Genomic DNA, 70,649 nt, shown 5'->3' with positions numbered 1-70,649 from the left:
CTTCTTTGGGGAACTAATCATGTGCTGGGATGCAGGAAACTGCCACTTTATAGCTGCTGGTTGAGAACGTCAGGACCCTTCTGGCCTCCTATCTGCTAGGTTTGGGTCTACAAGTTTCTTCTTCAGTAGTCAATTTTCTTTTTGTTGGAAAGAATTAAGTTCTGCTTTTCCCAAGCAAAAATTTTGAATCATGGATAACCTGAAGGTTCCATGTTCATCAATTCTGATGTTGTGTGTTCCAAGACATTGTTTGTAGAAGGATTGACTAATGGGACATTTAAACGTTGTGCTTCTGGTTTCCAACTGGAACTGTTGCTTATTTGTTTGAACTTGGTCTTTTCCAAATTTCTAATTGTTTTCATGCTTGACTATTTTCCATGTGCCCTTCTCTAATTTTATTGTAATTGTCCTTTATGTAGATGGTATAGATTTACCTTCACATCAGTCATCTCAATCGGCTGACGGTTCTTTGGAGAGTGAGGATGGTCGTGTTTCAGATAGACCGTCATTTAAGGTAGGATCATTTATTCCAGTAGATTGCATTGCTTGATGCCTGTCTGACATAATTTTAGCGCTGTATTATCATGGATGGGAATCTGATCTGTTTTTCATTTCTTTCTTTGATTTTAGAATCTTCATGTACAAGAACTCGGGCACCGTCCAAAAGGATTTTCCTGGTTGGGTTCTTCATGGACTTGTAAGAAACGCCGCAGGCATTATCAATCCTTCTCAAGGAACGGAGTTACTGTTTATGTGAGTGCATTTTGGTGATTCCAAATTTGATTCCCCCACCCCCCTTCCCCATCCCTTTTTTATGCCCTCTTGAACAATCAAAATTATGTCCATCTCTGTTCTTATCTGTGAATTATTTTGTGATTTGTCTGTCTTTTAACTTTTATCGTACTTTGGTTTTCTTTCCCTTTCCCCAACCTTTTTCTTCCAGGTCCATGACTTTGTATATATTATGGCTGAAGAAAATAAGAGGCTTGTTGCATACTTAGAAGATCTGTATGAGGACACCAAAGGCAATAAGATGGTTGTCGTACGATGGTTTCACAAAATTGATGAGGTTGGTAATGTTTCGCCTGCCGATTTTAATGACAGAGAGATTTTCTTCTCTCTTTGTCTTCAAGATCTCAGTGTTGAATGCATCGATGGATTAGCAACAATCCTTAGTGCTCAGCATTTTGAGAAGTTCCAGAATGAGGCAAAACACACTAGGTTGGAACCATTTGTTTGCCACAGGATGGTTGATAAAGATGATGTTAAGCCCTTCGACATCACCCGAGTTCAAGGTTATTGGAAGCAGGAAATACTCAGATATATGTACACTACATCCCAGCATAGGACTAATGTGAAGCATGGTAATGTTGATGGCGGCCTAGAAGTGGAAGGAAATGGTGATGACACTCTCAGCAGAACTAGACCCAAAAAAAGACATCGTGCGTCCATTGATGAAGTGGACCACCATCAGTTCCAATTTAGAAAGGATGTAAAAGATGCAGTTTGTGGAGATATTCATAAGTCCAGTGAGAATTTGGTTATTGGTCATGGCAGTGCGGATATATCTGCTCCAAAGGAAGGCGGATCTGATGCTGATTTATCTATAAAAGAGGCAGACCAGCAAAGGTCCCATCTGCATTTAGCAGTGGGTTCTCGTGTTGAGGTGTTCTCTCAGGATAGTGGTATCAGGGGCTGTTGGTTCCGAGCCTTGGTGCTGAAGAAGCGCAAAGAAAAGTTGAAGGTGCAATATCAGGACATTCGAGATGCAGCAGATGAAGCAAACTATTTAGAGGTAAGAATGCATCTTTATGATAATTTATGGGTTAATGATATGTTTGAATATACTCTAGTTTTGTAAGAATTCATCTTATCATAATTATGCGTTGATATGTTTGAATATGCTCTGGCCCTGTAAATATTTCCTTATTTTGATTTTTTTTCTCATTTTTTGGCTATCTGTTTGATTGTAGGAATGGGTTCTGGCATCAAAGGTTTTGGTACCTGACTATTTGGGTCTCCGTCTAAGGGGAAGGACAGCCGTTCGCCCATGCCCACCATCTAACAAAGGACAAGTCTCCTGGAGCATTGATGCTGGAACTGTTGTGGATGCATGGTGGTGCGATGGGTGGTGGGAAGGTATCGTGGTCCAGAAAGAATCTGAAGATAGAATTCATGTTTTCTTTCCTGGTATGTGAGAAATCCCCCATCACCCCCCTCTCCCCAAGAAAAAATAAATCCTAATAATCTTTAGGGAATTTGTTGAGGTTGAATTTAGTACTAGTATATATTTGTTTTATGTTTTGGGAGTGGGGGCTTGGTACTCACTAAACCGGACTTGGAAATGCAGTGGACCCCAAATTCCTTTGGATCACATGTCAAATTTCTGCCTAAATTGAGTTTGTCAAGTTTCAAAGCAAGGTATGGGGCAATTCAGGACCGCTATGGAACCACCGTGTGGTGCAAGGACATATATATGAGGGTATTCCTACATATTGTGGGAATATATTTTGAATCTCAGTTTGAAATTTGACATGTGGCCAGGGTTTAAAAACCTAATCAGGAACTGGGTTGGTCGTGGCCAATTCCAATTGGGATCAGATTGGAATCGGTCAGGATCGGTGAGGTTTTGGTCAGAATTGGCTCAAAGTTGCCCCAACCCAGGATTATTTAATGGGATTGGTGGATCGGTGGATCTGATCCTTTTTTCTAAAGCCTTGTATTTGTCGAGTCAACATCATTTCCTAAATATCAACCAGTCAGAATTACCACGTCAGGCTTATACGTGGCAGTATACACAGTGCATGCTGCAGTATTTTCCCCTTATTTTTCAAGTGATTACAAAAACCATAATGGTTGAAACTGGTATCCTCAGACATCTGATTAAAGCTAGTTAATGATGCAGGAGAGCGCCAGAAGAAAATTTTCGGTCATGGTGACTTGAGACATTCTCAGGATTGGGTAGTTAACAAGTGGAAATATATAAAGGGAAGCCCAGATATTGCGTCTTCAGTTCTATCTGGTCTAGAAAACAGTCGAAATGTTGGTAACGCAGGGAATAAGGCCAATGTGTGTAATGTTTTACCGAAGAAGGGAAATGATGTGTATGATTTAAGTGGTGTAACGAAGGACCTTGACGTTTTACTTAACAAGGAAGCTCCCTGTTTTGAACCTAGAGATGATGGGAAGAAGGATGCGGATTTGTTACCAAATCTTGTCAAGGATGATTTACTTGCTCAGTTAAGGTGGAAGTCCTCAAGGAAGAGAAGGCGTACTAGAGAGAGCATTCCAAGGAGGGGCAGCTTGGATTCTAAGCATCATATTGATGGTAGCAGCAGTAGCAGCAGCCTAGAGAACATAGAATCTCCTCCTTGTGAAAGATTCTTAAACCCAAAATCGTTGAAGCTGGATCATGAGAACTGCAAGTATGTGGGAGATGCGATTTTAAATGCATCTGTACCTTTTGCAAGCTTGGTCATGTCTAGGTGATTGGCATTGTTTTTGTCTCCTTCAGCAACATAATCTTTACTAGTGGTCATACCCCTTCAAGATCAGATTGTGGAGATGCGGATTTTATTCTTTATTTTCTTTGCTGACCCGTTGTAAGTCTCCCTCCTTGATGGGAAAAGCCAAAATGCACATTCACCTTTTTCCTTCCCTCGGGGAATGGGTTAGTATTGTATAATGTTGTATCAAAATGTAACAGAGTAGCCTTAGCAAGCTGTAGCAGAGCCCCCTTAAATTATGGGCATCATTTTTGAATGCACAGGTAGATTAACTGAATGTAGAAAACCCAACCCAAGTTTTTTTTTTTTGGTTATTCTTTCATGTTTCCAGTGGAGCTATATTTCTGAAACTCCTATATGATTGAAGTTGTATTTGTAGCATCCATGGTGTATTTGTGTTTTTGTGATCAAATAGAGAGTAATCATTGATCTAAGAATTGGTGTTGTATGAGATACCTAGCAGATACTGGATCGGTAGACGAAAAATTGTTTGATCGATTTGGTTTTGGGAGGTGACTGATATTCTAGTCTTCAGTTAATTAACTAATGATAGAAATGAAAATTAAATCATGTGTTGTATGGTAAATAAATTGTAAGAAATAATTTAGAGTATTTGAAGTAAATTAGTCTCTAGAGAAATAAACACAACCAATCTCAAACTCTGCAACACCCAAGTTTAAATATCTATAGCTACAAACCTAAACTGATAAGCAAACCTATATACTATAAGATACTCCTCTAATGGACTCTACAATTATGAGTAGAAAAGACTGGAACTTCGTATGAGCAGAAGAGTTGTGGCAACCAGCAACATTGAGCTTCCCTTATTGATTTTCAACTTTTCACCACTACTCCGTGAAAACAGAACGCCCATGGTAGACTTCGGTGGTGGCGATGCAACCACTGGAGAAGCTGAGGAGGTCAATAAACAAAAGAATTAGAACTAGAGTGAATTCATACATTTCTGAATCAAATCTGGGTATGGCCCTCTAAATGGTTAACTAACTATTATAATTGAAGATAAAAAGATAAGATTTGATCATTATATACCAGCAGTAGACGGATTGGAAGTGGTTCCTTCGGAAACTGGAGACTCAGGAGATCTGGGACTCGGAGGCTCAACAAACCCTTCAACAGAGACAACAAGAAGAAGAATGCTTTTGTTACTATGAAATCTAGAATCAATTAGGCCTACAAAGGAAGGGAGAGGTAAATTAGTAATAGTAATTGGTATTGAAATAGTACCTGGGCAGATGGAGTAGTTGAGTTGAAGGCTGCAAAGAGGTGGCAGCTCCAGTGCAAGCGTCTTGTTAATGGGAAAGGAGCTCATGGCAGTGTCATTAAGCAAGATACAGAGGCAGTTTGGCTGTTGAAGGTAGAGATCATGGAGGTTATCACAGCAAATCTGAAGCGGTGAAGAATCAAATCCCTGCACGAAAGGTGCACAAGGGGCAAGTGGTAGCAGATGAGAATTATCACAATCCACCATGCTTGGGCTTGATGTTAAAGCGTCGAAAAATTCACCATGGATAAATGCCAAAGGAAGTGAAATAAGAAACAGAAGCACCACAGAAGAAGAAGCCATAATGTGTATCAGGTTGGGAGAAAATGAGGGGAGGTTCTTGCTATGGGGTATAGGGGCCAGTGTGGTTAGGTTTATACTTATAATAAGAACGAACTTTAGAAGTAGCAGAAGATGCATAAACTGTTTGGGTGTGAGCTGCTGCATGCATGCCGCATGTGTTTTGCATGCGCTTCCCATTCTCTGTCTCTCCCTAACAAACCAGCTTTGTCCCAAGTCCTATCCCTCCCTGGGGTTTCCTTGCAGATGTAACTGAATTATTCCAATTCCTACATGTTCTTCTCATTTCAGAAAGGATCAAGTTTCCCTCCACAACCTGGTGAATGGGTTCCCACCATCTTGGGTTCACAAATTCCTCCTAGGTTTTAGTATGATTCCCAAAATATCCTCTGATACCCTTTGCACACATCTGAAGCTGCCTTGCTGCCTCGCTAAATGGATTTCCATTCAGCGTGGCTGAAGGAAAACTCGGTCCTTCCAGAAATAAATGGTTTGCTTTTTTTTTCTCTTTTCGGTAAAGATAATTGGTTTGCTTTATGTCTTTACTAGTTTGAAACTTTGAATTTAATTTTGGGAGTGTCTGAATGACATCTCAAAGGGTGTATTTAGAATTTGATGCCTTGTTTACCAATAAAAAAAAATTACTTGACACTTTCATTCAATTGCCCCTTGTCTTATTACTAAAAGTATTTAATGCAGATTTTTCAATCTAACATTTCACATAACTACTGCATTATGTTACATTAAATGACTTTCTACTGTTTGAATTTTTTTTTACTTCTATTGCATTAAATGACTTTTGAAAATAAAACAAGGAATAAAAAATTAAAGGGAGAAAGAGCGCCACTTGGGTGCATGTTGTGCACTACCTTGCACCCAAACACAAGGGCATGTGAAATGGCCACCGCACCCCCATTGAAAGGCAAAAAATCCCAAGAGTACGGTGGTCATTTCATGCGCCGAAGCAGTGTTCTTTTTTATAAAAGTAAAATTACAAATTTCTTGACACCTTAAGGAGTGTCAAACGGAAAAATATCACCTCAATTTGCCTGCCCGTCAATTTCCTCAATTCCCTCAAATAAAGGGAGGTGGACCCCAACCCAGGCAGTGTGTTTGGGTAGGGGGTAGGGTGGTCATTTTCACCCCCTATTAGATAGAATTGAGGAAATTGAGGGGCAGACAAATTGAGAGGATAAAGATCTTGTTTTACATTTGTTCCTTAAATTTTCAATGATCAAAGGGACACACTCTCTCTGTGAGTGTGTGTGGGACTCACTTGATAGTTAAAATGTCACACTACATGTTCCAATTTTGCAAATTCTAGCTATGTCTGCTTGCCCCAAGATCGTATTTGGCTGTTTTTATGAGAATGTTAAGAAGGGGAAAATTTATAGAGAAAAAGTAAGTCTGCTTACTCTATGGAAGGGAGAAGTAATCTCAAGAGCGATTTTGGGTACATACAGTTCCCATAAAAGTTGTCCCGCAAAGAAGATTGGTAAGAGTTGTTGAGGGTTGATGTCTTGTATTCTATAGATTGGGTTTGTGGGCTGCCTCCAGAGGGCCATTAAAAGCCCATAGATTTTTAGGATTTACATGGGGGTAATTCAGGAAATTACATCTCTTTGTTTCCCAATAAATTGTTATGAGGTTATTAGGGTAACAAGAATTTCTCTGTAAGCAACAGAGAGCGTGGGGAAGAGCAAGTGTAACCCTATTGCTAGTGAAACTACTGTTATCTCTTATGAACGTAGGCACCTTGCCGAATAACGTAAATTCTTGTGTATGTAGTTGTGTGTGATTGTTTTTTATTTCTGTTTGTTGTATTTTCTAGATTGTGGATGGATTTCAGTTTCTACAACATAATGAGAGAAACCTAAGGGTGTCAATTTGGGTATGGAACCAGGAACCGTCCTGCTAAAACTTGAAACCGACCCGCCTATTACTAGAGTTTTAAGTCAATCTCCTTAACTCCAAGTCTTCTATAGATTTCTAATCTTAGAGAAGAAGGGGTATTGTGACTAAAAAACACCACTCTTTTGAAAATTTATTTCTTTGCTAGAAATATCTTGAAAAAGATATAGTATGGCCTGGTTTGACAAAAGACAAAATTATCATTAGCAAATTACAAATGAGTAATCTCAAGGACAGACTCGGGCTATATTTATATTCTAAATATTGAGGTTTGTTCACAAATAAATACAATTTTTTTTCTTTTCTTGTTTAATTAAGTGGAACCAAACATCATTTTGAGGAAAACCCTATCCTTCACTTTCTCACACTTGTTCCTTTATCAAAGATGTCAAATGGGCACAAAGAGTACTTCCTGTTTGAAGTGTGCATCCCTTAGTAAGAGCAAGTGGAGCCAAACCACCACACAAAAAAGAAAGGAGAGACATGGATTTTGGAATTGAGCATATGATTTATATGGAGAATCTTTGCTACCATGTTAACAGTCTGGATCAGTTGCAAAGATACCCGATCTGAGGCCAAGGAAAGATTTAAAAAATGACACATACATGGTTCACAAGTTTGGAAATGTGGTTTAGTTTTGTGCAAGGGGGATCATGAAGAGGCGGGTTCCTATTCTCGTACAAAAATGGGTTCCAGCCATCCAGATGATATCCACATGATGGGACCCACACATAGTGGATGCCATCTGAATGGCTAGAACCCATTCTTGTACATTCACATATGAGAATGTGATCCCAACTCAATCATGAAATACCCAATTAAGGAGGTTAATCACCATAAGATTATCACTTTCCACAATAATGTAACCAAGGCTCCTAGAAGCTACAATGACTAGAGCTAGACAAATGGCAAGAGCCTTGGCCCACATATGCAAAAGTAATCCCCACATAGTCTGCAAAGCCAGTGATGAATCTTCCATGATTATCCACAAAAACACCTCCAATACCCACAATGCCTAGAGATTCAATGCAAGAACCATGAACATTGATTTTAATACAATGATAAGGAGGGAGTAACCATGAAATATTAATAATATGCTGGTTAGAACATAAATTTGACGAAACCCATACTTAGCGAGCGTACATCTGATTAGAAGTTACAATAGAAAGAGAGGAGTAGAATTCTGCATGTGGAAAACAAGAATCTAAAAAAATGCAGAAGCGAATGAAAATCGCAAATTACAATCACATAATCGAACTCAAAGATGAGATCTGCATCACCATAAATAGAGAATAGGGTTACAATTGCTCGTCCTCACAACTCTCTTAGATTGATTACAGATAAAGAACCCTCGCTATAATATATAGTGAAACCCCTATACAAGAAGTTTACAGAAATACCCATATAGCCTTAGAAAAAAATTTCTCAAGGCTATCGACCTCAAACCCATGCATGAACCCACTAGATCGTCGAGGCCCCACCAGTAATGTAGATTAATGCATAAGGTAGGCCCTTCTAAAAATGATACTTTTGGACCAGACGGTTGGATCAATATTGGTCCAGGGAATGGTCCATTTTGCACGACAATGCCTAGAAGCATCTGTTTGTTTTGGAGCAGATGACCAGGTTCTTGTTACAGCTGGTCCCTTAAAAGTAGTAAATTTTCCTGCAATAATTTCTGAATTTGAAAAACCAAAGCAAAGCAATCAATAGAATGTGGACTGTGGGGTTGTCCATGCCGTAGGCAAAGCAGCAGCCTCTCTTGTCAACTTCACAGAATGACCTTTCCCCATAAATCTCCATCACTGTTCTCCAACCAAACCGAGAGGTCCAAAACTGCTTATCAAAAAGATGGGATTTCTCAATCAACAGAACCAGATTTGTTCCAAAATCACTTTCTACATTTCCTTCTATCTAAGTAGGTAAGCTAGTGATTGAACCCAGAAACTGAGGCAGGCAAGCTTTAGATACAGAAAGCCTTTCCAAGTGAATGAGCTCAGAACAAAACTATGTCATTCCTTGGTTGGGCTAAGAAGGAGCTTACAAAACTTGGAATTTACAAGTCGAAGAAGCTCCTGCTTTCTCGAAGTAGCTTAGCATCCATTGAATCCTTAAGCGTTCCTCTTGTTAGTATTGTTCTCCTCTCTCTCTCTTTCTCTTTCTCTGTCTCTCTATTCCTTCTCTTTTAGAGAGGTTTTTTACATAAATGCTAACGATCTTGGAAAATTTGGAAATGTTGTTGAAAGCAGATACAAGAAGTTGTTCTCTCAGCAGATTTAGGATGTAAAAATTGCCAAAAGAGGGTAGCTCATGCGATCTCCTTGATGGACTGTAAGTTCTGAAATTCAAGACCCTTTTTTCTTTAGATTTTAAGCTTCTTAACTGCTTATTCAATTGTCCATAAAGATTGGTGTTTTTTTTTTTTTTCTTTTTTTTATGCTTGTGATCACCAATTTTGGGTTCTCATAATTTACTTAGCTCAAAAATCTTGCTAGGATTATAGATTTTTATGGTTACTTCTGTAATTGGGTGTTATTAGTGAAGCTTGATCTTAGTTTAATCAAGGAAGTACTCTTGATTCTTCCCCAATATTGGCAGTGTTGTTATACTAGGGGTAATTTTGTATTTTCATGCGTCAAAACACTATATATAGGGTGTTATCTCGTAAAGAGGTGAGGATTAGGGTTTTTGTAATTTCTTCACCAGAATAGTAGAAGCTCTCAGTTTAATCTAGGAAGTACTGTTGATTCTTCTCCAACATCGACAGTGTTGTTATACTGGGGATAATTTTGTACTTTCACGTGTCAAAACATTATGTATAGGGTGTTATCTCGTAAGGAGGTGAGGATTAAGGTTTTTATAAATTCTTCATCAGAAAAGTACTGATTTATTGTTCGGTTGTAGATATAGTCCATCTTAGATGAACCATGTAAATCTGAGTGTGATTCTATTTCATTTTGCTTTTGTTAATTTCTAACATTAGGTAAACACTAATCATGATTAATTTGATTCTTTAACTTTACTTTTTTATAGTGGAAACATGGAGAGTTGTAATGGAGGTAACACTAATCATGATTAATTGATTTTTTAGAATATAACTTTTTTTTCTTTGTTTTTTTGCAGTGACCACTGACTCCATGGTGGTGGATATATTAGAAAAGAAGGTGACACTCACTTGTATATCTTCTATTAAAGGATCCAAAAAAGCAAGTTGCAAATATCTACAAGAATCCAAACCACAAGATTGTCCAAGATACATGTACTAATACTTCTTTCTGTTATTGATTATAAGATGGAGTACACCTACTGTCCAATGTGTACATTTGTTTCTTTGTAGAAAAATTATCCTTGAAATGCGTTTGTAACTATATATTCTATAAGTGTATAGTTGCAAAAAAAAAATTCCTTTTTAATGTCTTTTTCATAAATGTTGTATTTGGTTGCTTTCCTTGGAAGACTGGGTAGGAAAATCTGTTTCCAAAAATTTTGAAACATATGTTTGGTTGCTTTCCCACCTAAAAAATTGTATGAGTAAAAGTAAAAGTTTATCATATAAGATGAATTTTAACTGACTAATCCTTGCTTTGTCATTTTGAAGCTTCTAAAGTAATGACTTGGCTTCCTTTTTTTTTTTTTTTTTTTTTTTTTCCATAACCATTAGGAAGATGGGAAAAAAGAAAATAAATTATTAGATTACTTATTAATTAAAGTTGATTTTTAATCTATTGGGCAAAGTTTTCTTTCACTTGTGGTTAAAGGAGAATCCCTTGACCGAGAGGTTTAGATGGTATCCATAGGGTGCACAACAGTAATGGAGTATTTTCGATCATTTGTAAATACCAAGTAAAACGTAATTAAGCATGAAAATGACATTTAGGTGTAAGGAAATCGTATGGTCTAACCCGTGTATAGAGTACTAGTACCAAACATGAAAGTTTTGTGTAGAGAAATCTTATGGTCTGAAAATAAAGCATATGGTTAGATGATGAGGTGGATAATATGTCTATTAAATTTAGGCATATCGAACATTGCAATTTGGCTGAACAACTGTTTCAGTAGTCGGAACCTCCTCCCTAGTGTTTTTACATTTGTGTGCTAGTAATTAATGTAATAAACATTAAGGCCAGAATTGGTATGATTTATATTTCAATTTTGGATTGATTTCATGAAATAGTCAATAAATAGATTTTTGATCAAGAAAATTGAAATTATTTTGATTGAATCAATCTGAAATATTTCAAGAATAAGAAACCCATTTGATAGTTCAATTTTTGAGAATAAATTCTCTATATTTCTTTGGGAGAGGGTGGTGGTGGCATGGTAGTTGTGAAACCATAAAGAAAACAAGAAGGGTGGTGTTTTATTGTTAACATAAAATTACTATTTTACCTATCAAATTAACCATGTACTCATTAAATAACAGTAGTGAAACCAATTTCAATGTCAAAAAAAACTCTTCAACTATTTTAGAATTTCTATTCCATTTAATTTAGACGTCACTGAAATAAAAGCAAAAATTAAACCAAACTATTTCCAAAATAAAAATCACCCAATGAAATTTAAATAAAAATCATAGCTTTTTTCGCTAACCTTATAAAAAGGAAAGCTTGGGTTAGGAGCGAACCTCGTACATGAGGGTAGATATAGAGAAAATTATTTTTCTTGAACATGATTGGACAATGAGGCTCATAGACCTAAGATTAGCATTTTAGTTATTAACATATATAAACAAAGCTAAGCATAGCACAAGTACACAACTAATCCCAAGTTTATTTAACTAAACTGGCTTAATTAATCCTAGATTGGGGTTATCTCACAAACAACTAAACAAAACTCTGGCCCAGTTGGGCCAAGCTCATAAATGGATTGGGTTATGGCCCACCAATAGCACCATGCTCCCTTTTCAGTTCAATCAGAAAAAAGAAGGGAATTCCAAATTCCAACCATGTATGGTAGACCAACAAAGGTCAATACACATTTCACTTTGTAGAGTTAAGCCATTCTTGACTTGACCCAGTAGCCATCAACTCTTGACCGAGTCACAAACCGAGTTAGAGATTCCCTTCCTGGTTCCCTATTTGAGAAAACCAGAGATGCTATATGCCTTGCGTTTTGCAAGAAAACAACTGTGGAAACAAGAAGCAGATGCTTTCCCTTTCCCTGTCAATATCAACATTAGAAATAAAACCAAAACAAGGCAAAGAAGCCAACCACAAATAAGTAAAACAATGCCCACTTCTTTCCTCTAGACTCAACCTCAAACAGAATCAGATTCCACCAAATCTACACTAAAGAAAGAGAAATTCTTATTAGTTGTTAAAGATTACCTTATCAAGAGAGAAACATTAACAAACCCATCTGCATTTTACTCTGTAATGCAAAACTCCCTTTCCTCTCAAACTTTTCAATCACTGAATCAACCAATCATTGAACCCAACACCCACCCACCTGCCATCTCCATGTCTGGAAAGGCAAGCTTCAATTCTCTCCTTATCATTTTCATTAAAAAAAAAAGTGTTCTTATTGGTGTTATTTCATTTTCATTCTTGACTTCTTCAGATCTGCATGGTGATGAGGATCAATATTGACTGCAATTGTTGTTACAAAAAATTAAGGAGAATACTTCTCAGCATGAATGGTGAGACCACATTTTGAATTCTAAGAACTCTTTATATATATATATATATAATTCATTTTTCTTTTCTGTTTTATTTTGTTCTTGAAGAATTAGAGACCCATTTGATTGAGAAGAAGCAGAGCATAGTAAGTGTGTGTGGCAAATTCAGTTCACAAGATGTAGCTATAAAGATAAGGAAGAAGATGAATCGCAGAGTCGAAATATTGCATATAATAGAGTTTGGTGGCAGCCATGATCAACATTTTCAGAAGCCCTTGGTAGTCACTACTTCAACCAAATAGCATTGATCTTCTCTGAGGGGTTCTTTCACTGCTTCAGAGCTTCATATTGAAGGTGACTTGTAATTCATATACCAAACAAAACCTGAAGCTTCAAAGCCTTAAACTAAAACTGCAAATGAGAGAGAGAGGGATAGAAATCAACATTCCTAAGAGAGTTAGCTTTCCTCTTCTCATGAATGTAGAAATTGTAAGTATGATATTTTAATATTTAGATAACTTGAAATTTCATGAACACATGCTGCCATGTTTAATGTTAATGAGGATTGGTTTCCTGACTCCATTAATTTCTTCTTCCCTGAACATGGGAAAAAGGGTAGTATTGGATCAACACAACCTGCTAATAGTTACCATGAACAAGAAACACTCCCTGTTGGAAACTCCAAAATTAATCTTCCATGAACAATCCATTGATTCTCTTCTTTTTTTCTCCCATTTATTAGAAAGATATTGCTTCATCTAAGTGGATTTCCTTACCCCCAAAAAAAAAAAAAAAAATCTAAGTGGATTTTATATTTAGAAAAGCATTTTCTTCTTTCTTATATGCAGTCATGAAAGAAGAAAATATGGGTATCTGATCAATATAAATAGATATATATGCAATCAAATATGGGTATCGGATCACTAATCAAGTAGGCTATTATTATTGGTCATGTTTCTAATTATATGCCTCGTTCAAGGTCAGATCAAATCTGGATAATCTCTTGGGTATCAGATACCAAATCACTACTTTAATGTTTTTAACAAAGTGATACTTAAAAGTGAACTATTGTCATTACTGATTAGGTGCGTTGGGTGCTAAACAAGAGGGGATAAAAATCCTCTACGGCGCATGTACTCATCTACCAATGAGGTGCAAACAGCCGCTAGCTCGGCTGGTTGGAGGCATTGCAAGTTGAGTGCATGCCCCCCAGGAGGTCAAAGGATCGATTCTCCTGGATTGCATATTGTGCCAAAAAGGCATCCCTCTCTCCCCTCTCCCCCCCCCTAGTTGTAGATTTTGGGCTTGTCTTAGCCTTCCCCCTTAGCTTGTAGTTGGCCTGTGAGCCCTTGAGTAAGATAGATCAAAAAAAAAAAATCTACCAGTGAGGTGCAGTGAGTGCACCGGAGGGCGACACTTAGAATTTGTAAATCCTACAATCCATTTTCCATTGCCCCATTAAACCTTACCAGATCCATATTAGACCCGGATTCACTACGATCCGCCTGAATAGACGTATAATTCCTTCCCTCTCCTGATTTCAAATCTCTTGCAACTAATCCCTTCCATTTTCGTTCTTGCTCTTCCCCTACGATTTGAGGTTTAGAAGAAGGAATTAAGAACCCTAACGCAGCTTGGACGAGTGCTTTCGTCTACATCTAAGGTGGGTTTGACACCTTATTGTCGTGGATTGAGAGCTATTTCCGTTCTTCCTTTCCCCTACAATTCGACGTTCAGAAGAGGGATAACCCTAACAGAGCTTGGACGGATGCTCTCGTCTATATCTCCGGTGGGTTTGGCACCCTATTGCTGTGGTTTGAGAGCCATTTCCATTCTTCCTTTCCCTTATGATTTGATTTTTTGGGTTGATCTTAAGTAACCTAACTGGTTAACCATTTCTGCGATTTTTTGGGGGTTACTTCTCCGGTGGTTTTGGCTCTCAAACCACGGCAATAGGGTCAAACCCACCAGAGACGTAGACGAAAGAACCCATCCAAGCTACGTTAGGGTTCTTCCTTCTTTTGAACCTCGAATCGCAAGGGAAGAGCAAGAACGAAAATGGAAGGGGTTAATCGCAAGGGATTTGAAATCGGGAGAGGGAAGGGATTAGTTGTCTGTTCGGGCAGATCTTAGTGAATGGTATAATCTGGACCTGGTCAGGTTTAATGGAAAAATGAAAAATGGACTGTAGGATTTACAAATGTCATGTGTCGTCCGCCGGCAACCTCACTGCACCTCATTGACAAATGAGCGCGTCGGAGAGAATTTTTATCCATTAAGAGAGTATATGATTGACCTATTTCCTAAAAATCTCCAATTGTTAGTTTCATCACATTATTCTTTCATGTGAATTAACAATCGTGCCCATAAATCCACCAATTTTGTCCATGGATTGGCAACCGCAAAAGTTTTTACTATCGTTTAAAGTACTTTTTCTTTTGGGTATTTATTTAAACAGGAGACGTTTCCCCACGTTAGAGTTCAATTTTCCACCAATAATATAAGGGGCGTTTAATGTGGAGAGGGAGTGTGTAAGATTCATTGTGGAATGTGAAAAGGGCATGGGATGGAATTGCATACTAGCGTCATGTGGATCTTTTTCCCTTATTTTAAAGATTTGTTATTTATGAATGAATTGAATTAAGTAAAAAAAAATATATATATTACAACTTAGACATGTAATTTTTTATAGACAGTTTTTCAAAACACCCTAAATATCTGCCATATGGAAGCTCCATTGATACTCAAATTTTTTGGAAATGGTGTCCCCACCATCGTTTACTTATGAGTCTAGCAAATTTCATCCAATCATAATTTTATTGTGTGAAGATATAAAGCTTTTGAGAACTAATTGTCCACACCATCCTTTGGAGAATTTTTTTTTCCACCCAGATTTAAGAGAATCCCTTCATCTATGAAGATTTGACTCTTTGATTAGACTTATAGAGTGGTGAATGTCATCATTGACTCCCGCACCTTATTATCGAAGGTCCAAAATAAATTTTTTAAGTCCCATCTTACAAACAAAGCACATGGATTAAGAGATTCTCTTTTTAATGTGGGGGAAGGAAAATCCAGCTTTGATATCATATACCATTTATTTTTAAGATATTTTCTGAAACTGAAACATACTCTCATTACTTCAAACTTCATATTTATAGACTTTTACACAGACTTTGCACAAACTTAAATCCATAGACTTAAACAAATTACAAGCACAAAAAGAGAGATGTTAAACAAATTCAACAAACAAACTCATGTGATACAAACAAATCCTTGTGGCATACTACACTTTTTATTTTCATGATATCTCTGGCCTTTAATCAATGTCCGATGAGTCACTTCTGAGGGCCATCACTTTTTGTGATGATGGAATTACGGGAGCCATAATACCTTTTCGGAAAGGGCATCCAACGCTCTATATATCCAATTAATTTGAAAGAATTCTTTGATCGGTTGGACCGACAGAAGACCAACTGATTCGATCAAAAATATTAATTTTTCAGCTCAACTTTTGAAGGTCATAACTTTTCTCAAGAATGGAGTTATGAGAGTCATAATACCTTTTTAGAAAGGGCATTCAACGCTCTATAGGTTGTCTAATTAGTTCAGACGATAGGATGAATGACTGATTTTTATGTACTAGATCTACTATGAAAATCATGTGGATTATGATAAAATTCATCAATGTCTTGAATCTCATGTAACATGCGTGGAACCTTCAACCCTCTCTCCAGCATCCTCTCTTGGGCCAACTCAATAAGGGTTGCTTTGGATTCCTTGAAACTAATTACATGAACTATAAACAACTGAGGTTTGACTCATCCGACACTGACTAAAGATTAAAAATATTTTGAAAATAAAAAGTATAGTACGTCACGTAGGTTTGTCTGTGTCACATGAGTTTGTTTGTGCAATGTGTTTACAATTTATTCTTTTGTGCTTGTAATTTATTTAAATCCGTGGACTTAGTTTAGGTGAAAATCATATAAAAGAAACTTAAACAAACATCATAGCTCTGATACCATATATTTTTAAGATATTTCTTGAAATTGAAACTTACTTTTTTTTTTTTTTTAAATAAAAAAATATAGCAGTGATTGATTATCAGATCCATGATTCTAACTCAACTCAGCCTTATCCCACTAAATGGGGTCGACTATCCAAGAATTTAACAAACATTAACAAGAAAACATCAATAGTATGCCATGATCTTGTGTATATTTTTTAAGGTGCTACTACAAAACTATTATCATTAATGATAATATGAATTGAGAACTTCATTTGAACAATTTTCAAAATCATAACCTATAAGACTCGGATAATGACCAAAATTTCAAGATTACATCCACGAGTACTGAAAAATGTAGATCAACTCATTTGAAATCATTATCTGGAACACAAAATCCATAGAAGCAATACTCAAAGGACCCAAAGTTTGGTTCTCGAAATGTGACCAAGAGTACATCGAAATGCCACTTAGCTGATCATGTCAATCTGTACAGATAGACGGTAAAAAAATAAGCCAACTTATGCAATGGCCTTAATTATCAGATTTTTCAAAAGGACTCCTCCTGAGAGCCTATTTGGCCTCTAAGTCAGCAAATGTACTTTTAATCTCCAGAAATCTAGGGAGACCCCAGTTCTTTCCTACTATTCTAGAAATGCTGTTAGTCCAATTATCCACCCACTCCTTAGAGAATAACTCTATGCCTCGGAAAGCTATAGCAATAGCCAAAGTACTATATTCCAAACACGAATTCCAGTTGGGCAACAAATCTGTTTTCACCATCACATAACAAACCACCAAAATAAGTAATACACAAGTATACTGCTCAACCCCCACTAACACCTTTGTTATACGCTCAACTTTGTTCATCTCAGGTAGAAGGGTTGCATAGTCGACTTTCAGGTTTTCAGTTAGTACAAATCATCAACAGTTTCTCTTACATAGCGACCATGTATACTAATACTTCGATCATGTATCAGGACTGCTCCCACCTTGTCTAAGAAGTCGAGCAACTGAATGGGCATTTTATCTTTAGGGCAGAGCCTCCAGCACAGATCGTGGTAGACACTAAGTTCTACCGATTTTCCACAAAAAGAATCCAATTCGTCATACGTATTGAACTTCTTCCCAATGTCGCCACTAAAAAAAAATTTATCAGCAGGAAAATAGGAGATTCTAAACGCTAAACATGGGCCATATGGCCATTCGGCCTTTCGTTGACTAAATGCGGGTACGGTAACCAGGTTTGAAACTGAAACTTACTTTCATTACTTCGGATTACTAAATGGTGTGTTATAACCGAAATTTAGCGAGTTGAAGTAGACTTGTTGTTTTTTTCTATGAAATATGAGATACAACAGATATTGTACAACAACTAGGAGAGAGTAATGTCGGAGACTAAAGACACCAAACTAAGGGACCATGCAGTCGGATACATTCTTTAATACATGAAATTTTCATTAGCACATTGTCTAGCCAGCGTACTAGTCATTTTTGTTTTGAGTTTATTTTATAGACATCAAAGAAAAATTAGTTTCTAGGGACACTTGTACATCAATGAACACCTAACAAAACATGGTCTCCTTTTAGTCTTTTATAATATTTGCATCTGCATGATCAACTGCAGTAGGAGATGACAAAGGATATTTGTGAGCTGGTGAGTCAGGTTTGGTACAATTGGGATCAAATCCCAACCCTATTGAATCTAACTTCAAAGTTGATATGCTCTTCCTTGCAATGTGAATGACGTAATGTGGATGCCTGATGAGGTAGTGGTTGGGGCTGAAAATTCCTTCTCTAAAGTAATCTTAAAATTTTCATATTTATGCTTTGTGAATATAAATAAATTATTTTATTTTTATTTATAAATTGTTAATGATATTGATATTTTTTATTTTACTATAATAGGTTGTCATATTCAGATTTTGCAAGATATAACTTTAAAAAATATCCATTTTTATAAATTTCGATATGAGAAAATCTTTTTGGTTAAAATTCACTGAACAATTAAATAAAATCATACTCCCAGACAGAAAATTACCTCCCACAGGGGTTAAATATACCACATAAAACTTTATGAAGATATTTAATGTTCCTGTTATCGTACACACTATCAATGTTAGAAGCCAAAACGTAATAAAATCATGAGAGCAGTAAATTCTCAACTATCAAAACTATTCCACAAAATAAGAAACATTAGAATAATAAAGAATTATCAAAGAGAAATTTATTGTCACATAAAGTATAGTATTTCTATTATCAAAGAGAGATTTTATTCCATCTAATGTAAGTAATTGCTTCATTGTGGCTCTCTTTTCTCTCTTTTTCATTTATAATGTCAAAAGAGTACTTGTGGATAATTTTTATAGAGTAATTGATACTTTAAAGATTGTTTTCAATTTAAATTTATGTCATTAATGTGCTCTAGGAGCTCCTTTAGTATTTTAAAAAGTAAAAAATAACTATATTTTAGATAAATTAATAATTTTTTATAAAAGTAATCCCTAGTTCTATGTCTCACTAATAATGGGAATAAACACAACGGAAAAAAAATGAAAAAAAAATGGGTCATACCTAACTCCATTTCTCTCTCTCTCTCTAAAGGTGAAAAATGACTAACTAAAATCTATGGACAATGAAACAAAAATGATAAATTTTGTTATCTCTTCTCTTGATTTGTTTATCATCTATGCTTTTGTGTTTGTAATTTGTTAAAGTCTGTGGATTTAAGTTTGGGTGAAATTCGTGTAAAAATAATTTAAACAAACACGATGGCTCTGATACCATATATTTATAAGGTATTTCTTGAAACTGAAACTTACTTTCATTATTTCAAATTTTATATTTATATACTTTTACACGGATTTCAAATAAACTTAAATTTAAGGACTTTAATAAATTACAAGCACAAAATGATAGATGGTAAACAAATGGCACAAACAAACTCATGTGATATAGACAAGGTTTGGTATGGAGACGGACTCACCAATTCATGAAGAACATATAAACCTAACCAATTCCATTTATAATTACCTTAGAAAGTGCCTCGAGAACGCTGGAACAGTCTTATCTTTGTGACAACATATGGCTGAAGTATTAATTTTCGAAGGCGGTTCCTTGATTCTCCCTATGCCAATGCAGTTTGGGGCCCACCACTCACCCTACCCATGTAAAACCCTAGCTAACCGCCACAAGAAACCAGCTTCTCATAGTAACCTAGACCCATTATTCGACAAACTCTCTCACCTTTTCCAACCCTGCTATCAACCCAAGTCAAACTCCCTTAACCAACCCAGGACACCATCCTCAACCCGCAACCCATACAGGCCCATCAAACCACGCTTCTTCAGCTCTCTTTCTCTGTAGATCATCTGAATCAAAGTCGGCAGATGTATCAATCTGCATCTGCCGGATTGCATCTGTCAGGTTGAACCAGTGGAATGTCGGCAAATGTGTTTCACCAAATCGGCAGATGTATTAATTTGCATCTGTCGGGTTTTAAAAATCGGAATTTTTAAAATAAAAGCCCTATGGGCTTTGGTTCTTTTCATTTGAAATCACTTTGAGTGCTTGAGGGAGAGCTCCATCATACCAAGAGGAAGTCTCTTGGCATTTTCAAAGGTTTCCAACCTCAATCTACTCCATTCGATCGGTCAAGTCTTCAATCAAGGTAATCTTTTCCTAAAAATCTTGAGTTCTTCCCCTTCTTTGTTCTTTAGATTTGAATGAGTGTAGAGGGTTTCACTTCCTCTTCATCTTAGGTCATGAATCTATGCACAACCTCATTCTTACTTGTCTTCAAATGATTCTACATCTATGGTGATCATCATACACACAAGCACACACAAGAATTCGAATCTATATGTATATAGTGCCCAAAAATCAACTTCTCTTTCTAGGTTTTTCAACAAGATTTGGGTTTTTTTTTTTTTTTTTTTTTTTTTTTGTGTGTCATGCATAGAGTGTGCCTTAACTTATTGTTTGTCCCCAATTTCTTTTAATATAGTTGATGTATGTGTCACCATGAGGATTCTAATTCAACGTCCCTCCCTATTGGTTTAGTTTTACCACCGTCGAATTATGCATGCAAGATATTTGTAAAATTGTTTAAGTGGGTTTCCCTATGTCTAATCTAGCTATTTGTGGCCATAATAGGGGTAAATTTCTTAGCCCTAATAACATGGAATTTTATACCCATGACTAATGGCTTATACATAATTCTTTATTTGTTTAAAGTTATATCAATCGCATGTTTACATTGTCAATATTGGGGTGTAAAACTATTGGGTTTAATAGGTAGTTCCCTAAGTACTTCAGTACCATGCTTTGGTCTCTCTGCTATTCATTTTCTTTTAGTCATTTATTATGGGATATTGTTCTTGTTTCTTCCTTTCTTTTGATGTGTAGGTATTTACCATACCTCCAAGAGCTGCTGGTAGGGGTCAAGGTAGGGGCAGGGGTCATGCTCAAGGAGAAGGGAGAGATAGAGGTAGGGGCAGGATTCCACTTCCACAGCTATTTAACGAGGTATTATTCTGATCTTGGGAACATGCATATCGATGGGCAGGTTACGCAAATAAGACCGTCTTGTGTAAGAGGGATATTCACCTACGACATCTCACATCTTTCAAAGTAGAAGAGAGATTTGCAACACAAGGTTGAGGTGCCATACTCCATTACTCTCAAGATGTATATCCAGAATTGGTGAAGTATTTTTATTGCAATCTCACAGCGGAGGAGTGGGATAATGGTACTCTATGTATCCGAAGCAGAGTCAAGGGTAGGGATATATTGTTCACCTCCTCGTAATTAGTAGGGATCATTGGTATTTCCAATGGAGGGGCGTTGATTTATTACCTACCTGGATGGAAGAGCTTGGGCTTCATTACTACGGAGGAGCAAACCGCGATCAATACTTCTTTAAGGGCAAATGGTTCAGAAGGAAAGTTCTGATATTCTGACTACCATCCCACGGCGAAGGTTTTTACCCGGTTGGTACAAGTCAACTTATTACCCCTCACCGGCCATCTCCATGAGCTGGGGTTGATGACATCGTTCCTAGCTCATTCTCTAATCACTAGGCGTCGCGTCAACCTCCCAAATGTGATTGCGAGGAAAATGACATACAAAGCTAACAGGCCAAGAGAGAGTAACTTCCCATACAGAAGGTTATCGACTCAAATTTTTACTCATTTTGGAGTGGAGTTCGACGCAGAGGATGGGTGTGGTATTTTACCCATAAGATTTCGCATAAGTGCCATTCGGAAGATGATGCTAGATGGGGACGAGGGTAGTGGGGAGTATCCTAAGCTTACTGATGAGCCCAGAGACAGGAACAGTGATGAGGAGGACAGTGAAGAAGAGAGTAGTGGAGAAGAGGGTAGCGAGGAAGTAACCAGTGATGAGGAAGGGTTGCCAGAGGCCGATGCTCCTTAAGATGTCCTTAGAGGGGTTAGTGTAGAGATCCCTCCTCAGATGCATCAGCATGCCGGAGAGTCTATCCCTCAGGTCAGTCGTCAGAGCGGGTTACGCCCCCGTTTTGCTGGCACGCATGATGCTGAGGCTACTTCTTTTGGGGCATCTAAGCCTACACTTGGGTTTCTTATTGGTCAGATGGCTACCATCACTTCACGCCTGGATGCGTTCCAGGGCCAGTTATCAGAGTTTGGGGGTATGTTTCGCGACATGCATGGGATGTATCGTGACATGCATGATAAGGTGGTCCGTATAGAACATCGTACGAGGCACGCCGGTTCCCCTGATACGCCACCACCAGCAGCAGCACAGTGATGATCGCTTGATTGTGTCTCTTTTTGTTGCCTTGGGCTTAACTTTTTAGCTACTCGTTTTAATTTCATTTGGCCCATATGTAATCTTTTTAGTTCCTGTCTTTTAGTACTTAGTTGTGAATCTGGGTATCCTCCCAGATCAAACACTGTGTTGCTATCTATATTTAGTACTTAACTTATTTGAATTTTCTTATTTCTTTAATTGCCTCATGATTATTCGATGTGTTCTCATAAGTTTTTAATTAATCCTATTACGGAGTAAATCGAATCGGTTGGATCATGAGTTAGCTTAAGGTAGAGCATCGCGCTCTAATGCAGTAGTTAAGCTAACTCGTCCACACCGCACATGACATAAATGATGGTCAAGAGAGAATATAATATAATAAATCAGAATAACAAAAATTAAATGATAATATAAATAACATAACGGTCGATGTCTATCCCTGTTCAACAGCCAGTTACATATATACTCGAAACCATGATATCTTCCCATCAGGACTTATGTATTACATATAATATAAATAATACATTCTTCATGACGGGACACAAAATGATAAGATGGTAAATATCCAAATAAAAGTAAATATCCAAACCAAAAGTAAAATATCCAAGTCAGGGGGTAAAATATCCAAAAAGGGGCCACCAGCCCAAAGTCTCATAGAACTACTCTCCCAAGTAGCAAGTCTCGCAGTAGCAATCTGGTCCATGCTCCCCTTCCTTAGGGGCCCACCAGTCCTCGCCACTGCCGCCCTCAGGGGCCATAGGCTCCGAGCTGCTTGGGTCCACCATACCTGCATCACCAACTAAAAGGAAGTTTCCATGAGGGATGAGCTCCACTGAGCCCAATGAGCAAATCGAACCATGCAAAGGGTTACAACATACATGGATGATAATATATGATGCATGAAGAAATGATTACATGTGCATCTAACTCTAACCCCTAAGTCGGGTATAGAACTACTACAACGCCCTAGGTAGCATCCCCGGCCCTCCATCTCTCACACGCGGATGGCCTATCCGACGATGTCAAACCCGAGTTATGCTGGAAGCCTGTCGATCCCGGTCCTCTCTCGAACTCGTCGGTCCTAGTACCTCAATCAGTACACACTGGTTTACCCAATAAACCCCAAAGTTAATCCCACCTTCACGGTTTCGGTCTTCTCGTCGGAATCATTGCTCCCAGTCCTCAGTCGAAATCGCTGGTGTCCCCGTGGGGGATTATCCAACACGTAAATACTTGTTGGCAAGGGTCGTAGCACGGGGTACGATATCGACCTAACCAACGACGTCTAAAACCTAAAAGGGATATGTACATGTGTAAGCTAGAAACTAAGTCCATAGTCCCTCCGTCGGGTTCGCTATCATCTCGCTCCTTCTAGTTTTACATGCACACACACGGTTACAATATACTTATCGATCCCAAGCCCGGCGTACACTACGGCACTTGGATCACAACATTCTCACATATGCTATAATCATTAGTCTTTCTCGCATTTCAATGCAAAAACCACAACCATTCTCTCATTCACAACCACATTCATATATAACCATGTTTATTCACATCATGCATCCATACTTTCTCGACGCACATTCCGTGTTCATTCTCATCACATATCGCTATCCATCTCAACACACACATCACATGTTCTCATGCCATTATTATATCGCAATAGAAGGATTAAAAGTATAATGCACCCTAGCGTATACACATAACATGCAGGCATTGCAATCAACATGTTCCTAACAACACATGGTCCATTAATCGATCAATCTCGATAACCATTCAAGCATGTACATAAATGTAAACCACAACCATGAAGCATAAACACATTTCAAAAGTAGGTTTGGGTATCCGATTTCCTCAGATACATGAGCCCCCGAAAAGGAAGAGGACTATAATAATTTTCAAAAGGTTTAAATGGAAAATCCGGTAGATGCATTCTGTTTAAGCCGGCAAATGTATTAATTTGCATTTGCCGGATTCCTGGGTCTGCATCTGCCGGGTTGAGGCAGTGAAATACCAGTAGATGTATTTCCCAAGCTGGTAGATGGGCTCTTGGGAACATCTGCCGGGTTTTCCCGATTGTATCTACTGGGTTTTAGGAATAACTCAATACATGTTTGGTCTTGGGGGGTTCATAGCTTGGGCTCAAAATGGTTATACCTAGGGGCCTTCTAAGCGTTTTTAACTCTTGAGGTCCACCTCCAACTTAGGTCACATACCTAACCCTTAGTTTGGTTCCCAAACCCTAGGTTTTCTTAGTAGTTCTCATAACTCAACAAAAGAGGTTGGGTAGGGGAGTCTAGGGTTACAATTAAGGTTTACAAGCATGGTCTAACACATAAACAAGAAGGCCTTGCTAGCAAAACCAGATCTAATCCCTAATCTCTCCATTTACATTCTAAGCTTGCAACTATGGTTTAGGTCACTAAAGGGGGGTGGACATGAAAGCATCTCAATCTCATTTAAACCACCAAGCAAGCATTAATGCATTCCATTAATGGTTTCCTCAACAAGTTGGTGAAGCCATTAATGGTAGGTCACCAATCATGGACTCAATAATGAAGAATTTAATGGAGGGAAGAGAAAGAGCTAGGTCTACGAGAAGGTACTTACCAATGGGGTGGAAGGATGAGTGAATCTTCCTCCTCCTCCTTCTTTCTTTTCTCTCCTTCTCCTTCCACTCTCTCAATCAATTAGGGCTCCCAATGTGGAGTGAATAATGGCCTTAGCCTTATCTACTCCAAAAGGCCACTAGGACATGTTGAGTTGGGTGTAGGTCCTTAGGTCTAAATGTCTAGGGCTTGTTTGGTTGGGACACCAAATCTTAAGGTTCAGATTTAAGTCATTGGACCTCAACTTAATGAGGTCCACAGGTCATCTCTATCTTTAAATTAAAGGGGTACTACACAACCAAGCCCAATCAATTATCTATAAATAATATTATTTATGTTATAAATGGAGCATAAGAATAATGGCTTACTCCCAGTTGTCGTAAAGTGGTACATGGAACCTGGCCGGGCCTTGCGAGTCCACTTGCGGAGGGTACGCCAAGAACACTCCTTTGTCGACAAACTTCCCCCTGTTCTTGTCGATGAACCTATCCTCGACAACCTCCCCCGTCTCAAAGTTAATGATTTTATGAGACGGTTTGAGTATCATCACTCACAGTTCCCTGGAGTACTCCGCCACCGGTTCTACCCAAGTTTAACCAGACCGGTTAGACCGGGCTTTAAGCCGGGGTTTGGGCATGGATTTAAAAGCTCAGAATCAAGCCCTGTTATCTATCCAACCGGTGGTTTCAACAGAATGGAATGGGGCCCTTTGTAAAATGATAACTGCAGAGAAAATCACAACCGCCATCTCAGGCATGAGTCGCCTGAAAATTGCTAGGTCCTAATCAATATCCTCCTCTTTTCTATCAAAAGTTTATGGAAACAACAAAGGAGGATGTCCATAGTTCGGTTGTGGAGTTCTTTACCACCGGAGTGATCCCCAAGGAGATGAACAACACTTACATATGTCTTATCCCCAAGGTTCCTACCCCTGAGCGTGCTGATTAGTTTTGACCCATAAGTTTGTGCAACACGGCGGCTAAGGTGATATCTAAAATCTTTACTGATAGATTGAAGTATGGTTTGCATGACATTATCTCCCCTTATCAATCGGCCTTTGTCCCTGATCGGTTGATCTCTGACAATATCTTCATTGCCCTTGAACTCTTGCATTACATTAAAAATCAGAAAAAGGGAAAGAAAAAATTGTTAGGTCTTAAGCTAGATATGAGGAAGACCTATGATAGAATGGAATGGCTTTTACTCAAAGAGGCTTTGTTACGGTTGGGTTTTTTTAACCACTGGGTGGCTTTTGTCATGTAATCCATAACTTCTGTTTCTGACTCTCTTCTTATTGATGGGACAGTTAGGGGTTCCTTCTCCCCTTCTAGGGGCATCCGTCAGGGAGATCCTCTCTCCCCCTTTCTCTTCATTCTTTGTTCCCAGGTGCTGAGCTCAATCCTCATTGAAGCCAGGCAAAACTCTCTCATCCATGGCATCTGAGTCAAGAATCGTGCTCCAACTATCTCCCACCTCCTATTTGTTGACGATTGCTTGTTATTTTTTAAAGTTAAGTTGGTGGAAGTCAACCACTTGAAGGATTGTCTTGATATATATTGCAAGCCCAATGGTCAGGAGATCAACTTGAGCAAGTCAACCCTCACTTTCAGCCCCAATACCCCCCCAGGTTCAAAGATGGTTCTCTCGCATCCTCAAGGTTCAAAATGGAGACGGCCCTTCCAACTATCTGGGGCTCCCATCAGAAATTGGAGTTTCCAAGTCCGAAGTTTTCAAAGATATTACCAATAAGACTTGCAAGAGGGTCCAAGGATGGAAGCAACAACTACTATCTCAAGCGGGCCAGGTGGTTCTTATCAATTTTGTGGCTTCTTGCCTCTCAAGCTTTGCAGGTTCTCATTTTGTGTTACCAGATTCCCACCATAATCAGACCAGGAAATTAATATCCAATTTCTTTTGGGGACAACATGAGGAAGAGAAGAAGATACACTGGATCTCTTGGACCCGATTATGTTGATCCAAAGAGAAAGGTGGTTTGGGCTTCAGAGATCCGATTCTTCACAATAGGGCATTATTGGCTAAGGTTGCATGGAGATTGTCTACAAATGGTGATTCTCTTCGGGGTAGATTTACAAAGGCAATCTACTTCCCAAACTAGCAATTCTTGGATGCTTTGGTGGGGGTAACAAACCCTTGTGGGGTTGGAGGAGTATTTTGGAAGGAAGGAAAGTGCTTAAAGATAGTCTTTTATGGATTGTAGGGGATGGTGAAAACATTAACATTTAGGAAAGTAATTGGGTTCCATCGTCTCCCAACTTCAAAATCCAAGGCGCCAAACCTCCTTTATGTGATCTCGAAAGAGTTTGTGACTTGATTGATCAGGAAAACCACACTTGGAAGAGAGACCTTCTTGATAAGTTTTTAATTTCCTCGGATAGGGAGGCTATCCAAAAAGATTCGATTAAGAGTTAACCCATGCGAAGATCGGCTTTGTTGGGGGTGGGGGAGCTCGTAATGGTATATTCTCAGGCAAGACGACCTATTACTTCTTGTGCAACCAGAGGGACCTATAAACCACTACCCATGCATCACGTGGGAGGATGTTTCCTGCTCAGTGTGGAAGAGAATTTGGAGCATAAAGACCCTACACAAGATAAAAAAAACTTCCTGTGGAGAAGCTGCGCCCAAGGAGTAGGGTCAAACTAGAACCTCCGGCTTCGCCAATTCTCGGTCAAACCCACTTGTAGAAGATGTGGCAAGTAAATCGAATCGATCGTTCATACCCTTTTCGAATGCCCCTCTGCTCGCACTACCTGGTTTGGGTGTGAGCTATCCCTTGCTGTTCCTAGTAATGCCCTGTATTTCTTGGTTCGACTCCTTCATGTGTGGGATCTCTTCAGCTTCACAAACAAGAGAAGTGCTGAGGTACTAAGCCTGGTCTCCTTTGTTTGCTGATCCATGTGGTTGGCTAGAAACGACTATGTGTTTGGTAAGAAGGACTGGACCCCTGAGTAGGTGTTTACTATAGCTCAAAAATCACATAGGGAATTCTTCTCAAATACCACAGGTAATTTAACCTTGGTTGAGGATAGTTAGGAAATGCATCCCACATCATCTTCTTGGTCTTCTCCTCCAGCGAGTGTTATCAAGGTGAATTGTGACTGATGAGGCATAAAACACCCCTCCTATTAGAGGCTGCCACATGGCCGACCCGACCTCAATCCGAGAACTTAGTTGGGTCGAGCAGGAGACCGGGCCGACCCCATCTCCGATAAGTCATCCGACAGAGCCAGACTCGAGCGAGCCAGCCGGTGGCTGAGGCCGAGCTCATACAGGTCAGCCATAGACTCCTGGCCGAGCTTGCGACCGAGACTAACCTCTCGGGCCGACCTCCCTTGCCGACCTCCGAGGATGAAGCCCTCCTCCACTGAAGCTGCCATAGCACCCCACCGGGGACCTCCGGGCCACGTCAGCACATCCCGAGAATCATGGGATAGGGATCGAGCCACGATCCCAGCACAACACGGAATCACACTCTACATGGACTCTTACCTTAATAAGAGTCCGACCCCAAAAATAGCTCTCCACTCCGTTATACGTGGGAGAACCTTCCGAAAGAAGGACTCCTACTATACTAGGATTCTCCCAATCGCCTCATCTCCTCCTCACTCTATAAATACCCAGGTATGGAACACTATCGGGGATTTGGCTTTTTACTACGCAGTTACGCTGTTGTATTGGAGACCTGACTTGAGCATCGGAGAGTCTTAGGCCGGGGCCATACCGGTTCTCATGTGCTCATCGCTTGGTTTTTATAGGTTCATCCGTGGGCGAACCGAGCATCGGAGGTTTTCACACACAACAGATTTGGCGCCGTCTGTGGGAACGACATCGGCAAGCATCGTCGTTCCTACCAATTCTAAGAGCAATAATAATGGTGCACACGAGGTCAGGGCAGCATGGCTAACTTCCCGGACGGACGAGCAGCAACCCGTTGGGCAGATGAGGTCATCCCCGCCCCCCGAAGCCTCTCGGCAGGGGATAAACAGGAGACCCCCTCGAGCAGGGGGTGTGCAGCCCATCACGGGCACCATTCCCCCATCGAATGGCGGGAATGGGGGAGCGGTGCTAACCACGGCCGCGGTTGGTCGGATACAGGCCGAGCCAAGATTGGATGGGATGGGCCTACCAGCGCCGCCACCCTTGCCGGAGAGTTCGGACCTCGAAGCCCCGACAAATAATCGACAGGTTATGGACTTGCAGATGCTCCACACCAACGAGATGCTGCGCACCTTCATGAACCAGATGGCCCGAGGTGGGCTGATGGGCCAACCGTTGGCCGCGCCCCCTCCAGCTCCGATCCGCGCAGAGAGGAACTCGCAGCAAAATGGTGGCCGACATAGGGCCGAGCCTAGCCGAGCCGCATCCTCACACCCATCTCGTCAGAAGACTCCACCTCCATGCCCTAGCAGAGGCGCTCGGCGAGATGAGCAAGAGCATCACCCAAGCCCGCGAGCAGGGCAGGAAATCGAACCAGTCGGCTCGGTAGCAAGGAGGTCGGTATTTTCTGGGCGGCTCGGAGAGGACGAACAGCCTAGAAGAGTCCGAGAACAAGGGAAAGAACCGAATGAACGATGCGCCGCGAGACAAGGAGAAGGATCTCGTCATAACCCCCGGCGTCAAGGCTCACCCGCCCGAGAAGAACAGCAGGGGAGCCCCCATGGGTCCAACTTCCAGGAGGAAAGAAGAACAAGAAAGGATGGCGAGGACCGAGCTGACCAGAATGGCCGACCATAACGGGATGGCCGACCGTACCGACCACGGGCCGAGGAGCCAGTTGGCCGAGTACTTGAAACCGAGCTGGAGAGGCGGCTACGAGACTTGGCGGAGCAAGTGGAGGGGTTGAAGAAACAAGCGACCCCGGACGCCTATTCGTTGGTCGGGCGACACCCATATCCTCCCGAGATCATGACTGCACCGCTACCAAACGGGTTCAAACCTCCCCCATTCGACCAATATGACGGGACGACCGACCCGACCGATCACATCAACTACTTTAATGCGATGATGACCATGTACGGGGGAACCGAGATCGTTTCTTGTCGAGCCTTCCCCGCATCCCTCAAGGGTGCGGCGACCTCATGGTTCTCCTGGTTGCCGCCAAACTCAATAAAAAGCTTTGCTCAACTCTGTCGAGCATTCGTCACGCGCTTTCAAAGCAGTATAAAACACAAGAAGACCACGGTCAACCTCCTCAGTGTGAAGCAAAGGCCCGACGAATCGATCCGAGCATTCGTCTCCCGCTTCAACAAGGAATCCTTAGATATCAAGGATTTGGATGAGGCCACGGCCCATACGGCTATGAGCAATGGATTGGCCGACATGGACCTCATCAAGGACTTGGCCCAAAAGCCGACCAGAAACTTGGCCGAGCTCTTAGAAAGATGCAATGAATTTGTAATTATGGCCGAGGTCCTCCAGGCCCGGAAGGGAAACGAAGGCCTGTCTGATAAGAAAAGGCTGACAATAGAAGACCATAGGGAAGACAAACGGCCCAGGATGGATCACCGAGCTGACAGGTCGGACCGAGCTCGGAGCCCCGACTACACCCCACTGAACACCTCGCGATGCAAATACAAGACGGGGGGTACATCCGCCGACCCCGATCGATGCAAGCGGGGTCATCTCGAAATCCCAACAAATATTGTCAGTTCCACAAGGACACCGGTCACGACACCGAGGATTGTTATCAGCTGAAAAGAGAAATTAAAGAGCTGATAAAACTGGGCCATTTGAAGCGATATGTCAAAGGAGGCCGAGAAGAGCGTAGAGGTCGGCGGCCTGAAGAACGAGATAAAAGAAGAGCCAAGCCTAGGGCTGAAAATAGGCGAGTCGAACGAGATGATGATAAAGTCTTAGCCGAGAAGAAAGAGGACGGATCCGGGCCGAGCAGTGACAAGGGGGCTCCCATATACACTATCCTTGGGGGACCCGGGCAAGAGACTACTCGAAAGGCTAAGGCAAACGCGCGGTTCATCGGAATGGCCGAAATGCCCACCAAAAGACTCAAATCAGTGGCGACAATCTCCTTCACCAAAGCCGACCTCGAAGGTATAAGTTTACCTCATGATGATGCTTTAGTGGTGCAGGTAGAAATTACGAACAGGCCCGTCCACCTTGTATTGGTTGATATTGGCGCATCCGTGGACCTTATGTCACTAGAAGCGTACCGACAATTTGGCTTCGACGACGAAGCGCTCAAGCCAGAAGGCACCTCACTTCACGGGTCGTCCTTCATTGACCGCTCTCCAAGCCATCATCTCCCCGACACACTTGAAGATGAAGTTCCCCACCGAGAACGGTGTCGGTGAGGTCCGAGGCGACCAGAAGAAGGCTTGGGAGTGCTATGCTACTTTCGTCAAGCAAAATAAGGGTAATGTCCGAGGAATGGCAATGTGCGTTGAGCATCTCCCCGAGGATCAGCGGGATGAGCTTGTCGAGAGGAGAGGACGACCCGTGGAAGACCTGACCCCATTTCATCTCAGCGAAGATGACCCGGCAAAGGTGGTCCAACTCGAATCGTTACTAAATGAAAATCAAAGGAATCAGCTCGGAGTTTTCTTGAAGGCGAACACAGATGTCTTTGCCTGGTCGGCTGCCGACATGACGGGCATACCCAGACATATAGCTGAGCACCGACTCCACGTAGATCCGGGTCGAAAACCAATCCAGCAGAAGAGAAGGAACTACGCACTTGATCGATAAACTGCGATCAAAGAAGAGGTGGAGAAGCTTCACCGATCAGGGTTCATCCGAGAAGAAAAATTCTCGACCTGGTTGGCTAACGTCGTCATGGTCCCCAAACCGAACGGGAAGTGGAGAATGTGTGTCGACTACACCGATCTCAACAAGGCTTGTCCAAAAGATGAGTACCCACTACCTCGGATTGACCTCTTAATCGACGCCACGGCAGGTCACGAGATGCTGAGTTTCATGGACACATACTCCGGCTACAACCAAATCATGATGCATGAGGAGGATGAGTCATACACGGCATTCCGAACTGACCAAGAAAATTTTTGCTACAAGGTCATGCCGTTCGGATTGAAGAACGCCGGAGCGACATACCAGCGCCTCGTGAACTATATATTCCGCGGGCAGATCGGAAGGAACATGGAAGTCTACATGGATGACATGTTGGTAAAAAGTTTGAAGGCCGAACACCACTTGGCCGACTTGGAAGAAGCCTTTGGCGTATTGAGGAAGAACCAAGTGAAGCTGAACCCTGCCAAATGTGCATTCGGCGTGACTTCGGGAAAGTTTTTCGGCTTCATGGTCTCTGTCAGAGGCATCGAAGCCAATCCAACAAAAATCAGGGCCATCCAAGAGATGAGCCCGCCAAGGACGATCCAAGAAGTACAGAGGCTAAACGGACGAGTGGCGGCGTTGGCATGATTCATGTCGAGATCAGGAGACAAGTGCCTACCATTCTTTAAGGCCCTTAAGAATATCCGGAACCCAAAGGACTTCATTTGGTCGGACGAATGCCAGAAAGCTTTTAAAGAGCTGAAGGAATATTTGGAGAACCCGCCTCTTCTCAGCCGACCTGAACCAAAAGAGGAGCTCCAAGTCTACTTAGCCGCTACCCCTGTAGCGGTCAGCGCGGTGTTGATCAGGGAAGAGAGTCGAACTCAAAGACCCATATACTACATCAGCCACGTTCTTGTCGATGCCGAGACAAGGTACTCCGGGTTCGAGAAAGTAGCGTTTGCTCTTGTTACGGCCGCAAGGAAACTAAGGCCGTACTTCCAAGCTCATTCGATCGCGATACTGACCGACCAGCCACTCAAGAAGGTATTGCATAAACCCGATGCTTTGGGACGGCTGATTACCTGGGCGGTCGAACTAAGTGAATACGATATAAGCTATCGTCCGAGGACGGCGATAAAAGGACGAGCCCTTGCCGACTTCATCGCCGAATGCACAGGGCCCGACCTTGAGGTCGGGGAGGAAAAGACAATAGAAGAGGTTGGGGCCACGGCCGACCCGACTGGGACCGTGAATGTCAACGGCTCAAGCAACTCCGGAGGAAGCGGGGCCTACCTGATACTAGTAAGCCCTGAAGGGTTTCTGATCCAATATGTCATGAGGTTCAAGTTTCCCGCCTTGAACAACGAGGCTGAGTATGAAGCCCTTCTAGCTGGGCTTCGAGTCAGCAAAGCAATGGGCATAAAGCGGTTGAAGGTGCGAGGAGACTCCCAACTCGTGGTCAACCAGGTCAACGGAGACTATGAAGCGAAAGACGAAAGGATGATAGCTTACCTGAGCCGAGCCCGAGATATGATTTCTGAACTCAAGCACTTTGAGATAACTCGAATACCGAGAAAAGAAAATGCCGCGGCTGACTCCCTGTCCAGGTTGGCCGAGGCCGACCTCCAATATCTGAACCGGTTAGTGTATATAGAAATCTTGGAGAAGCCCTCCTTACAAGAAGAAAGCGTAAAGCACATTGAAGAGGACGGGCCGACCTGGTTGGACCCCATTGTCAACTACTTGGAGAATAACCTGCTCCCGGAGAACCGAGATGAAGCGAGAAAGGTCAAGATTCGAGCTGCCAAGTATGCCATGATCGACGAAGTGCTCTACAAAAGAGCAATCTCGGCCCCTCTTCTCTGATGCCTTGGACCAAAGGGGGCCGAGTACGCATTAGCCGAGGTGCATGAGGGAATATGCGGGAGTCACATGGGTAGTCGAGCTCTTGCATACAAGATACTTCGACAGGGATTTTATTGGCCAAGAATGCAAGAAGAGGCCATGAGGTATGTGAAGACGTGTGAGAAGTGTCAACTGTTTGCACCAATCCCAAGCCGACCAGCAACAAAGTTGACTTCAATGCTGAGCCCAATCCCATTCGCTATGTGGGGAATGGACATTCACGGAGATTTCACCCCGGCATCGGGGAACAGAAAGTATGTGGTAGTGGCGATCGATTACTTCACCAAGTGGGTCGAGGCTGAGCCCCTTGCCACCATCACCGAGAAGAACATGAAGAAATTCTTCCGAGACAAGGTCATCTATCAGTTCGGCTTACCGAAAGTGCTCATCACTGATAATGGCACCCAATTCAATAACCCGGCCTTTTGAGAGTTCTGCGAACACTTCTACATTGCCTTTCGACCCGTCTCAGTAGCTTATCCGCAAGAAAATGGACAAGTAGAAGTGTCCAACCGAACATTACTCGCTGGCATTAAGAGAAGGTTAGATGAGGCCAAAGGGAGATGGGTGGAAGAACTCCCAAGTCTCCTATGGGCATATCGGACGACAATAAGAACTCCAACTAGGGAGAGTCCTTTTCGCCTCGCTTATGGGACCGAAGCCCTCACCCCGGTTGAAATTATGGCCTCATCGTACCGAGTGCTCAACTTCGATGAGAAGACCTATGAAGATGGACTGAGAGCCAACCTTGACTTCCTCGATGAAGTTCGAGAAAATGCCCTACTCCGGAACGCGGCATACCAACAGAGGACGGCAAAGTACTATGACTCAAGAGTAAAAGAGCGGCACTTCCATCAAGGGGACATTGTTCTCAGAAAGCTTAGCGCGTCCCAGCCGAGGTAGCAAGGAAAGTTAGCACCAAATTGGGAAGGCCCGTACATAGTCTCCAAGCAAATTTGCCCTGACACATATCGCTTGCAGACTCCGGGGGGCAAGAAGGTACCGAGACCTTGGAACTCGAAAAATTTGAAGAAGTTTTTCCAATAACTGATAATGCTTGTATTCGGCTTCAGCTCTGACATTTGATTTAATAAAGTCTTTCTCCACCACTTAACGTACTTGTAAGCTCCTAAATCAAAGTCGTAAGACCGGTTCTCATAAACCTGGCCGACCTCAAAGACCGACCCTCATAGGTCGGTAGCCAAGTCGTAAGACCGGTTCTCATAAACCTGGCCGACCTCAAAGACCGACCCTCATAGGTCGGTAGCCAAGTCGTAAGATCGGTTCTCATAAACCTGGCCGACCTCAAAGATCGACCCTCCTAGGTCGGCAGCCAAGTCGTAAGATCGGTTCTCATAAACCTGGCCGACCTCAAAGATCGACCCTCCTAGGTCGGCAGCCAAGTCGTAAGATCGGTTCTCATAAACCTGGCCGACCTCAAAGACCGACCCTCATAGGTCGGCAGCCAAGTTGTAAGACCAGCCCTCAAAGACCCGACCGACCTCTCAAGAGCAAACATCCCCCTTTTTGGCCGAGCCTAACAAAGTTCAAAACTAAGCTAAGGCATAAAGCTCGGCCAGGAAGGATGCTCGGTCACGCATCCGTTTGTATGATAGCCTGTCCAATCGGACCAAAGGGAACGACGAATTAACCAACTAAGGCGAGGATCACATTGACCTTGGGCATGGCATGGCCGAGCCGCCGACCACGTGAGGCATGGGCAAAAAAGAGACAAGTTCCTAAGTTCAGCTAGCAAAATGACTCGGCAGTTCGGCCACAAATAGAACAGAGTACACAAGGAAAAGAAGGTCAGGAGCGCCGAGCTAAAACACTTAGACAAATTCTGGCAAAAATAAATTTTTTCATTCATTGTAAGCCGACTGATCGGCATGGTTACAAGATGGGTAGTCCGGGCCCCCCAAAAAAAAAAAAAAAAAAATTTACATCTCAATCTCCTCGACGTTGGACTTGGAGGCGACCTCGGCGGTGTCCACGTCAGTAGGCTCGGCAGGAGGGTCTTTTGATCCGGCATCCAGAGGGAAGATGTCGGCCTGAATAGGCTCCTCAAAGGGCAGAGCCTGGGTGACCTCGGCTCCCTCCTCATCTCCCAACTCCCTGGCGAAGGTAGTCGCATCATCATCAAACCGGGAGAGATTGAATCAGGGTACGTCGCCTTGATCTCAGCCAAAAGCTCAGCTCGGCCTACCTCGAACCCTTCGGCGTAGGGAGGCTTCCTGATCTCATGGCACACGTCAGCATACTCCTCTGATTGGAGATAGTCGTTGACCGCCTCGACCCGAGCCATGGCCAGATCTTCCTTGGCCTTCTCCCTAACCTCGGCAAGCTGAGCCTGCAGAGCTCGGACCTTCTCTCTCTGCCTGACCACCTCAGCCTGAGAACTCTCCACCTCGGCCTCAGCAGTAGTGAGCTTCTCTTGGGTCTCTCGACGCCTCTGAACGGCATCCTGGGCATCCTGATAGGCCTTCTTGCATTGAACGCCCAAGGAATGGTTCTCGGTCAGGAGCCGCTCAAAGCGAAGCATGGTCTCCACCGCCTTAGCAAAGCCCTACAAAAAAGCATGAGAACAAAAATCAAGACAGGCTACACAGATCATATCTAATCGCAAGAGCCGACCAGGAAACTTACCATGTTAAAATCTTGGAATAGAGTGGAGAGGAGCTCGGGGTCAGACAGCGCCTTGAGCTTCTCCTTGTCGATTGGAAGCCGACCTGCATCCAGCTATTGTTTGGCGTGTGTGGCCGACGTCAACGCCGAGTCCCCTGGAAAGAGGCGCCAGGTCGGCCTCACAGGAACGTTGCTGGCCGAGGCCCTCCCCAAGACGTATCTGGAGATGTTGGTGGGCGAAGCCACGAACGGAAGACGACCAGTCGTCAGATTGATCGAGAGCTTCTGACGCTTGATGTCTCTCAGCGGGCTCCTCTCACCTTTTCGACCTTTCATCTTCCTCGGGCACCCCGCTGGACCCGTATTCTTCTCGGCCTCAAGGCCGACCACAGCCTCCGATGGCCCCGGCATCACGGCCTTGCCCTTGGGGGCCTTGGAAGACTTGCCCCGGGACTTCTTCTCAATATTCTTCTTCCTTCGATCTGCCAGGGTCTCGGCCCTTAGCCGAGCTGTATCCATAGGGGGAATGTGGCCAACCACTGCAAGAGAAATCGAGAACATAAAAAATAAGTAGAAACAGAAAAGAAGACTAAGTTAAGGGGTCAGCTCGGACCACAGAGACGGGCTCGGGTTGGGCTCCTACCAGGGGTCATATGCCACCTCTGAAGAAACCCCTCATCCTAAAGCTGGAGGACATCGAAGGGCGGACGCTGGAGGATCAGGTCAAGCAAGGTCATCTCGTTCTCGGTCAGGGGTAGTACCCTATTGACGTAATTCAGGTTCATCTCCTTCCACTCGGTTTGGAGAGGGCTGTTGGGAATGGAAGCGAAGAAAAAACGAGGCTTCCAATACTTATTAAAGGTCGGCGTGCCAACCAGAAATTTATAGCCGCCCAGAGCCGCACTCTTCCCCGATCGGTGATAGAAATAGTACCACCCCTTCTCAGGAGACTTCTTCAAGAAGAAGAGCCAAGAGAAAAGCGCCACGCTCGCACCTCGGCCCATCTCGTAGAATAAGGCGTAGAAGCCATAGACGGCCAGCCAAGAGTTCGGCACCAGCTGACCAGGAGACAGGTGGAAGTGGTCCAAGATCTGGTCCACCAGGCCGAGAACGGGGAGCCTGAACGCATACTTAAAGGGCATCTCGTACAAAGCCACATCGCTAGGCCTGATGAAGCAGGCCATCTCCCCGGGGTTGGGAACTCAGAGCTAAATGTCCTCGGGGATGGCATAGGTCGTCCTCAGATAGTCGAGGTCGGCCTCCGTGATCGTGCTCGGAACGGTGCCGACACTACCTTCCTCAGGCTTAGGGGCGTCAGCGGACCAGCTGACCGAGCCAACCCCCACCTCGGACGAATCTCCCTCACTTGATTCCTCATCGGATGAGGACGACCCAGGGTTCTCGGCTCGGTCTATGGCGATTGGGTGGGCCGCGTGGTCAAACTCCAAGAGTAACGGAGGCTCAGCCACCTCGGCCTGACGAAGCTCCATTATATCGGGCTCATCCGAGGTCGAGCCCAACAGGTCTATGGTGGGAGAGCGAGCGGGGAGCTCTCGGCTCGGACTCACGCCATCTGTCGCCCCGACGAACAGCTCGCCCATAGGACTACTACCAACTGACATACTGGGCGGAGAAGACTTACTGATTGAAGGTGAGCTAAGGGCGAGCTGAGCGCGAACGAAGCAAAGGCCGAGCTGATCACGAACAAGTAAACACCGAGCGCTGCCGAGCTGAAGAATCCAAGCTTGCCGAGAAGTCAATAACTTAGAGCAATGAGGAATGAATAGTTAGGAGTTGCCTATTTATAATCCTTAGGTTTTAATGATCCAACGGTCGATCAGAGCTCAGCATGGTTCAACGGCCCAGATCAAAGGACGTTTCTAATTCCCGAGCCTGCTATAATGACTCTGCTGACGTGGCACTGACACCCAACCGTCGGAACGTGTAACGTCAAATCCGCGGCAAGCTCGACCACAAAAATTTTCTAGACAAGCAGACCAGGAAATTTCACTCATCAGTGCCAAGCTGACTCCTGATGAGTGGGGGGGCCTGTGATGAGGCATAAAACACCCCTCCTATCAGAGGCTGCCACATGGTCGACCCGACCTCAGTCCGAGAACCTAGTTGGGCCGAGCAGGAGACCGAGCCGACCCCATCTCCGATAAGTCACCCGACAGAGCCAGACTCGAGCGAGCCAGCCGGTGGCTGAGGCCGAGCTCATATAGGTCAGCCATAGACTCCTGACCGAGCTTACGGCCGAGACCAACCTCTCGGGCCGACCTCCCTTGCCGACCTTCCTTGCCGACCTCCTCTGCCGACCCCCAGGGCCGACCTCCAAGGATGAAGCCCTCCTCCACTGAAGGTGCCATAGCACCCCACCGGGGACCTCCGGGCCACGTCAGCACATCTCGAGAATCACGGGATAGGGATCGAGCCACGATCCCAGCACAACACGGAATCACACTCTACATGGACTCTTACCTTAATAAGAGTCCGACCTCGAAAATAGCTCTCCACTCCGCTATACGCGGGAGAACCTTCCGAAAGAAGGACTCCTACCATACTAGGATTATCCCAATCGCCTCATCTCCTCCTCACTCTATAAATACCCAGGTATGGAACACCATCGGGGATCTGGCTTTTTACAACGCAGTTACGCTGTTGTATTGGAGACCTGACTTGAGCATCGGAGACTCCTAGGCCGGGGCCATACCGGTTCTCTTGTGCTCATCGCTTGGTTTTTACAGGTTCATCCGTGGGCGAACTGAGCATCGGAGGTTTTCACACGCAACAGTGACATAGCTTTTCCAGATGGTTCTGGAGGTGGGGTGGTTGTTATTTTGAGAGATTTTCATGGGAGACCATTGCTGGCCATGTCTGAACCTTCACACCTTCCTGATGTAATTAAAGGTGAAGCTTTGGTGGTGCTCAAAGGATTGTAAAGGGCTATGGAAGTGGGCCACTCTCAAGTTCTGGTGGAATTTGACAGCGCTCAACTGGTTGCTTTCCTGAATGAGTCAACGTGCTCTCTGCCAATCTCCATCACAAACATCCTTCATGATATTAGATTGTTATCCCCACAATTCGATAGTTGTTCTTTCTCTTGTATCTCTAGAGAGGTGAACCTTGGGGTGCACTCTCTAGCTCCAAGGGCCTTGTCTGTGGCAAGACAGACTATGTGGCCATTATCCTCTCCTTGGATCCTAGATTTTTGTAATTAGGATGCCTTGTGCTCCTCTTGCCCCCCTTTGAAATAATATTCCCTTTTACCAAAAAAAAAAAAAAAACAAAGAGTCCGAATTGTATCTGATATTTGACTATTTAAAAAACAAATACAAATTCAAATAAAATCCAAAATTTTGATTATCCATTTATATATCTAACTCAACCCAAGACTTCTGCTCCTACCAAATGATTAAATTAATCACATCAACAGATTCAAATAAAATCCGAATTTTTGGCTATCCATTTACATATCTAATTCAACCCAAGACTTCTGCTCCAACCAAATGATTAAATTAATCACATCAACAGATTCAATTAAAATCCGAATTTTTTGCTATCCATTTACATATCTAATTCAACCCAAGACTTCTGGTCCAACCAAATGATTAAATTAGTCACATCAGTGCTCCACTTAGATGAATCAACACTCCTATGGTAGACTAGCTCGTTTTGAGAAACTTTATGCAAAACATAAATTTGAATATATTTATAGAAAAATCATCTTTTCCAAACCTTGTATTGGTTTGGTTTTCGGTGAAGAGAATCGAAGTGAAGAAGCTATCAACAATCTATTTGTTTATCAGAAAAAACAAAAAAAATCAACAACCTATCCCTATTGGAGATTTGGAATACTATCCCAGATACTAGATTGAGGAATAGAACTACAACCGTTACCAAACACCCCATTTCAAACCTTAACGGACGAGTTTCCCCAAATTAAAAGAGATTCGGAATACTATCCCAGATACTAAATTGAGGAGTAGAACTACAACCGTTACCAAACACCCCATTTCAAGCCTTAAGGGACGAGTTTCCCAAATTTGGGGATAAATTGCATGTGCTTCTGAATAAATCATTCTAATTGCGTCACATGCGAGTCTAGAGTCTATTCTGCCTTTTTTGTCTCTCCTTTTTTCCTTCTTCCTCTTCCATTATTCTTTCAGTTACCGAAACCCTAACTTCTGTGCCACTTCTTTAACGGCCATGGCCGCAGACGAACTAGACACTCGAAAGAGGCACCGAAGATCTCCTGATGACGGAGCAGAGGAGGGGTCAAAGCGCCGTAGGCACAGCCGCAATCGCCGTAACAGCAGCCATCATCGACGTCGCCATCGACATCGCAGCAGCAAACACGATAACGACAGCAAGTACGAAGACGACGACACTGCTCCTGCTGTTGCGCCAAGCTCTAATTCACGTCCCGATGACGAGAAGGAAGAGGGTGAAATTCTTGAAGAAGAGGAAGAAGATCGTGGTGTCGGTCATGACGAAGTGTTAAGAAATAAAATGGATTCAGATGTTGAGTCTGGTGAGATTAAGCCGGATGAGGTTGTTGGGAGATCGAATAACAGTGATCCGGTGAGTTTTTAATTTTCTCTTTTATCCTTCATCATATTGAATGGAATTCGTATTTGTTTTCGGTTTTGAAATCTTAAATTCTTTTTTTCCCCCCCTTTTTCCCCACTAATATCTTTTTCATTATCTCAGAATTTCATATGAATTTCTTGCAAAGTGATCTGGATATGGTTTGAGACCTTTTAAAGGTTTATTAAGAATGTTTTGCCCGCTGGGTTTATAGATGGTTCCTGGGAAACCCTCCCCACGTCCAATGTATACCAGCTATTGCAGTTTGTGCTGGTTATCTTGCTTTTTTATTCTTATGTGATTATAAGTTAGTGACACCTGGTCGCAGTACACGGGTACCAATTAAACCGAATCCAGTAGTCATTTATATATGCTGAGTTGGAGTTTTTGTAGGCATTCCCTGAAGACCAAGTGCGGTATTATGAATTAGTAAGAATTGCTTTCATGTTTAATATGTTCTATGTTCGTGGAAATATTTCACTGCCAATTTATTAATTCTGTTTCGTTTTATTATTATTTTGTCTTGCAGGGAATTCATTGTGAGAGAGGCGATCCTGGTAATTTTGGAGAAGAACTTGAGCCTGATGATAGCATTGAGAAAAATACTATAAGTTCAAAGACATTGAAAATTTATGGGGGTGATGCAGCAACATCTGATTTGGCAGTGAATGCCAGAGACAAGTCTGACCATCTATGTCTAAATTCTGACGGGGATCATGCTGGGATGAAAAGCGTTGAGGTTTCTTATCCGAGTGATCCGAAGGCTGAACATTCAGCATATGGGATGAAGGAGCATGAGGTGGGGGAAATTGATGGACTGAATGCTGGATCTGAAAACATCAAGTTTAGGGACAAGAAGAGGGAAATAAAAGGTGACATGTCTCCCAAGAATGAGGTGGGGGAAGTTGATGGACAGAATGCTGGGTCTGAAAACATCAGGTCTAGGGCCAAGAAGAGGGAAATACAAGGCGACATGTCTCCCAAGAATGATGGGGTGAGCCGTGAAATTGGGGATGTTGGTCACAAATACCACAAGGAGGATAGAAGCCAACACAGGGGATCTGGAACCCCTCTAAAAGGAGCTGGAAAGGATAAGTATAATAGGGAGTCTGATGAAAAGGACTCAAGAAGGTCTGTTAGGTCAAGATCACCAGCTGCTAGAGAAGATGTTCACCAGAGAAGGAGCAGAAAGATTGATGACAGTGGTGGTAGAACCAATAGGAACAGCGAACCAGAATTACATAATCCAATGAGATATGAGACGAGAGTGCCTTCAGAATCAATGGATGATGAGAGAAATCAGAGAAATGGTTCAGTGGAACAGAACAAATCAGTTTCTCCTGAAAATACAAGGAGCAAGTATAAGACTGTATCATACTCCCCATATCATGAGAAATATTATGACAAGGCCCACAGAAATAGTTCAAGGTCACGTGATAGCATGGGAGATAGGAGATCTCGGTCCCGAAGTATTTTAATCGATGGGGTCCATCATGAGACAGGTGGGAAATCACACAAAGATGATGGCGACCTAATTCAACTGTTTGATTCACGAGAGAAGGAAACGGACAATTTTAATTGCGAAAGAGTAAGATACAGTAGGGAGGACGGACATGGTAGTAGGGACTGGGTGAGGGATGGTGAGAGAGAGCTGAGCAATAGCAGATACAGTGGCCGAGAGGCTGGGCATGGCAGTCGGGAGACTCGGGACAAAGATAGGGATAGAGGTAGGGGGAGGGAGAGTGATAAGGAGAGAGACAGAGGTATGAACAAAGATAGGGACAGGGACAGGGACAGGGACAGGGATAGGGATAGGGAGAAGGTCCAAGAGAGGGAGAGGGAGAGAGAGAAGGAGAAGGATCGGGACAGGGACAGGGACAGGGATAGTGAGAAGGTCAGGGAGAGGGAGAGAGAGAGGGAGAGACAGAAGGAGAAGGAGAAGGATCGGGACAGGGACAGGGACAGGGACAGGGATAGGGACAGGGAGAGAGATAGGTACAGGAATAGGGAGGGGGAGAGGGAAAGGGAGAGGGAAAGAGTTCGGGATAAAGATAGAGGTAGAGAGACTGAGAGTGGTTGGGTGGGCAGACATCTATATGATGGTCATAATGATGCATATGGTGGTCGAGATAGATTGAAAGATTCTAGGCATTTTAAAGATGAACCGGATTACCACTACAGGAAAGGAAAAAAAGATCCAGTAAAGGTGCCCAGCATCATGGATGATGATCTGGAAAGGCGTGAAAAGAAACCACAGAGGTATACAATGTCATTTAATCAGTGGATGTATCCTAGCTTACTTTATATTTATCTGATATGCTGCTCTCTGCTTTTAGAGATGAAGAGGTAGAAGAAGATTATGAAGATAGGGTTTCATTACAACTAGCGGAACAAGAAGAGGAGGATGTTGACAGAATTAAGGAGGAGAGCAGGAAAAGAAGGCAAGCCATACTAGAAAAATATAAACAGCAGCAACAGCACTCACAAAAGCTGGTTGAACCTCATGGTCAAGCCTCAACTAAAGGTGTCGTCCATTTCCAAGCTAATTGTGTTTTCTATATTTTGATGTTCTAGAGTTTTATTTTTCGTTTATGACTGCTTTGTTTGAGGCCTTTATTCATTGTTTATACTAAATCATAAATGTTTTGGATCAGAGAATGGTTCTCTCAATGTCAACAAGGCAGCAGAACAGAAACTTCCTCCAAAAGCGGTTAATTCTACATCCGTTGCTTTTGAGAGTAGGGATGATAGTCCCGAGGCTGATGTCCACGAGTCTACATTTTCTGTATGGAAATCACCTTCACGTAATGGAACTTTGGCACATGAGAGCACTTCTGGTGCTGGGGGTTTAGGGGATGGGACTCCAAAGGTTTGTAGATGACCCATTATTAATTATATATTTTTTAAATTTCTTGCATACGTGGGTAAGCATGATTTGCATGAATCAACCCCGAGCTTGTCTACCATGGTTCATTTGATGCCTTAAGTAACCTTGGATGTTTTATTTTTTAATTTTTTGAGCCTGGATATAATAACTGCGATTACTTTAAGGTGTTAATTTCCACTGCTTCATAGTCACAATTCCACCAATTTGTGCAGAGTGAGAGATCGGCGGATATGTTCTGTGATGATATTTTCGGAGAGTCACCTGCTGGAGTTCGTAAAACTGTAGGTGTCGTTCTATTTCCTATCCCTTCTAATTGCATTCAACTCTTGCAGTCTCACATTGAAAGTGTTGATTTCTTCTTTGTTTGCTGAACTTTTAATGTAGATAATAGAAAGCTGAACTAGGTTTCCGGAAAATCGTGTATAATAGAAAACTGATTTGAATAACCAAATGAAGTATATGGTTTGTCCTGCTTGAGGTAGCATGTTCAACTGAGACCACTTTGGACCTGCTGATAATCCCATGTTCTTTCATTTTTCTTGTAATTTGTACATGCACCACATGAGCAGTATGTTATGGGTTTTTAGTGATGGCCTGCGATTGCGGTTAGAGAAATGTGTTTTGGCATTCATGGATGCTTTTCATAGTGATGTATTGTAATCCAACGATTGACAAAATATTTCTTTTATACGTTATCCTCTATTTTTCTTATAAATTTGTTATTTATTGCGACTTTGTGAGATTGAAAATGGTTTCACTGGTGCACCATATCTAGAGACTTCTAGGACTTTATCTATAGTTGGTTCACTTGGTTGAATGTGATCATATCTTCATGAAGATATTGATAGAACACAAAATCCATCAACAAAGCAATAGTATTTTTTAGTAACTAGCGAAAGAAAATAGGTAAAGACCTCTTAGCAAGTCGCCTAGTTTGGGAGTTTTACCGTGTTACAAAATTGAGTGCAACTCTGGATTTAGGAGTCAAATACAACAGTTAACACTTAGACAACCCAGCACTTTAATGTGAATAACAAATTAAAGTGGATGAAACTTAAATCTGATTTCAAATTAACATCTGAACAATTAAACAATTCGACACTATCACATCGAGCAAATTAAACTTGATGAAACTTAAATTCGATTGCAAATAAACATACTATGCTAATTTTAAAGGGAATTGTATACTTATGCTGAACTTCCAAAAGGTTGCTTGGTATTGCAACTTATTTAAATAATAAAAAGCTGGGTATTATAGTACGGTGATTTTGTAGATCAAAAGTAAACTCAATCAGGTATCTAGTTCAGCTGCCCTATAAGAATACCTCGTTGACCTGACGTAGTCTGTTGGACCTATGGAAAAGCCATGTGTATTGCCTTAAAGAAAAAAATGATCTGGAATGTCCAGAAATTGACCACTCTGCCCTTTTTGCCCCCCTTGGCTCTTGCAATTTACATCTTCTGATCCTTACAAGGGTGGGTTGGTGAAGCTGCAATGATTTACTGAACAGAAAATGGTATATCTAGGACTGAGATGTCTATGGAATTGCTATTCCTTTGTTGTTTTATCTTTTTTATTTTAATTTTTTAGGGTTATTCTGCTTTGCTCTTGTTGGCTTTTTATAAAATTTCTTGTTATTTATCCATGGGTGGGTTGTCATTTTTTTGGATTTTGCTATAAAATGCATAATAATGTGGTATTGGAGTTATTATACTCCCACTTGTATTATTATACTTCATTTATTGGATACAGTGGTTGATCTCTCTCTCGTTCTTCCCCCATCCCTCCCAAATGACTTATATTCTTCACTGATTTCGTTTTGAAGAGTTATCCTCATGCATAGTAAATTTTGCAGGGAAAAGGAGATGGTTTGCATCTTGAAAGAAGTGGTCTTCATGACAACTGGGACGATGCAGAGGGTTATTACAGTAAGTCCTTCATCAAACATTTCTTTGTTTTCTTTTATCATATGCAGGCAGAAGAACTATTATGTCTCTTTGGTATCAAGTGGATTTCAGGTTGACCTATCTTTTGCAGGAATTGTACTTTATTATCTTCTCTTAAAGGAATTCACATATTCTCTGTGCAGGCTATCGATTTGGAGAAATACTTGACAGTAGGTATGAAGTTACTGCAGCCCATGGGAAAGGCGTTTTTTCGACAGTAGTTCGTGCAAAGGACCTCAAGGCTGGGAAGGGTGATCCTGAAGAGGTGGCTATAAAAATCATACGCAATAATGACACTATGTGAGTTGATGTTACCCTTTTTGCCCTCAGATTGCTTTAATACTAGCTAAATATTGATTTTAACTGGATTGTGCAAGTTACTGTTGACCGTATTTCAATGCACAGGTACAAGGCAGGTTTAGAAGAGTTGATAATATTGAAGAAATTAGCTGGTGCAGATCCTGAGAATAGACGCCATTGTGTTCGATTTTTCTCCAGTTTCAAGTACCGAAATCATCTTTGTTTGGTTTTTGAATCTCTTCATATGAATCTTCGTGAGGTACTAAAGAAGTTTGGTCGTAATATTGGCCTTAATCTGGGAGCTGTAAGAGAATATGCCAAACAGCTTTTTATTGCATTAAAGCATCTGCGGAACTGTGGAGTCCTGCATTGTGACATAAAGCCAGATAATATGCTGGTGAGTTTAAATTATTCTTCCATTACTGGGGTGGTTTCTTTTATGACTTTCTAACATAGGTATGTTGCCCCTTTCAGGTAAACGAGGCAAAAAATGTGTTGAAGCTTTGTGATTTTGGTAATGCCATGTTCGCCGGAAAAAATGAGATCACACCATATCTTGTGAGCCGCTTTTACCGAGCTCCTGAAATAAGTATGTTCTTTGTTTCATATTCCTTGATTTTTTTTGTGTGGGGTATGTGTTTGTTGAGATATTTGTTTTTTTTTGATTGGTTTCTGTCAGTAAAGTATGTAAATTTTCTTTTCCTGCTGCAGTTCTTGGCTTGCCATATGATCATCCCATGGATATGTGGTCTGTTGGTTGCTGTTTATATGAGCTTTATTTGGGGAAAGTCCTTTTTCCAGGCCCATCAAACAATGACATGTTGCGTCTCCACATGGAGTTGAAGGGTCCTTTTCCAAAGAAGATGCTCCGCAAGGTTGAAATTTGATTTTTGTTTTCTTCAGATTCCTTGCAACCCTCACGAGGGGTGTTTAAACCATTCATTTTTTGCAGCTTTGTTTCCATGGTCATCAATATCTTTCACTTATTATTTTAGGTTATTGAATGGAAATACTATGTTATGATTCTTATTTCTATTGCTTGTGCTGATTGCAACATCTCTTGCTTTTTCTACAGGGTGGATTTACCAATCAGCATTTTGACCAGGATTTGAATTTTCATGCTAGTGAAGAAGATCCTGTTACAAAGAAGGTGAGAAGTTACTTGTCAATGAAATCTGTAGTGATTATGTTTTAGTTACTGTTTCTGTTGTTTTTCCTACTAGTGCAATCCCCCCTCCCACCCAAAAAAAAAAGGGAAGCAATATTGCCCTCATTTTAATTTAGCCTTGTAAACTATGTCTGCAGACTGTGAAGAGACTGCTTCTCAATATTAAGCAAAAAGACATTGGTTCCTTAATTACAAGCTCCCTTGGTGACGATCCGAAGATGTTGGCGAATTTCAAAGATCTTCTAGAAAAAATATTTGTCTTGGATCCAGAAAAGAGAATGACAGTATCTCAAGCATTGAGTCATTCATTCATCACGGGCAAGTGAACAAAGATGCTGATTTTATGACCCCAGAAATGCTGTTGAGCTAGATACATGTACATTATGATCTCAATTTATTTTTAGCTCTCTAATCATTGGGCATTTCTGTCTTTATCTCTCTGTGATTGCCTAAGAGGATCGACACAGTGTTATTGGCGTGGATGAAATGCGAAGAAGATGATGTTTGGTCTGAAGACCTTCCTACATGGCGGTTCTTTCAGTGGGATGGGTTCTGTTTCTATTGTAAGACAACTCGCCAAAGGCGTTTACATCTCTTGTAATCATTCTTAATGATGGGCTTTGGGAAGATTTATCACATTTATCCCCCCTTAAAATTTTTGTTTGAAGTTTGAAAACAGTGTGCTGCAACCTTTTGCAGGCTTTAGTGCATTAGAAAATTCACACCAATGCTAGTTACTAAATTAAACTCAATGAGGTTGTGAAAAGTGTTCCTATGGCTTTTGGAAAAGATAGACTCGACAGAATCTTTTCCTTTCAGATAGCTTCCATCTTACATTGGATTTCATCTTTCCAATATTTAGTGGATACTTGGATATTGCATTTTTTTTTCTCTACATTCATTTCATTTATCCAAATCACTTGGGTCCTGGAGTCTAATTCTATTTTTCATTCAGGGTTTCATCCAGGGCTATGACGCAACCAATCAGTGCTTTAGATGCTTAGAAGGCAACCAAAAGAAGGTACCCTGGTTTGTTTATTAGGCAGCTTATTGTGAAACCCTTGAAACTACTTTGCATGATCTTAACTATAAAATTGGGCTGCTGAACTGTCTTCTGACTTGGAGGAATTAACCAGAAGAATTTTACAACCTGAAGTCGAATGGTCCATTTCTTCCTTGCCTATCAGAGCTCAACATGCATTGTGTGCGTGCGTGTATGTGTAGTAGATATAGAGGTTCAATTTCTGTAATATAGAATATTTTAATTTTTATTGGTACACCCTCCTTCAAGTAACAAAAAAAGAAAAAAATAGATTCTTAAGATGAATAATCATAGTTTATAATCTGGTAGTGGCTAAATTTTGATTAGAAACCTTTGTTCTGTTTGCCCTCATTATTTTTGTGAAACTTCATTACATCTGATCTATGGTTTGGTGGTTCTGGAGGCTTTTGCACTGGCGATGAGAGGTTGCAGTGTTGCAGTTAATGTTTGACTTGGTTAGTAGTTGCATCCGATTTTAATTTTATTTTCTTTAACATGATGCATGATTTTTAACGTTTTCATGTTTTTCCTAATAGGAAACATAGGTTTAGTGTTGTCTCTTCATTCTGTGGTGTATAACAATGCTTTTTGGTGTTTTTTAGGACATAGATGCTAAGTTCATGGAATCCAGTAAGTTCTTCATCTCTAATCCTATTACTCCATTTTGTCATGGATCTGGTTGTTTCGGGTATTTCGTTTCATGCATATTTTTAATTATGTTCAGGATATTTATTCTGTCATGAACTTTACCTTGATCATAAACGTACTATATTGTTCTCCGGTGAGGCATTAAACATTAATATAAATGTTTCTTGTGGTTTTGGTTTCTAGATATCTTGATTGGTATACTTATTAATGTAGCTAAGCTTGTGTCCACTATGGTCCACATAAACACATGACTTGGCAGAGTTAAGCTAGGTAGTTGGTTTTTGACATTAGAATTGGCAACCAGTCCACTGGCCCACATGATTTGGCAGAGTTAAGCTATATAGTTAGTTGATCTTTTGAAGTTAGAATTGGCAACCATCAGATCCCTCCGCTTAGTCCAAGTTGATTTTTATTGTGGGTAAAACAGGAATTCTTCAATGTGACATCTGCAGAGTCCAAACATGTAATAGTTTGGCTGTTTCAATTGGGTGGGTTGGCATTTTGGACTCATTAATGATACTTCCAAAAGAGGCCTCAATTGAATTGAACTTGTTTCTTTATTTATTCACCGGATCTTTTGTAGAACCTTAGTTCGCAGCACAATGGTTTTTGGCCATGAATCATTTTTTCATGCCCGTAGGGTTTTGATCCTAGCTTAATTTGGGATGTATGTGATGCTTGGCCTCATATAGGACCAGATTATAAAAGAAGGGGAAAAGAACTCTGTGGTGTCTGCACCCCTGGGCTAATGAGCACCCTACATGAAAAGTGGAAATGGCGCCCATGTTGATGCTTCCGCACATGTCCTCATTGGCACCCCGTGTGCACGCAGGGGCCACATTCCCCCATAGAAAACACTTCCCCATAAAAGAATGCTGTTTATGGGTATTATGATCCTATGGATGTATCATATAGGCACATGTGGCAATATGTGCATTACATAATGTGATCACTTTCTTGGAACTTTATTTACTTTTTACCATTGAGATTAAATTTATATTGTCAGCATTAAAACATAAAAGCTTATTGATCATGGTAGACATGATGCAATTAGATATTGCATGTTATGAACATAATGATGATTTATTGTATGAGAGTCAAATGGTTAGGATCATGAAGATGAGCTGAGTTATTAGCATACATATGAATCGTCTTGGAAACTCCATCACGTACTTGTCCTATTCTTCCAACCGCGCACGCCAGAGTTATAAAATTTAAGCAATTATGAAGCTTTCGGTCAAATCTCAGTTTAAGCACAGTAAAAGTCGATGTAGTTTTTCTGGATCTTCATTAAAATTGAGCTTCATTCAATGCCTTTATGGTAGATCCAGTTTTATGCCACAGCCAAATATTTTGAAGTTGGATTTGTTTTACTAATCAGGTTGGAGGGATTCTAGGCAAATAATTCACATTTCAGGTATGAAATGCAATAAATTATGTCAAGCAGGTAGGGAATGTCCCTCCAGCCTTCAGGAAGGGATTGACACTGAAGTGATGGAAGAATTGTTACCTTTTACTTTTGTTCCTAAGGAGCAAATGGTTTGCTATAATATGTAAGGTAGCGAAAAATGTTCCAAAAACATCAGGAAGTCTGGAGAAGAATATTGTCAAAATTGATCCTACTGTGTGTGCAATTTAGGCAAAGCATATGTTGTCAAAATTGATCTTTCTTTTCTCTTTTCTTCGTTTCTTCTTGATATGGATATATGGTCAGTCGATTGAGCTATAAGGTGAGTATGTACTTGGTCCATATCCAGGGTCTATTCATCACTACTGAGCCAGCATACTAAGAGGAGGTTGACATGCATATCCTATGGGCCCCACGGCTAGCTAGCTTAGAGATTAAGATGAAGTTTAGCTGCCATTTGCGTGGAGTTGTTAGGCCTAGTTTTTTATTAGTTTTATTGTAATAGCCAATAGGATTGCTTTCGTAGCTAGATTAGGATTTTCAATTTCAGTTTCTATAAAATACAATATAAGGCCTTGGCCATGAAGATGATTTGGATCCAGAATGAAATTGATTGGCTTGTACATGAAGCTGTGTGAATCAGTCTTGGTGAGAAGCCATCAACAGTGAGAAGCTGATTGATGTAGCCTAGGTGAAATAACTTCCACTTAGGACCAGTTCTGTCTAAGGGTTGGCCGAATGGGCAGACTAGGGTTATTAGGGCAAAATTTAGGGTTAGGGCTAAGTAATGACAAGGGGGTTTATAGGGTTTTAAAAGGCAGGTTTCAGAGGTCTTAATGGTATAAAGATATTAGGGTTTGGAGAAGTTTTGAATTTCTGCAATTTTGGGCAGAATCGGGTCACAGGCTTTAGGGTTTAATGGAGTGAAGAGATGAAGGGGTTAGAGTGGGAATTATAGGCTAGGGCTGAGGTCGAGTGTGGGGAATGATGTAGGGAAGGTGGGCTGAGAATAGGGTTTGAAGGTGATGGCTAGATCTGGAATTATAATGGAGTCCTAGTTGATGTAGGAGTTGCAGGTTTAATGGGGTTGAGGGTTGAATGGATAAGTTGCAGGGTTATTGTGCAGGAGAAGCAACAGCTTGAAGATTGAAGAAGACCTCCTGACCTTCACAGTGCAAGGAGTCGTAGGAGAACCCACCCTTTAACCACCTTAGAGTCCACAAGGATGCAGGCTCGCAGATGGAGCAGAGGCAGCAGCTCGATGGCAGCAATCTCAGATCTGAAACACAGTTTTTTTAATGCAATAATAAGTGGGGGAGCCTGCCCACGATTTCTTCTATTTATAATAAAAGGGGGGGGGGGCAAAAGGCCTTTCAAAGATATGTAGATTTGAACTAGGAGTCCTAGTTCTAAATCCTAAAACCAATCCTAATCAGATTAGGACTAGTGACTTCCCTTAACCTGAATCCTAATAAAAACAATATAAAAACAGTAGACTCATACTCTAACTAGGAGTACAAGTTTAACAAACAAATAAACAAAAAAACATCATCCCTCTAAAATCGTGAAGGGGAATAAAAGACTGTTTTAACCCTAATAAAAACTAAATATATAAAATAAGGCTCCAACGAAAATCAAAGGCTGTTCTTCTTCTTCCTGCGTGAACTTGGATCTGCATCACTGATCCTTGCGGATGGGGGGCCTGAGTTATTTCATCTCTTTTCTTATTTCATACTCTGTTTTAATTGAGACAGGTACTAGTTCTGTTCTTCAACCGATTCAGTTTCTGTCGTCATTTTTAATCCCTGTTGTGCACGTCCGTCTTCATGGCTGCCCACAGTAGGCTTTGATACCAAATAATGTAAATGCCAGTTCAACTAAGAACCAACACTACAGCAGGATCGATCTACTGCTATTCTCAGGCCTTCGTGTAACAAGTGAACATCAATTCCAGTGGCTGATTCCGTCTTTCGAATGGTCTTCAGCAGATCAGTGACTTTTAGGGCAGAACTCTCACTGAAATCAATTGGAATCATAGTTATCAAGGCGGAAAGGCGACCATGGTGTTTTAGAGGGTAAAAAAGCAAGGCGACACCGCCATGGGTGTCCAAGGCGACCAAGGAGCCTAGACGCCATGGCGACGCCTTGATAACTATGATTGGAATAGAATATAAAAATAGAAAATACCAGAATGAATGGATTGAGCCTCTAACTCTCTCCCGGGCCTCTCACCCACTTGAAGGAATCTCTCCCTCACTGCATCTCACATCATTCATGTCTATCAAATCAGAATTCTCTCTTTTCTCTAAATCGTTGGCTATTTTGTCCAGCCTATCTCCTTTATTTATAAAACCAATTACATCCTAAATCTTCTAGAAACATTCCAAACAAATCCAATCCTTGTTGGTTACAAGATAAATCCTGATTTCATTAGATATCTAATTTAAAATACAAACTGTTTTTAAATAAAACCCATACGCAAGTAACAACTCTTCCGTAAAATCTAGGACTAAAGAAGTTGTCAAATCCTCCTCTACACATGCCTAATTAAAATTCAATCTCTATCTCCAGCTAGGCAGGTCGATAGCTGTCCTCCTAGGCTCCTATGAGATCTGTTAGATCCCCTTCAAATCAGTAGCTAATAAATCTGGAAAATAATCCTCCCTTAAATCAGCAAGATCTCTTCTTCGGGCAAAATTGATGGCGGAATGTGACCCAAATTATGGGCCAGGTTCATGCAAGTTCGATGGCTCAGAATATGGGCCAGAATTGGACCCAATTTGATGCCCAAGGAAATAAAGTTACCACTACCAGCATTCACTTTGGTAGTGGTAACCTTAGTTCATTGAGCATTATCCAGGAGCAGTGCAGCTGCATTGAGAATATCTTAAGGGTTAGTCATTTCTTCTGGGCTCCAACTACTTAATTTCATCTTCCCATAATATTGCAGCTATGGGTTGTCAATCCAAGTTGATTCAGAGTGATTCTCATGTTTGATTACATTTATTTTTCCTCACATACCCCACCCACGTGTTGAATTTCATAAATTTCAGGACATCAGATGTACCGTGCACCAATTCTAAGTAACACACATAAGTAATTGATAATTATAATTGTTTTCAGACGTGTCTGTAATGTAGTAAACTTGAGGGGACCCCCCCCCCCCAATGTAATGGAGAGGGGGAGCCGGGAGGGAATGATCCGACTTTCGGCAATGTGGGCCATTTTCTTCTGTGTGAACAATTATCATTTGGTCGTTTGACAGTTGGATTGGGAATCCTCTAGATATGCTCATATATCACAAGTCCGATTTTCTTGTCCATCTTACCTTTAGCCCCCTCTTGTATGAGACTTTTCCCTTGTTTAGTCAGGGGTCCGTGTTTCAAATGGAGTTGAGTTTTCCAAACGACTTTGGAAGTATTATTCACCAATGTGGTGATGATGGATTGGCTGAAAATCAACCACAAACATGGTCCACTGAGATTGATTACCAACAGATACTACTGTGTGGCAGTTAGATCCCTGCATGTGAGACTATATGATCACAGAAAAGTTACATGGTTGGGCACTCTCACAGAAGCTGAGTTTTGGTGTATTTGATATCCTGAGGTGAGGCATCTAAAAGCTGGTTCCAGATCTTATCACGGTAGTTTAGCACTTTGATTAGTTTTGTAGCCAAAAGTTATAATGAGATTTGAGAATATCGTAAAAATTATATGGAAGTATAACATTTTAATTTTGTTGAAATTTGAAAAATAGGACACATTCAAGCTGCATTTGGATACACTTCCAGTTGTTTTTGTTTTAGGACAAATTTTTTTGGTTTTCTGGTTTCTATTTAGAACACAAAATACTTTTCCACTTTGTGGAATGCAAAGTTTTCCTGGGTGACCCTCCTTGGAATTTTTCCTAGATGGCCCAAATATCTGCAACTTGGCAGGTTAGATGGGACCCAAATTTGTGTTTAGGTAGACCTCATGATGCAGACAGATAAGTCACACTTGTGGGCTTATTTTAGTGGAAATAAATCTTGGTGGGTTGGGCCTTTGGTCCGATGGGTTTTCTTTGTAGTAGGCCACTTTAATGAGCCTAAATTATGGGTAGGAGGTAGGTGTACAGGATTTACTTTATTAGTTTAGTTTGAGTGTTTAATTTTATTAAGTAATTGTTATTTCCTTGGTTGTTAAGGATAGGATAGAGTCTAGTATGAATAGGACTCCTATTTCTATGTTGGATAGAGTTTTAATCATATGGAACACCTTATTCTAACTAGTTAAGATATAGTTTTAGTTGTAAGGGACATCTATTCCTATTATGAATTGAGTTTCCTATTTCTTTATTTTCTATATTAAGTACACTTTCCATTCCTATTGTAAGTACACCTTAGTCTAGTTTTAAAGGACGTAAAGCCATAGAGGCCCCCCACCCACAAGAATTTTATTATGAATAAATTGAGGCTCTGCTGCTCAATACTCTGTGGGACTCAGATTAATGGCTGTGGGATGCAGTTGCTGCCTGGTGGGATGCTGATCAAGGCTTGGGTGTGAGGCAAGTGCACTACCTTGGATTGACCCAAACCCAGTTGGGTATCCAGATGGAGATGAACCGGGTCCAGTAGGATATTAGGAATTTATTTTATTCAGTCAATTGTAGGAAGTGGGATGTTAAAGTTTTTTTTCCAAGTTTACTAGGTTTCCTTTGCTAGTTGGGTTTTCTTCTTTTAAATAGCTTGTATTAGGATGAAATCACAGATTGAATTGAGTGGAATAGTTATGGTTTGAGTAGCCTGTGCGGCTGTGTGTGTGCACTCTTCTCCCCCCCAAAATATGAAAACCTTCAATTTCTTATTTGTTTCTATTGATACTTCAATTCTACTTTCATATTCTTTAATCGGATTCTACCCAGAACCTATCTACGACTTCAAAATTTGAATCTGCTCTCAGATTATCAGATTCCTAGTGCTACTTGGAATGCTGGTTTTTTTTCTTGCTGATTTACAAATTTCATTAGTAGATTCTGTTTTACATCATATCTCAGATTATTATCCAGTTTCTATTCTGAATTCTATTAACTATTGTTGCTTAATCTTAGTGAGTTTATTTTCTGATCTGAAATCATCCAATTACTGATATCGATTTTGGTTTTAGAAGTCCTATCTCAAGTAGGATTCCTCTGAAACTTGAGATCAGACCCTTGGATCAAGTTCAACTTTTGATATTCTGTTCCTATACCTGAAGAAAGGGACCCATTGATTCAAATCTGTGGTCTAGAATACTGTTTATCACTGATTTTTTAATTCTGGTCCTATTTATTCACTATGATTCTTTTCTGAACCTCTTCTCTTAGGCTTCAAGAAACCCATCACCTCAAGGTACCCTATTCACACATCAAGTTTCAGCCCAACCGATGAATGATTGAAAAGAATGGATGGCTGAAAACACAAGGGACAATGCCAATATGGGGAAGGTATACCATTGCATTTGAGTCTGAAAATGGCATGTGACCAATCCAGACCTTGCCCTCTTAGCCATAATTGCTATATTATCCTTCCACGTGGTATATGGTATATCATTTCATTTGAGTATTGTAGATTCCCTCCTAGTTGGTGTCAATTAAATTTTTTTGCCAAACAGAAACAGTGTCTGGTAATGCAATACTTATAAGAAGTATACAATAATGAATTCTTATGAAAATGGGGGAGTGGGATTTCCTTAAAAGGGCTATTATGATAAGCTTATCTACATGGACATACCCTTTTGAACCACGTAGAGAGCTCAACTTGACATGTTGGCTAGTGCTTCTGTTGCTGTTCAAATTTAGTGACTATGTTGTCCTTATCAGCCTCAAATCTTCGGTTAATTTTCAACCCAATCCAGTTTTGGGAAATTCAATGCTAAACCACTATATTTGAAATGTGGTCTATCTGAAAATTTTCACATTATCCAACTTTGAGGATCTCCAAATCATCCCTCCACATGGGGGAATGGTTGTCTTATTGAAAAGATATATGCCACTCTCAATAAGCCTGCTTCCTTCTTTTTAAGCTTTACTGTTGAATGTGCACATATGGTCCATGGACATGGATTGATCTCTTCAGAATAATCATGCTGCCCCCTTTCTTTTAATTTTTGTATCTGTCATCATTTTCCTTGTTTGAAGGGATGGGTACTAGGGACATTCCTAGGATTGCTACTTGTGCTGTTGGGGCTATTTTCGTTTTCCCTTATCTTTTGTTATCAGAATTTCTGGAACTTGCTTATATCCATTGCTGTTCTTTTATTGGATTCCTTCTTCTCCACTTTTTCTTTTCTTAAAACTGGAGACAACCATAGTAATCAAGGCGCGTCGCCACGGCGTTCAGGATCCTTGATCACCTTGGATGCCTTGCTGCCATGGCGGTGTCGCCTTGATTCTTTACCCTCTAAAACGCCATGGTCACCTTCCCGCCTTGATAACTATGAGACAACTTTCATAGTGTAACCAAAAAACAGCCTCAATAAATTTTTCTGACCTTTTGTTTTCCTGTCTGATGTTTATTTTGGGTTTTGGAATACATCACATGGATCTGTTGACCCACTCTTTAATGAATCATGTCTCTAGATATGTGGACATGAAATGGACATGTCACTGACTTAGGAGGTGGGGGGGAAATGAAGGCGAAGACGAAGTAAGTATAAGAAGGGCTTTTGCAGCTGATTAGAAGAAGATGATGAAGATGGGACAAGGAGAAGGGCAGCAGAAGCTCACTTATTTTGTTGCTTCGTCGTCCTCGTCTTTTAGGACATCTTCTTGGGCTTAATGAATTGGGGCTCCTGCATCTGTTTAATGGGAGGTGGTGATAATATTGTCCCAGGATCTAGGATGACTACATTCACTATTTTGGAATCTTTCCTTAGATATGAGAACTGATAGAATAGGTGATATTTTAGGTTTAAACTTATGAAATTACTATTACAACCTTCTTGGAGTCAAAGAATCCCTTTCGCTGGAGTGAAGAAATTAGATTTTAGTACTTCAACTGAGCAATGTTATTTTTTTAGGATAGGAACAGCTGATTTGTGTCAAGTTCGGGACTCCCATCTGGAATTGGGGTTTGACGATGCAACAGTTGTATTGTATCAAATACTATAACTACAATTGCCTTTATAAAAATAGGAATGCAAACTCAAGGACTGAGTTTTTCTTCACCCATGTTGGAGAGAGAGAATCTCTTAATCCACGTGTTCTGGTGGTTGGATTGGACTCCTGGAATAGTGCCAAGGGTGTTTCAGACTTCATACAATTAGGGGGTGGGGCAGAGGGAATAATGACACCCCAATTGCTAGCTTTTTCTTTAACCCACGGTGAAGAAAAACTTTCGCCAAAACTTAAAAACCATATCTTTCTTTCTTATATGCCTATCTAGAAACTTGGCACTGCAGCATGGACATGGTGGATATAGCAAGGTACCACAATTCAGAAACAGGGGGAAACTTTCCACTGATATGTGTTGAATATGTGCCCTTGTTCCTTTTTTATTTTATTTTATTTCCAGCAGTATTGTATTTCAAATATTTATGTATTTTTTTTTACATATTTTCTCTTTTTTTAGGGACCATTATCTTCTATGACATTAGTTTTTTTTTTTTTAAATTTCCCTTGTATGGGTGCCGTCTTTACATCGGTATATATTTTTTGTCTCTTACCATTTGTTGTTATCATAGATTAGCAACCTTCTGTTTTATTAAGTGTGTTACTTAACGGAGAAAGTTTTATGAGTTCATAACTTTAACTTGATTTATTTTTAGTGTGGTCGGCGGCATTACTTTTGGGAAGTTTTCTGTGCTCCATCAATGCAACCTAGCAATGCTTTGTCGAACCATTAAGTGAATGGAGGAGAGTTGATCTCTCCAGTCTTACTGTTTGGTAGGTGTTCACTTTCTTGATTGGCCATGTGGCATATTTTAGGCTCAGAATGTGTTGAATTATTCCCCCTTACTTTCAGCCATTTAACTGAACTGCTCCAAATTGTCTTTTTAAGCATTTTATAGCAACCATGTGGCGAAATCATTTTGTACTGAAACTTACCAGATGAGTTGACAATACAACAACAATAAAGCCTTATCCGAACTAACTGGGGTTTGCTACATAGATCCTTACCCTCTAATAAGCTCTATTCGAGGTCATATTTGATACAAAATCTAAGCTATGCATGCATTTCCTTACCACTTCTCCCAAAGACATTTTGGGTCTGCGCCTGGTTCTTTAGCTCTTTCAATCTGAATCGAATCACTCCTTCGTACTAAAGCATCTAAAGGCCTCTGTTGAACATGGCCATGCCACCTCAAACAACTTTTTTGTAGCTTATCATGTATCGGAACAACTCCCAAATCTGCTCTAATTTAATCTTTGCGTACTTTATCTTTAGTTTTGCTACACATCCATCTCTACATCCTCATCTCAGTTTATATATATTTTTTAATTGCCCAACATTCTGCACCATACATCATAGCTAGTCATATGACTGTACTTTAGAATTTTCCTTTAAGTTTTAAAGGAATACATCCATCACACAAAACTTTGGACGTGCCTCTTCTCCTCATCCTCTATAGCACCTTGTTTATTATGATTGAGCCCAAATACCTAAAATAATCACTTTGCAGAGTGTCCCTTTCATCAATTTCACCAAATCATTGTCTTCTAGAGCAACTAAAGTTAAAGGAGTTAAACAGTTTGGTTTCGGTGTAAATGGTCCAGTTTGGTTCAATGCAAGATTTTTTAGGTAAAACCAAAACTGAACTGTTTAGTAAACAGGTTCAACGGTTTCGGTTTAAATGGTCTCGGTTTTAAATGGTTTTAAACGGTTTCATTAGGTTTTTTTATTTGAACAGTCTCTCTTTCTCTTTTAATTTTTTTATTGAAATGGATTTAAACTTGACATTAAATTGAGTTGGTTATTGTTATGTGTTTTGTTTTAATAATTGTAAAACTATAGTTGTTTGTATGTTTTTTTTTTTTATTCAAAAGAATGTCTCTTAATTTTTTAATTGGATTGGTTTATTCTTACCATAATTGTTTATTCTAACATGCATGGCTTAACTTACTATGTATATATTAATCGGTTTAAATGATTTATCGTCGGTTTAAACAGTTTAACAAACGGTGTCAATTTTGAAACTAAATCGAACCATTTAGTAAATAGTTTCACGGTTTCGGTGTAAACAGGTCGGTTAGGTTTTGGTAAATAGTTTCGGTTTTGTTTTGACATCCTTAACTAAAGTTACACAAGTTTGCTTTCTCTTCGGGGTGCTTTCCAATGGTGATTGGTTAGAAAACAAATCGGCAAACCCTTGCCTCGCCTATTCATTCTATAGGGTGAGGCTGCGGCCCAACAATCCAGTTGGATATAGCATTCACGGCTGACCGGGGGTCTATCTGTACTCTTGCTTGGGAGCGCAATTTCCCCTACATAGCTAGTGATGTATATTGGGCAATTGCTCTTTATCTTCCCAAGAAGCCGATCCTCATCCTAGAAAGGATATATTTGCCAAACAAACTTAACCCCCTTCCTTTTCCCTTCCCTACCTTCCTTGCTTGTCCTTTCTCAATATACTCTGTTTTCGTTCTACTTATCTTTTGATTTCAAAGTTGATCTCCATAATTCAAACTTGGTTTTAAAGCCTGCTTTTGTCTCATCAACCGAAACAATATCAGCAAAAATGCATACAACAAAGAACTTGATCTTCAGTGTCTAGTTAAACATCTATGATAAGTGTACACAAATAAAGGCTTAAAGGTGATCTTTGATGTAACTCTATTGTAATTTGGAATTCACTATCCCGAGTCCCCATAGTTCTTATACTAGTCACCACAACATTATACATACATATCTTTAATTATGTCCACATATTTACTTGAAACACTTCTCTTCTCTAGTACTTGATAGATTAACTCTCTAGAGAGTGTCTAAACTTTTTCTAGGTCATTAAAGACCATATGGAGATTTTTCGTACAATCTCTAACTCTTTTCATTAGTCTCTTATGTAATAGCTTTTGTCGTCGATCTTCACGGCATAAAACCAAATTGGGTCTCTGCAGTTCTAGTTTCTTGTCTCAGGCAAGTTTTAATAACTCTCCTATAATTCCATAATAAGCTGAATATCACCTTTATTCTTGTATATCGAAACTAGATTAACTCTCTAGGGAGTGTCTAAGCTTTTTTTAGGTCAATAAAGACCATTTGGAGGTTTTTCTTACAATCTCCAACTCTTTTTTCATTAGTCTCCCAAGTAATAGCTTTTGTCGTGGATCTTCCCACATAAAACCAATTTGGGTCTCTGCAGTTGTAGTTTATTGTCTCATGTGAGTTTTAATAACTCTCCAATAATTCCAAAGTATGACTCATTAGTTTTATGCCTCTTTAGTTGTTGCAACTCTGAATATCACCTTTATTTTCGTATATCAGAACCACAATGCTTCTGCTCAATTCATCTGACATTCTCCTTGTGCTCATAATCTTATTAAACAACTTGGTTAGCCAAGATAAACCACAAATTCCTAACCTCTTCCATATTTCTATTGGGATTCATATGGATCTTATGCCTTGCCTACTTTCATCCTCCTTAAAGCTTCTTTTACTTTAGACATCCTAATTTTTCATATATATATATATGATATGTGGTTGTCTTAATGGGTAATGTAGCCTCTCGAGACACAATTACTCGAAATGTCTTCATCTCTTGTTAGTACTTTTCCATATTCACTTTTAATACATGTAACATTGTCGAAATCTCCACTCTTCCTTTCCTTTGATTTAGCTATCTGATAGATAAATTTTCCCCCTTGTGCCTAGATTGTTATATTTTTCTTCATATTTTTCCTTGCCTTTTCTTTTCCCTCAGTTTTCTTAGCTTCCTCATAAATTTATACCTTTTTAGATCCTCTACATTCAGAGTACATTGCCATGTCTTAAAAACCTAACCTTTCTAAACCTTAATGGTTGTTTGAACCTCATTATCCCACTACAAAGTCTACCTAGAGTCATGATATTCTCCTTTCGATTCTCCTAGGATGTCTTTAGCAATCTTGTTAATAAAAGTAGTCATCTCGTTCCACATCATATTATTGTCTCCATCAAAGTCCCACCTTCCTTTATCAATTTATCAGTAAATGATTTCAAGATATTTCCCTTTAAGCACCACCACCTTATCCTAGGGTGAATAAGCTCACCTTTCTTATGATTCAGTTTAATGTGACATCCATGACCATTAATCTATGTTGTGGGGTTAGGCTCTCCCCGATATAACCTTATAGTCTTTACATAACAGCCTAATGGACCTTCTAGTTAGAAAGAAATCTATTTGACCACTATAGCCTTACATGATCACACTTCTGTTTTGGGCCATGTTTCTATTCAAGAAATGGCTATGTATTTTTGTTTCTAGGCCAAAGGTATGGATAAAATAATATGCTCGGTAAAGCATAGTAATTTCTTTTTTTGGGATAGAAAAGAAACGAAAACGTGGTTATGCGTAGTAATTTTTGTTTTTGGAACTTCTATGGCTTTTCAAAAATGCCATTGAATACCCAAAAATTTGGTGGTGGTGGCAGTGTTGTGGTGGCATTGGAGGTGATGTTTTATTTTTAACATGAAATTACTTCTTTGCGCATTAAATTAACCATCTGCTTATTAAAGATTATTAAAGAACAGCCCACCCTATTACTGTATAGAGAAGTTCGAAAGTAGAACTCCCCTCCCCCCGCCCCCCTTTTTCTTTCTTTCTGTTCTCAGCAACTGGTTCATTCCCAAAAACATAAAAATGAACCGGTGGTAACAAATGCATTTCTATTCTTTTTTTTTTCTTAGGAACAAAAAGGCAGATAAACAAGTGTGTTATTATGCAAGGCCAATGGTGCCCACAATACCCATTCCACTTCTGTTACTTTTATCCCCCGTGTAACGAAGTTTAAAGTCATCCAGCTGAGCAGTTTTTTTAGCCTACCATTTAGTCTCTTGAATATAAGCTATGTTAATCCTTCGCCTCTTAGGATTTGTATGGCAACCATTCTGTTTCAAAAAATTGGTTCTTAGTCAGAATCAATTTTTTCTGTTTGTGGATTTTTTCGATTTTCTCTGTTTTTGTTGGATATGAGAGAGAGAGCACACCTCAGTAATGAAGACTGCAAAGCTACTGAGGAGACGGCCACCGCTGAGACCTTTGGAAAGAATGGATTCTTCGGACATTCTTGCCCTAGGTTGAGAATAGAGAAAGGAGGTCAAAGGTGAAGTGGTCGGGAATGACTAGGGTTATGTTTTAAGTTTTGATGGTAAATTCCATCAAATGCCCCTCGTAATTTAGCGCAAGTTGTTTCACCGTGATTTCGTATAACCAATTTTGAGAAGTGAGAAACGTGATTTTGGTGTTTCTCAAAACCCTGCCAAAATCTATTATATCACCCAGTCCGTTTCAAAAAATCACAAACGTGGACTGGACAACACATACATAATCTGTTTCAATTCTGGCCCCCGAGTCAGATCCTTAACATCTGTCAAATCTAGATTCTTACCTATTAAAGATCTTATATTCCTAGAGGCTAATCTGATCCTATGCTTTTGGACTAGCTTCGTAACCCGCACTTGTCCATAGTGCGAGAACCATTGCCTACTTGTCATTGTATCCAGGTGCCGACGCGGTGCGTCACTTACAAGGATGCCCTACCTGACGCTCACTAATAACTACACCCGGGTCAAAGTGTAGCTTGTCACTTGAGTGTCAATAAAGGTGGATATTTGAAAAGTTTGTCTAAAATTTTCAGTAGATATATCTTAATGGCGCCAATTCAATGTCAGTATTTTAATCCTTGCTGGAAAGTCCAGATTTCATTGCATGTTAAGTGTCTCGTTTATACGTTTTAAAGATTGAAATTTTCAATTGAACTTCACTTTTACCCAACATATTAGATAAACTGTTCTTCAGAAATCACTGTGTGAATGAAATCTCAGTGCTTATTCTGTATGTGACCAGAAGAAGAAATGATCAGATTGAATTCTGATGGAGTTTACCAGAATGACAGGTTATATTTAAAGTGTTTTATTTTATTTTCTTTTAAACCCAAGTATCTTCACCGCCGCCGCTGCCTCCTCTCCCCCCACCCCCCACCCCCCCAAAAAAAAAAAAAAAAATCATTTGTGCTGTCCATTTATGTGCATATGGTATTCGCCTAATGAGTTGATAATGAAGTGAATTGCTGATAAATTCTCTGTTAGTATTTACTTTGATCTGTCTTGAGTATGGAAGGAACTGATACTATGGAAGATGTCTTGGATGTAGTCTGAAATTTGTATTAGATTCACATGAAAGATGCGACTTTTGAAGACAATTTCAAGTAACTTTCCGAAACTTAATCTTCCAGGTATTTGTTGCACAATGCATCCATGTGTATTGGGTGTTATAAAAGCAAATTCATCCAACATTCCTGGTAAGGACTCAACCATTGCAATTTGAAGAATTCTATTGAATGTACTTGCATATATAGTATTTTGTCTACCGTATTATTTGCTAAGGTCATAACTCGCCTTGAAATAATGGAGAAGCTGGTACTGCCCCACTTGAGCCGGTGTTCTGGTGAGGACTTTCTATTCCATTGCTGTCCCAGTGTTTTTCATCATTATTCTGTTTCTACTGTTTCAAAAGCTTGGGAGCCAAGTGGGTTATCACATTTAAAGTTTCATACTGGCTTAATATCAGTTATAGGTTGAGGAGCAGGAGGAATCATGTGGTTTTTAGTGGATCCTGAGGTTTCATTGCTTGTTTGCCTTTGCATTAACGTTTATAAATACTGTGTGTGACCCCTTAGTGTATTGAAATAACAAACAAAAGAAAACCTTCAGTGACAGTCATCCCACACCGGTAGAATTCAGAGATACAGTTAGAGCAACCAGGAAGAAGTTAGTGATGAGTAACAATTTGCCAAATAATTTCTTTTGAAAGGATGTGTGTCCATTTATCTACTGGGGTTTGTGGTAGACTTGGCTACCTCAACTCATCAGCACCTTGCCTTCACTGCACTACCCCAGTCAAAAGTCAAGGCGTTTGGATAGGCTTCTCTGAAGACTTGTGGTGCATGATAAATCTGTCTTTTTATTCATTTCTTCTTTTTATATTTTTCAGTTTTCTTAGTAGTTGAAGAGAGAGTTGACAATGGGACTCCCTATTGAGACACCATCTCTGTAAAAAAGTGTGAATGTTACAAGTTAATGTATTTATCTCAAGGTTATTGACAAACTAGATTTGGATTTGCAACATCAATCTACAAAGATTTTCTGCTCGACTGTTTTTGTTGCAATTCAAAAATTGTTGGGGTATCCAGAAGGGTCCATTTGATTTGGAGTGAAAATGATGAAAGATCAATTAATTTTTTTCATTGCCAAACAAACATATGCTGTACAGATCTGGCAGTATCAAGATGTACAACAAGACACAAGTGATGCCTAACCAGGGGATTATATTTGGGTTGATCTTGGCTTTTGAATTTGACTCGTGTCTGAATCAAACCATGCGTTATGTCTTACCTTTCCAAATTATTTTATCGCCCTACCACGTCTGTTTAGCATGTTCCCCTTGGATTTACATTTAATTGATTCTGAAATTCAGTTTTACCGTGTTGGACATCATGTTCTGAATATGGCTAAACGGGTTTCGATGTTTATTACTAAAGGATAATATAGTCTTATTGTCGAATGTTGCCGCTACATACAGGTAATGTAGTGGCAAGTATCTTACCCCAAAAAAAATGTAGTGGCAAGTAGGTGACGTGCCAAAGTGTGACTAGCCTCTATCCTTAACTGGGTTATGTAAAGGATGTCTTCCTCAACTATCTAGTGATTTACAGCCAATATAATTTTAACCAGAATGGACATACCTCTCAATCAAATGATATCTCTGGTTGGGGAAACACGCATTAGATATTTTACTTAACCAGTAAGTTCTTGAGCGGATTTTATGTTACGCTAGTCGTAGTCCAAAACGTTGGTCTTTAATTAGAATAGTAAATGTTTGAGCTTGAGAAACTTCTGGCCTAGTGGGTAGTGATATTATTGAACCACCCAAAACAACCATACAATGCATGGAGTACATGCAAAGGGTTTGATTAAGATATGCTTGATTCCACCAAGTTTCCAAATGGAACATAACCTTACATGTCCTCCCAAGTATATCGTCTAAATCGTCCATATTAACAATACATCCGTCGCCATTTTAGTAAATAACAAAATATGACACTGGTGTTTAAGGGTAGCTTTCAGAGTCTGAGGTCCAAGAATTGCATGATAAATACTGTCAAAGCCCAATACGTCTCCTCCAGGACATACTCCCCACCCTAGAGTAGATAGATGGGGAAGTAAAATTAACCCACCGCTCTTTTGTAACCATCAGATTTGTTTGTGTGTGTGTTTCTTCGGAAGCAGCCTCCGCGGAGTTGGGGTTAAGGTTGCGTACATTTTCTTCTCCTAGAACCTGCAGTAGCGAGAGCCTTGTGCATCGGCATGCTCTTTTTTCTCTTAGTTTTTGTGTGTGTGTGTGTGTTGGGGGGGGGGGGGGGTTGGGTTTGGTAGGGTTTGAAGTGAATTTACCATGTGCAATGGGTATTATCTACATATGGGAGAATAATAATAAAATCTCATGTGAGACGGTGATACTACACTTGTGTTGTGGAAAAAAAATTTCCCATTAAATATGCATAAGAATATACAAATATGTGCGTGTGTATGTTTCATTAAGTTCAAAAATTGTCTAAATAAGTGGCTTCAAAGCCTATCTATGTGAACAATGGAAGCACTCTCAATGTTTCATCCGCTAGGATTATATATGTTTGAATTGTTCATCTAAGTCAGAAATTGAGTTTATCTTGAGCCATACTCATATAATACGCAGGGGTTTTCTTTAGAGCAAGCTATCAATTATTGTATTTGTAATTTATCAATCCAAGAATGAGTTGCATTCCTACATTTTTTCATGAAGAGAAAATACTACTAAAATCAAAGGGAGCTCAAGTTCACGTCGATAGAGGTTACCAAGTCAACACCGCGTTTGGTTGCGTAAATTTTTAGAAATATCAGATCCCTACAAATGTACCACACATTACAACCCTTTATATTTGGGACCTTGGCTGGCTATTATGCTTAAATTTGAACTTCTTCGGGAAGCCCCATTCTATATTTGTAATTTATCAATCCATGAATGAGTTGTATTCCTACTTTTTTTCATGAAGGATAGCAAGACAACCAAAGGCCTTCGTAGTTTCATTGTTTGGTCACTGTGGAAAGCCAGAAACGATTTCGCTTTTGGAAGACACAACTGGTCTTCAGCCTAAGTAATCCAAGCAGTGGCCCAATCTCCTAATACTCTCAAGGCTCAGCTCCCAATACAGAAATCTACTGGCCCACCGTGCTCATGGAAGCCTCCAAAACCACCTTTCTAATGGAGACTCCACTTCAACCTCCGGTCCTCCACATCAGCTTCAATGTCAGCATCTACACCACATCTGCATCGACCTACATCTCACCCATTTCCAGCACAACGGCTTCCACGTGATACAGGTTGACATCCACTTTACAGCTAATGGAGAACCCCCCTTTTCCTTTGTTTATTGTAACTAACAATATTCTTTTAGCTTTAGATCTGACCCTTCATTGTAGCACAGATCTAACCATTCATTGTATGAACAGTCATATAAATAAACTCATTCTGGGCATCTCTCACTATTGAGAAAACCTACCAAATATCTGTTTCTCTGCTTCTTTATGGTATCAGAGCAAACCAAGGGAGACCTTTCTCTCTCCCTAACCATGGCTTTCCCATATTCGTCAACCCTAAACGTTGCCAATTTTGTTACTCTGAAATTCAGTCCTACGAATTACCTACTTTGGGAGACTCAGATGAGCCTCTCCTTGAGAGCCAGGACCTCCACGGTTTCATCACTGGTGAAACCATAGCTCCGGCAGCAGAGGTTACTTCCGATGATGGAAAAAAGGTTCCTAATCCAGATTATACATCTTGGGTTCGAACAGATAGGCTTGTGAAAGCTTGGGTCACAGCAACCCTGTCGAAGGAAGTTCTCGGCTATGCAGTTGGGCTGAAATCCTCCAAAGATCTTTGGGAAGCTCTTGTTGCAGGATTTTCGCAAACATCTGAGGCTCGTGAATTTGAACTTCTATCTCAGCTTCAATTTCTCAAGAGGGAAAACTTCTCCATTCTTGCTGAATATCTTTCACAATTCAAATCTATTTGTGATCAACTAAACGCTATTGGAAAACCTATTTTGGATCAGCGTAAGGTATTTTCCCTACTCACCAACCTTGGTTCTGGCTATGAAGCTTTTGCTACTACTATGCTAAAACCCCCTATCCCTAGCTATTGTGAAATTGTTCCTCTGCTACAAAGCCATGAGCTGCGTAACAAGAGCAACCAGCCATCATCTGATCTAAATCCCCATCTAGCTTTCTATGGTGCCAAATCCTCTTCTATTCGCACTTCTTCGAAGCCAAAGGGAGACAGTACTTTTAGCTCCAAGGGCAGGGGTTTCACTCAGATCACTACTACTCCAACTCATTCTTCTGCATCGCCACCTACGTCAACCAATAGCTCTACCAAAGCTGGGTCATAGTCCTCTGGACGTTCAGGGGGAACTAATCCCTCATACTATCAAAATAGGTCTTCTGGATCTTTTCAAAATCGCAGCTCTGGGAATCGTGTGATTACATGTCAGATCTGCAAGAAGCCTGGCCATGGAGCTTTGAAGTGTTATAAACGCTTCAACCATAACTTTCAATCTGAAGCTATTCCAACTGCCCTTGCTGCCATGACACTTGCAGATACCCAGGATGTAGCATGGTTCCCTGATTTTGGGGCAAATTCGCATATGACCAATTCTCCAGGTAAACTCCATGGTCTCATGCCTTATACTAGTTCAGATAGAGTTATGGCTGGAAACGGTTCCTTACTTCCTATTACTCATTGTGGTGATGGTATTCTTGGTCATGGATTATCTTCTCTTCCATTAAAGGATGTTTTAGTAGTACCTTCCATTCGGCAAAATTTACTTTCAATATCCAAGTTAACCCAGACTTTCCTTGCTTTGTTGAATTTAATTCTTCTGGATTTGTGATTAAGGATCAGCTGACCAAGAGAGTTCTGGCATCGGGGAGTAAGCAGGATGGAGGTTTATATGTTCTTAGAGGGTCCTCATTTGCTGCAAATTTTTCCAATCGGTTTCGGACTACAAATGCTGATGTTTGGCACAACAGATTGGGTCATCCACAAAGACCAGTTACAGAGTTTCTGATTTCCAATGGTGCTATCTCTGTTTCTAATAAGCAGTTGCACTTTTTTCCTAGCTGTCAGCTCAGCAAAAGCTCTAAACTGCCTTTTATTTCTTCCTTTACTAGGAGTACAACACCCTTACACCATATACACTGTGATCTGTGGGCTCCAGCCCCCATTACATCTGTTCAGCATTTTCGTTATTATATACTATTTGTTGATGACTTCTCCAGATATAGCTGGATTTATCCCATTAAGAAAAAGTCTGATTTCTTTCACTATTTTGTCATTTTCCAACGAATGGTTGAAAAGCAACTTAATGGATCAATTAAAATATTCCAATCTGACGGGGGAGGTAAGTTTGCTGATAATAAGTTTCAAGCTCACCTCAAGTCACATGTAATCTTGCATCAGCTCTCTTGTCCTGCTCCACTCGAGCAAAATAGCGTGGCTGAGAGAAAACACAGACACATAGTTGAGTTGGGATTGGCTATGTTATACCATGCTTCTGTTCCACGCAGTTTTTGGGTTGAGGCTTTTACCATTTCAGTCTTTTTGATCAATCGTTTGCCGTCACCACTACTCTACATGGATTCACCTCTACACACCCTGTTTGGCCATGCCCCAGATTACTCGATGTTACGTACGTTTGGGTCTCAGTGCTTCCCTTACCTACGACATACTACTTCCAACAAACTTGAGCCCCGCTCTCTGCCATGTGTATTTTTGGGCTACTGTGACCACCATAAGGGGTATCGGTGTCTCCATCCACAGACTGGTCGTGTTTTTATATCTCGCCATGTGGTCTTCAATGAGACCTTATTCCCTTTTCAACATGCTGATACTACTAATGGCTTCATTGCTCCTGTTACAGGTGATCTTGGCATTTTTAATGCATGGATTTCTCCTACTGATGCAACACCAGGCCCATCCATTGGCCCATCTTCAGCCCAAGCTAATTCCTCTCACCCGGTTGTGCTATCATTTGGGCCCACTCCACTTCGGCCTAGCCCACAACCTGCAGTTATCCATCATCCTACGCTCCCTATTGCGGAGCCCACACCGGCCCATTCACCTACGATGCTGCCCATTTTGGAGACTCCACTTTCGGTTCAGGCTTCTCCCATTGAGCCTACTCAGGCCCAGCCTTCTCGACCTACTCCACTTCAAGATAGTGCTGTGTCTTCTTCAGGTGCAGAGACTCCTCTTCAAGTTAGTGGTGTGCCTTCTTCAGATGCAGCTCCACCCATTTCGGCTCCAATTCCAGCCTCACCTTGCACTAGTATTATCACTCACAGCAAGCATGGCATTGTCAAGCCTAATCCCAAGTATGCCCTTGTTTCTTCTAGCATTCCTACGGAGCCTAAATCAGTCAAATCCGCCCTTCGTCATAGTGGCTGGAAATCTGCTATGGATGATGAGATGCGTGCTCTCCACCTCAATAATACTTGGGTTCTGGTTCCTCCTTCACCTGATCAAAATATAGTTGGCTGCCATTGGGTCTTTAAGACCAAGCTTTGTGCCGATGGTTCCCTTGAGCGCCTCAAGGCTCGCCTAGTCGCCAAGGGATTCCACCAACAACAAGGAGTCGATTTTTTGGAGACATTCAGTCCAGTGATAAAACCCAGCTCCATTCGGCTTGTGCTTACTATTGCAACTATCAAAGGCTAGCCACTGTGACAACTAGATGTTAAAAATGCCTTTCTTCATGGGCATCTTTCAACACCAGTGTTCATGGCTCAGCCTCCCGGTTATGTTGATCCCATTCGCCCCAATCATGTTTGTTTGCTCAAGAGGGCTCTCTACGGCCTTAAACAGGCACCACGTGCCTGGTTCGATAGCTTTAGTTACTTCTTGCTGGATTTTGGCTTCACCTGCAGCACCTATGATACTTCTCTGTTTGTCTATCACAACTTGGGGCACACTCTTCTCTTATTGCTTTATGTAGACGATATTGTGCTCACCGGCAGTGACCACACCCTACTCTCTACCCTTATCACTCAGTTGAGTTCGACCTTCTCTATGTCTGATC

General features: G+C 40.9%; 5 protein-coding genes and 1 long non-coding RNA gene across 8 annotated transcripts in view; 5 read left to right on the top strand and 1 right to left on the bottom strand.

Annotated features, from left to right (window-relative positions):
- The window catches only part of LOC122664576, a 5,069-nt gene extending 1,512 nt beyond the window's left edge, over positions 1 to 3,557 (top strand). The window contains exons 2-6 of one of the 2 annotated variants that reach the window (XM_043860452.1): positions 429 to 514; positions 631 to 753; positions 944 to 1,795; positions 1,974 to 2,190; positions 2,906 to 3,557. In XM_043860452.1, the coding sequence (XP_043716387.1) occupies positions 429 to 514; positions 631 to 753; positions 944 to 1,795; positions 1,974 to 2,190; positions 2,906 to 3,489 (1,862 nt within the window). In that variant the 3' untranslated portion in view covers positions 3,490 to 3,557. Of the gene's footprint in view, positions 1 to 419; positions 515 to 630; positions 754 to 943; positions 1,796 to 1,973; positions 2,191 to 2,905 lie in introns of both variants that reach the window. The other variant, XM_043860451.1, reaches the window with a different exon arrangement.
- A 671-nt stretch (positions 3,558 to 4,228) lies between these two features.
- On the bottom strand, positions 4,229 to 5,126 carry LOC122665010 (non-specific lipid transfer protein GPI-anchored 10). Its single transcript, XM_043861065.1, has 3 exons — positions 4,752 to 5,126; positions 4,557 to 4,634; positions 4,229 to 4,418 (listed from the first exon to the last, which is right to left on the bottom strand). Exons 1-3 carry the CDS (start codon positions 5,089 to 5,091, stop codon positions 4,261 to 4,263), a joined length of 576 nt encoding a protein of 191 aa, XP_043717000.1. The 5' UTR covers positions 5,092 to 5,126; the 3' UTR covers positions 4,229 to 4,260.
- A 3,662-nt stretch (positions 5,127 to 8,788) lies between these two features.
- LOC122664925 lies at positions 8,789 to 10,350 on the top strand. Of its 2 annotated transcripts, none has more exons than XM_043860961.1 (3): positions 8,789 to 9,125; positions 9,246 to 9,330; positions 10,123 to 10,350. In XM_043860961.1, exons 1-3 carry the CDS (start codon positions 9,009 to 9,011, stop codon positions 10,263 to 10,265), a joined length of 345 nt encoding a protein of 114 aa, XP_043716896.1. In that variant the 5' UTR covers positions 8,789 to 9,008; the 3' UTR covers positions 10,266 to 10,350. The 2 variants fall into 2 exon arrangements, with proteins under 2 accessions (XP_043716896.1, XP_043716897.1); XM_043860962.1 differs by having other exon boundaries at positions 9,249 to 9,330; positions 10,123 to 10,345.
- Positions 10,351 to 12,321: 1,971 nt separating this feature from the next.
- LOC122664924 lies at positions 12,322 to 13,029 on the top strand. The gene is made up of 3 exons (XM_043860960.1): positions 12,322 to 12,470; positions 12,559 to 12,637; positions 12,725 to 13,029. The coding sequence occupies exons 1-3, from the start codon at positions 12,375 to 12,377 to the stop codon at positions 12,916 to 12,918; spliced, it is 369 nt and encodes a 122-aa protein (XP_043716895.1). The 5' UTR covers positions 12,322 to 12,374; the 3' UTR covers positions 12,919 to 13,029.
- A 27,408-nt stretch (positions 13,030 to 40,437) lies between these two features.
- Positions 40,438 to 47,986, top strand: LOC122665746 (serine/threonine-protein kinase PRP4 homolog). The gene is made up of 13 exons (XM_043861887.1): positions 40,438 to 40,912; positions 41,448 to 42,812; positions 42,936 to 43,177; positions 43,255 to 43,442; positions 43,573 to 43,787; positions 44,018 to 44,086; positions 45,662 to 45,734; positions 45,896 to 46,052; positions 46,158 to 46,449; positions 46,527 to 46,641; positions 46,764 to 46,927; positions 47,128 to 47,202; positions 47,358 to 47,986. Exons 1-13 carry the CDS (start codon positions 40,538 to 40,540, stop codon positions 47,544 to 47,546), a joined length of 3,519 nt encoding a protein of 1,172 aa, XP_043717822.1. The 5' UTR covers positions 40,438 to 40,537; the 3' UTR covers positions 47,547 to 47,986.
- Positions 47,987 to 49,337: 1,351 nt separating this feature from the next.
- Positions 49,338 to 53,311, top strand: LOC122664623. The gene is made up of 3 exons (XR_006333363.1): positions 49,338 to 49,349; positions 52,241 to 52,246; positions 53,217 to 53,311. It is a non-coding gene; the product is annotated as an uncharacterized LOC122664623 (long non-coding RNA).
- Positions 53,312 to 70,649: the final 17,338 nt, after the last annotated feature.

This window comes from Telopea speciosissima, chromosome 6 (genome assembly GCF_018873765.1).
Source record: "Telopea speciosissima isolate NSW1024214 ecotype Mountain lineage chromosome 6, Tspe_v1, whole genome shotgun sequence".
NCBI classification, from domain to species: domain Eukaryota; kingdom Viridiplantae; phylum Streptophyta; class Magnoliopsida; order Proteales; family Proteaceae; genus Telopea; species Telopea speciosissima.
Note: the sequence above shows the minus strand (reverse complement) of the source record. Positions and strands in the feature narration are given on the sequence as shown.

Excerpts from the sequence above, each read along its gene's own strand:
- LOC122665010 (XM_043861065.1), bottom strand. The coding sequence starts at position 5,091 with ATGGCTTCTTCTTCTGTGGTGCTTCTGTTTCTTATTTCACTTCCTTTG. Across the intron at positions 4,635-4,751 it reads CAACTACTCCATCTGCCCAG|GGTTTGTTGAGCCTCCGAGT; the intron begins GTACTATTTCAA and ends TCTCTGTTGAAG. Across the intron at positions 4,419-4,556 it reads TTCCAATCCGTCTACTGCTG|CTTCTCCAGTGGTTGCATCG; the intron begins GTATATAATGAT and ends TGACCTCCTCAG.
- LOC122664925 (XM_043860961.1), top strand. The coding sequence starts at position 9,009 with ATGTCATTCCTTGGTTGGGCTAAGAAGGAGCTTACAAAACTTGGAATT. Across the intron at positions 9,126-9,245 it reads AATCCTTAAGCGTTCCTCTT|CAGATACAAGAAGTTGTTCT; the intron begins GTTAGTATTGTT and ends TGTTGTTGAAAG. Across the intron at positions 9,331-10,122 it reads TGCGATCTCCTTGATGGACT|TGACCACTGACTCCATGGTG; the intron begins GTAAGTTCTGAA and ends GTTTTTTTGCAG.
- LOC122664924 (XM_043860960.1), top strand. The coding sequence starts at position 12,375 with ATGCAAAACTCCCTTTCCTCTCAAACTTTTCAATCACTGAATCAACCA. Across the intron at positions 12,471-12,558 it reads CCATCTCCATGTCTGGAAAG|ATCTGCATGGTGATGAGGAT; the intron begins GCAAGCTTCAAT and ends TGACTTCTTCAG. Across the intron at positions 12,638-12,724 it reads AATACTTCTCAGCATGAATG|AATTAGAGACCCATTTGATT; the intron begins GTGAGACCACAT and ends TTGTTCTTGAAG.
- LOC122665746 (XM_043861887.1), top strand. The coding sequence starts at position 40,538 with ATGGCCGCAGACGAACTAGACACTCGAAAGAGGCACCGAAGATCTCCT. Across the intron at positions 43,788-44,017 it reads TAGGGGATGGGACTCCAAAG|AGTGAGAGATCGGCGGATAT; the intron begins GTTTGTAGATGA and ends CAATTTGTGCAG. Across the intron at positions 46,450-46,526 it reads TAAAGCCAGATAATATGCTG|GTAAACGAGGCAAAAAATGT; the intron begins GTGAGTTTAAAT and ends TGCCCCTTTCAG.